Source organism: Adiantum capillus-veneris, chromosome 20 (genome assembly GCF_014529385.1).
Source record: "Adiantum capillus-veneris isolate H3 chromosome 20, ASM1452938v2, whole genome shotgun sequence".
Taxonomy (NCBI): domain Eukaryota; kingdom Viridiplantae; phylum Streptophyta; class Polypodiopsida; order Polypodiales; family Pteridaceae; genus Adiantum; species Adiantum capillus-veneris.
In genome coordinates, this window is record NC_140950.1 from 92,340,978 (window position 1) to 92,413,066 (window position 72,089).

The 72,089-nt window shown below is 41.3% G+C and overlaps 1 protein-coding gene, 1 long non-coding RNA gene and 1 pseudogene across 2 annotated transcripts; all 3 read right to left on the bottom strand.

Annotated features, from left to right (window-relative positions):
• Positions 1 to 3,623: 3,623 nt before the first annotated feature.
• LOC147432894 (pentatricopeptide repeat-containing protein CRR2, chloroplastic-like) lies at positions 3,624 to 4,178 on the bottom strand. Its single transcript, XM_086492004.1, has one exon. It carries the CDS (start codon positions 4,176 to 4,178, stop codon positions 3,624 to 3,626), a length of 555 nt encoding a protein of 184 aa, XP_086348130.1.
• A 27,487-nt stretch (positions 4,179 to 31,665) lies between these two features.
• On the bottom strand, positions 31,666 to 32,517 carry LOC147432895 (uncharacterized; annotated as a pseudogene).
• Positions 32,518 to 34,624: 2,107 nt separating this feature from the next.
• Positions 34,625 to 36,144, bottom strand: LOC147432896 (uncharacterized). Its single transcript, XR_015185578.1, has 3 exons — positions 35,987 to 36,144; positions 35,819 to 35,896; positions 34,625 to 34,932 (listed from the first exon to the last, which is right to left on the bottom strand). It is a non-coding gene; the product is annotated as an uncharacterized LOC147432896 (long non-coding RNA).
• Positions 36,145 to 72,089: the final 35,945 nt, after the last annotated feature.

Consider the following 72,089-nt stretch of genomic DNA (forward strand, 5'->3'; position numbering starts at 1 on the left):
CATCTTCATGCCTTGCCCTACATAGCATATCTGCCATTGTATTGTCCTTTCTTGCAATTGCTTGAACTTGAGATTCAATGAATTTGTAGGGTATCCATTGAAGCATAGAAATGCCAGGAGTTGAGTAATTTGTGATCATTCCAACAAGAAGAGGCAACCAATCAGTTTCCACAACCACTGAGGTCCCTATCAAGTACTAGTTATCGCACCTCAATGTTGGGACCACTTCCCATAATTCCCTTTTTACCTTTGCATAAGCTCACTGGCAAGACCTCATAACCTTAGCCCCAAACGTCACCAACCTTTTTCCCTCGTCATCATCTTGCCCTATTGTCTATCCTATCAAGGCTTTTGTGTGCTCTTCTTTCCATTAAAACTTATGATTATTTCTCAACAACCTATAAAGAGGATCTGCTACATAATGTGATATTGAGCAACATGGGAGCCTTGATGGGTGTTTAGAGGTTGCCTCTCTTGTTGCCTACCCCGGACCACCTCAATTTTGGTGCCCTGCTGAGGAGGGCTTGTGTATGTTGTTGTGAATACTCAGCCTTTAGAGTAATCAAGTAGCTTGCATGAATCACAAAAATTTGCATGACCCATTTGTTCCCATTGCAAGGAAAAAGTTGCATATCATTGTAACCACAAAACTACAATTTCAACGAGTATTTTAGAGAATTTTTGGCCCTCACAATAAACGCTTCAATAAATTCTTTTATTTTGCCTCTCATTAAGTACAATATTAGCTTAGACGTCTATATTTTTGTGTTATTTTAAGCATTAGGACATGCATAGGCCATGGATAATGGCCCAGGAATAGAGGTTTTCCCCTTCCATTTCACTCCACACATTAGAATAAACATTGTAATTAGTAGAAAAATCCATTTTCAACAACGTAGGGTGTTCATGTCTGGTGCCCAAAGAGTAGGAGAAATTCTCACGTCGCCAAACCCTGTCATCCTGTCTCTTGTTGATTATCTTAGATCATTTGATGTGCATATTTTTATTTTGTTGTAGACTAGATTGCAATTCAGAAAACATTATTGTGTAAGTGTTTTTAAGAAAGAAAAACAAAACGTGTTGTCACTTTGAAATTGATTCAATGGAGGCCCAACGCCAAATGTCAGGATATCCTCTCTTTTTTGGAGAGCCTAGCAAGAATGCCGAGCTATTTTTAGATAATTTCAAAATGGTGTGCCGCATAAAGAGAGTGATAGGGAATATTGAATGCTTAGAAATGTTTGAAGTAGTCCTTAGAAAAGATGCTAGCACTTGGTTTGACTCTCTATCTCAGGATGTTAAAGAAAACTATAAGGAAGTTGTTGATCATTTCAAGAGATATTTCTTTGACCCCCAAAACACTCAAAAGCTATGGCAAGAAGCTACTTGGATAAATTAATCGAATTGCATATACCTATATGCCTCTTATCTCTTTACACTTTTTTGTTTCTAAAACATACATCACTTTTAAAGACTTCTAAATAACAAGGTTAGTCAACTCCGGGTATAGCTCACGACGATGCCAATATCAGACACACAAGTGGAAAAGCCTTCCCTATGCACAACTGGAAACCAACACATCACTTTCTCATTCATAATTATTAAAAAAGGATTGGGTACAAGATGTAAAATTGGTCTATACAAGGGTTAAGCGCTCAGTTATCTATTGCAGTGGTGCTCAAGGAAACCATGCACTCACACACCCATGCTCCGCATTTGGGTATTTGCTTCCTTTTATCGTTCCTCACAATAGTTGTTTTACTTCTTAAATCTTGCTTCTTGATTTTAAGTGTCCATGGCTATTGGTTGCCCTTTTTAATTTCTCATCGCTAACATTGTCTTCTCCTTTTCTAAATTAACTCCTTAGACCATGATTGATGTGGGTGGTGAGTCCTAGTACCCGATCCAGAAGCCCCTAAATTATCTGATTGGCTAATCTCAATCATTATCAAATTTTGGCATGAGATCCAACTATTCCATTTTGGCCCCCAACTCTTCCCATTTAGCCAGATTTCTGGCCCTTTTTTTCCCAGCAATCATGTCCTAATTTTCCTAGTTTGTGGTGCCTTCCTGTGTTTTTTCTTTCTTTGGTTCTTCCTCGGACTCAACTTGCCCTTGGAACCTTGACTTTTTTGAGAATAAATGCACGTAGTAGTCAAACGTTTTATACCTTAAGGGTGGCATTTGCAATAAACAAGCACAAATATTGAATCTAAGATTAAGACTCCATCATAATTATCACCCCTAGGCTTTCTTCATAGGATTTTGACAAACTTTCTTAGGGTTTTCTTTGGTTCATTATTTTTCTTGTCTTGTTTCTCGTGGTCTTACAACCCATATCTTGGTTCTATTGCACCTTTTGCCTTTTGGATCAACTCTTAAACATCACCATCAATGCACCATTCAATTGGAAAAGAAGCTATTTGGATAAATTAATCGGATTACATATTCCTATATGACTCCATATATTTATACTCCTTTTGTTATCTATCTATTTCCACATCTCATTTTTACTCTATATCTCTATATTTCTAAAACTATCTTTCTCCTTGCCCTCTGTTCAAGTAAAGGCATTGTGCCTTTGCTCGGGGGCGGACGTCTGATGTCCCCGCTCACTCGCTATATGTACATACACATTTCTTATTCTTTGTATACACAAAGAATAAGGAGCTCCGCACCACATTATTCATATACATCCATGCATGTCTAGAGTAATCGTTAATAAAAGTCATGAACTACAAATGACACCCAAATTATGGACTATGCATTAGCCTACAAACATCACTTTGGACAAGTTGGAATTTTCAAGTAGCCCTATAAGTGCCTCCTCCTAGTCCTTACTCTTGACCGATGTATCTGACTTTTCATACCAGCAGTGCACCCAATATGGTTGAGCCTGTTGCGCGGGCCTCTCTTCGAAAGATTCATCGTACCCACCTCCATAGCTGCTTAGGGACTTCATGGGGAGACAATTGTGAAGCCTTTATGTATCGAGCATAGGCTTATGTAGTAAGAGAAGCTTAAAAGATGCATAAATAATCACAATATTAAGGTCTTAGGAAGAGGGATAGTGGAGATGGAGTTCTTTCTTTGCTTCCAAGTTAGCACATTGGAATTTTGACTATTTTGAGAATAAATGCACACAGTGGTCAAACATTTTATACCTTAAGATTGGCATTTATAGTAAACAAGCACAAAGACTGAATCTAAGATTATGACTCCATCTTAATTATCACCCCCCCATGCTTTCTTCATAGGAGTTTCACAAACTGTCTCTTTGGCTCAATCTTTTTCTTGTCTTGTTTGGTCCTGGTCTTACAATGCATACTTGGTTCTATTGTGCATGTTGCCTTATGAATCAGCTCTTGGACTTCACCATCAAGGCACCATTCAATTGGAAAAGAAGCTACTTGGATAAATTAATCGGATTACATAGCCCTATATGACTCTCCATATCTTTATACTCTTTTTTCTATCTATCCCTATGTCTATCTATTTCCACATCTCCTTGGCACTCTTTATTCTACTACTCTCTATGTTTATCTATTTCTACCCCTCTCTGTTCCTCATTGCCCCATTCCACCACTTCTATTTGGACCTCTCTCTATTTGTATCAGCTTCTGTCAACATTTGCTCCAACATGTTCTCAACAGGTCTATCATAATACTGTAGTGTCTTAGGTCCGGATGTATATTACCACTATCTTGCATCATGGAAACAAACATTTCAACACCTAAAGAGACATCGCCAGCGTAGTTGCAAGCGGAAAGGGCTGCACTGAAAGTTACTTCATTTGGCCCTAGGCCTGCTAATTCCAGTCCTTCAAACATTTGTAGACAAATTGAATCACTCCCATCTCCTTTATTTCCAGCACAACACACATTCCATAATATTATATCAGTTTTGCTGGCTTTATCAAAAACTCCATAACGATCTCGTATGCTCGCACAACCCCCATATGCATGAATAAGGGTGGCTACAGCTGAGGGCAAGCTATCATGCCCCGAAGAGACAATGTCAAAATGAACTTGTTTGCAAGTAAGAAGACTTTTTGCTTCACTGCAAGCTTGTAGAACATATAATAGTACAACTATATCCACAGACACAGCCTCCTTTAAAGCTTCAAAAGGTCGCAAAGCTTTCATGCTTTTACCTTGCTCAACATACATTGAGAGCATCGCAATCCATGAAACAACATTCCTCACGCTGAGGTTGTCAAACAAACCCTCTACTTCCTCAAGCACACCACATTTTCCATACAAGTTTAGATCGGTGGATCTCTCTCTCTCTCTCTCTCTCTCTCTCTCTCTCTCTCTCTCTCTCTCTCTCTCTCTCTCTCTCTCTCTCTCTCTCTCTCTCTCTCTCTCTCTCTCTCTCTCTCTCTCTTTGCTGAGTGTGGCATTCAAAAAGGTGATGACAAACTGGCTTGAAGCTTTTTTATAAAAAAGGGACCTTACCCACATGACCCTACCCGGCCCTGGTTTGCTGCTGCAACTAGCCGACACGGACTGGTTGCAGCAGCAAACCAAGGCCGGGTAGGGTCACGCGGGTAAGGTCCCTTTTTTATAAAAAAGCTTCAAGGAGACCAGATGGGAGCTGATGCTCTAGGCGGCGCCCGGTAATATATAAGGAGATATTCAAAAAATGTTAAAATCGGCTCTACTGATCTAGGTTGGTGAAAGAATATCAAGCACGAGAAAAACTCGCTCGAACTAGTCCGCGTCGGTGCAGACTGGTTACGAGAGGATTCAGTAGTGAGTTGCGACTCTAGTCAGCAATGAAGCCTAACTCGGGAGAGGCATGGATTTTGCGCTAGTGTATCTAGATGCAAGTGAGTTTCATAGGAGAGGGGACAAGTTGAGCTGAGCTTTTGAGCAGGGTTGAATTGCGATGGTGTCAGCGAGGCTAAGATGATCCGAGAATTTTGATGAGCGTGGAGTTCTTTGGAAAGCAGGCGAGGAAGTTGGGTGCCAGGAGGCTCAGGGCACACATTTCATGTATTGCAGCAACCATAAGGGGCTCATTTACAATTGCAATAAGAAGCTGGCCTCAAATAATTGTCTCACCTCTTTGAGCATGCAGAGACGATGTCGCACCTCGCCACCCACGGCTGCCTAAAATACTTCATCAGCACCGTAAGATTTTTTTTGAGCTTCAACAACACCCGGTGGTCGTAAGATTTTTCTTGAGCTTCAAAAACATCCGGTGGTTGCCTGTGTATCATGGATGTCACCCTTTCATCTCATTTTTTCCCCTTCCTCCTCCTTGCCCTCAATCAAAATACCTCCTGACCTTAGTCAACAACTTGCTCAAACTAGTCCGCGCCGGTGCGGATTGGTTTTGAGAGGTTTCAGAAGGAAGCAGCGGTTGTGGCCGGGGATGAAGCCTAGCGTAGGAGAGGCATGGGATTTTGTGGCCGATGATGAATCCTAGCTCAACATCCGTGTTCAGCATCACCCATCTTGGCTTCCCTCACCTCCATATCTTGATTTTTGAATGGAAGAATGCATGTTGGTTGAACTCAAACATTTGAAATTCTAACTTATACTCACAATAATCCTTCACAAAAGAAACCCTTGCGAGCTAAACTTAACCAAAATTGCACCAGTCGACACACTAACTAATCTGAATCATTTGATAGGAGTCAAGGCAGCATGATTTTCAAAGAATGTAGATCGTGATGTGAATTATCTTCGCCCATCATTGCGTTCTCCACCCTCTCTCGTCATGTGCACCACCCTCACCAACCTAAACAACTCTCCCCTCTGTTGCATTAAGCCCTTACATTAGTACTTGAATACCATTCAAATTTTTCTTTGTGGCGTTAGTGAAACATGCTTTGATAGCATGTGAATGCCCAGAAGGTTGTCCTTTATCACAAAATGCAGTTGTCCTCTGTCACAAAATGGAAATAAGCGCGCACGCGCACACACACACACACACACACACACACACACACACACACACACACACACACACAGAGATAGATAGATAGATAGATAGATAGATAGATAGATAGAGAGAGAGAGAGAGAGAGAGAGAGAGAGAGAGAGAGAGAGAGAGAGAGAGAGAGAGAGAGAGAGAGAGAGAGAGAGAGAGAGAGAGAGAGAGAGAGAGAGAGAGAGAGAGAGAGAGAGAGAGAGAGTATGCACAGAGATAGGTGATAGTTGGTTATGATTTATTGGTTCAGTTATATAGGGGTGGTTTAAATAGAATGTGAGAAGGTGTGATCTAAAGGGATGCTCACATCTTTTTGTATCACGAGGCATGAGGATGGATTTATATATTTATTGCTGTAGTGTAGACAAAGTAGGTAGCACCAACTCTCTTTTTCTCAGGCTTGTGAAGGTCGCTGGTATTTAGCGGTGAAGGCTACCTTTGCACCAGGTCAAAAGACATGGTGGTCAATGTGGGGGGTGGTTCAACCATCCACCAAAACAATGGCTCCTTGCAAGTGTGTGGCGTTTTAGCAAGCCCCATGGGAGTAGCAATCTGCAGTGAAGGTCCGCTCAAAGGACTTTTTTGCAAGCCTATGGAGAGGCACTATTGCTTGTCTCAGTTGAGTGGAGGTGGCACCGATGGATACAACTAACAATGGTGCCTGTGGAAATATGTCCACGTGGCTAGGCAGCCCTTTATTTTTGAGCAGACCTTCTCATAGGGACATGGATTTTCATAGGTGTATGGGAGGGTGCTCTAAAGTCGATGAGCTAGAAAAAATGAAGCCAAGGCAGATGAAGAGGCTTGATGAGAGACGGAGCGATGGGTAGACACAAAGTGAGATGGAAGAGAAGCATTGAGAGATGGGGGAGAATTGCTTTTGAGATGCCACCACAATGTGGTAACTCAAACATGAATAGTATGGGGAAACAAATTGATGGGCTTAGCTCTTTTGCAAACACTCCCTTTAGAGAAGAAGATTTTTTGGTTTTCTTGATACCGTTACTCCATGAGTTTCAAATGCAGCAAATCCTAGAAACTCGTTAAAAAACCAAAGGGTATTACATGTCGTTCTTGAGAGTATTAAAACTCAAGTGTAACAGTTGATATCCCTACCTGCATACTGTTCTTTTCCCTCGTCAACTGGGTGTTTGCCAATAGCCTCATGTTTTCAAGATGTCTACAATGGGCCGTGGAAGTGTGGTGGACTTGGTTAACAATATTTCCCTAGAAAAAACATGCAAGATCTGTGGGTGCATTTTGAGCGTGTGCATCAAGTGGAAGGATGGTCAACTATGTCAGCTATGTACATGTGTGATGTGGGATTTTGTTATGACCTCTACATGTAAGGAGGTTTGAGGTTTTAAAACCTCTTTTGATTTGTGGTAATTTTATGTTGGAATTAGGGTTGCAGAGAAACACACACAGCTTGGAGAAGACGAAGGAAGCTCAAGGCACACAATAGAGAGTGTGTTACTTAGTGTGCAATGGAAAGATAGATAGCCCTAGAGTGATGGGCGTATATACAATGCACGGGGGAAAAAACCTCCTAAAGAGGGAAAAAATGCCCCGGCGGTCCTAGTGTGTTCACAAACATCACTACCACATGTATATGGTAACAAATCCCCCCTGGAGTGATGCGGTGAACGAGAGCTGGCACATGAGTAAAGGGAAGTGCCATGCCCTGAGGACAGGATCAGTCCACAAAGGGGAGTAAGCCCAAAGCTTTGCGGAAAGCTTCAAGCTTCTCACGAGACAATGCCTTTGTGAAAAGATCTGCAAGGTTGTCCTGTGTTGGCACATAAGCCAAACTGATCCTGCTGAGAGCCTCTCCCTGACATAGTGGTAATGCACCTCAATGTGCTTTGTGCGAGCATGAAAAACTGGGTTCCTCGCAACTGCCAATGCGCTCTGACTGTCAGTGTAGATAGTGTTGGCAGTGTCCTGTCCAACACCCAAGTTAGCCATAAGGCGTCTGAGCCATACACACTCAACCGTAGCTGTGAAGACTGCCCTGTACTCAGCCTCACAACTCGAAGTGGCCACTGTAGGTTGCTTCTTGCGCAACCATGATATACATGAACTGCCAAGCATGAAACAAAAACCACTTGTGGACACTCGCGTGTCAAAACAACCAGCCCAATCTGAGTCCGAAAAAGCATGTAAGTCTGGCGGCAATGATCCCCCCTTGGGATAAAACAAGCCAAGATGTAAAGTGCCACTAAGGTAGCGGAAAATCCTCTTGACAGCCTGCCAATGCTTAGACCCTGGGCTATGCATAAATCTGCTGACCTGCGAGACTGCAAACTAAATATCTGGCCTCGTGTTGCATACATAAATGAGGCAGCCAACAGCAGTTTGGTAAAGAGTGACATCAGCAGGATCGCCAACATCATGTAGACTCAACTTCAAACTTGTTTCCATGGGAGTGGCAATAGGTTTGCAATCCTCAAGTCCAAACTTACATAGCAATGTCTCTATGTAACTTTTCTGACACAAGGCAATACCACCATCACACTGCTTAAACTGTATACCCAAGTAATGATGCAACAGCCCCAAATCTTTCATCTTGAAAGTAGCATTCAAATCAGCCTTAAATTCAGCAATATGTCTCTCATTTGGTCCAGTGATCAGCAAGTCATCAACATAAAGAACCACAATGAGAAATACATCATCCTCACGCTTTACATACAATGTGCTTTCTGTTGGACTGTTACGAAAGCCTCGTTTAACCAAATGAGTGTCAGCTTTCTCATACCAAGCACGAGGAGATTGCTTCAACCCATACAAAGCCTTCTTACATTTGCACACTTTGTCCTCTTGTCCTTTTATGACAAAACCGCGAGGCTGCGTTACATAAACTTCCTCAAATATGTCACCATTCAAGAAAGCAGTAACAATGTCTGATTGATGTACATCCCAACCAAAATGAGCTGCCAATGCACATAGAAAACGCACAGTAGTCATACGACAAGTGGGAGCAAAAGTCTCTTCATAATCTATGCCTTTTTGTTGTGCATAACCCTTTGCAACAAGTCGAGCCTTATGGCGATCGATCTCACCATCCAGCTTGCGTTTCAACTTGTAAACCCACTTCGTACCAATGGCCTTTTTGCCAAGAGGCAAATCACATAAAGTCCATGTGTCATTCTCTATAAGTGCATCATATTCTGATTTCATGGCAGCAATCCAATTTTCTGAATTCTGTGCTTCATCAAAAGACAGAGGCTCCTCAACATCATGTAAACTAGACACAGCCAAAGCATAACAATCTGATGCATAAGATGCATGGTGAGAGCCTGAACGAGTACGACTAGATAAAGGTGCATCCAATTTACTGTCACGCAAAGTGTGCACCAACCATTTTGGCATACCTCTAGCCTGCTCATTTTCAGCCCTTTCCTCATCAAGTACATCATGTACATCTGCATCAGTAATAGGCTGTTCTAAAACATTTTCAGAAACCCCCATAGGCTGTACATTTGCCTCATTGGAACTTACATTCGTATTTCCACCACTGAAAAGAGGCAACAAAGTGTCATAAATGTCCTGTGAGCTTACATTACTGTCTCTAGTACATGACAGCAAGGGCTGAACAGAGTCTTCCACAAACACTACATCCCGTGAAACCAAAATACGTTTTGTTTGCGGATGATACAACCTGTAACCTTTGCTTTCAGCACTATAACCAACAAAAATACATTTGACAGCCTTATCATCCAATTTTCTGCGCTGCACTTGTGGCACCAAAGCATATGCCAAACAGCCAAAAACACGCATGTGCTCAATAGAAGGTTTTCTATCATGCCATGCTTCATATGGAGTAATAGACTGCAAAGATTTCGTAGGACACCTGTTAAGTACATAAGTGGCACACATGATGGCCTCAAGCCAAAAAGAATGCGGCAAAGCTTGACTTTTGACCATACATCGTGCCATTTCCGTTAGTGACCTGTTTTTCCTCTCAGCAATACCATTTTGCTGAGGTGTATAAGACACTGTACATTGGTGTTTTATCCCACGACTAGCCAGAAATGCATTAAATTCATGAGACATATACTCCCCCCCTCGATCGGAACGGAGGGTGCCCATATTACATTTTGAGACATTTTCAGCCATAGCCAAAAATTGTTTGAAGCACATAAAAACTTCGGACTTCGCTTTAAGCGGAAATACCCATGCATGCCTGGAGTAATCATCAATGAAAGTCACGAAGTACAGGTAATTGCCCAAGGACGGAGTTTGCATGGGCCCACAAACATCACTATGCACAAGCTGCAACCTGCATGTGGCCCTAACTGAACCATCCTTTGGAAACTTAGAACGCTGCATTTTACCCAGAATATAGCCTTCACAAACATGTTTGACAGGTGCTTCAAGAGGCGGCAAAGAAGCAACCATATCAGATTTCTGCAAACGCAGCAAACTGGCAAAATTCAGATGACCAAAACGTGCATGCCAAAGTTTTGCATCTAAAATAGCCCTTGAATCTGCAGCAGCATTTGCAAAATTTTGTCCACACTTGTCATACAAAGTGAGCTTATACAGCCCACGGCACAAAAGCCCAGATGCAACAATTTCATCACCAAAACTGAGATCATGAACTGTACATCTGTCATCCACAAATTTGACTACAAGTCCAAGTCTAGCAAGTGCGGATACAGACAAGAGATTCTTCTTGATCCCAGGTACATAAAGTGCATCAACAAGTGTGAAGGAACTGCCATTAGCAGCAGTGAGCACAATCTTTCCAACTCCCTGAACTGGATAAGAGGCGTTGTTGGCACAAGTGACTAAATTCCCATGAGGGACAGACTCGAGAGAGGTAAACAATTCACGATGTGAGGTAATGTGCTTTGTAGCACCACTGTCGAAATACCACACATGTGAATCTGCAGCAACTGACAAGCATGCATCATGGACAACAGGATTGTAAGTGCACTTTGCGCTAAAAGCCCATTCTGCATCAACATCAGCATCACAATCTCCTTTCACAGAAGACTCAACAATGGCTGCATTTGTAGTGGATCCAGCATTTGCAGTGGAACCACCCTCTTTCTTCTTAGCCTCTTTGGCCTTCAACTTAGGACACGACTTGATCAAGTGATCATTGGCTTTACAATAATGGCAACGCATCTTCTTTTTGCCCTTATCACCAGAATTGCCAGACGAAGTGCTGCCTGCAGAAGCATTAGGAACAGAATTTTTGCCACTCGCAGTAGAACCATAAGAAGTGGCTGCAGTACTGTTACCACCCTTTCTTTGAGAAGCAATAAAAGCCTGTTCAACTGCACGCTGCCTAGTCCTGTTTTTTCTAGAAAGTGACTCTTGCAACAGCAATGTGCATAATGCATCAAACTTGACAACTTCAGGATTTCCTTGGGTCATCAGTCTCCAAGTACTAGCAAAAGTCTGGTAGGAATCTGGTAAGGCATCAAGAACAGTCTGCACAAGGGAACTGTCCGAAATGACTTCCCCTGCAGAAATGAGTTGCTCATTGATATCCTTGACACTAGCAAGGAAAGTGTCCATATCATCTTCCTCATGCATAATCTTCGACTCTAGCTCTTTACGCAGCAAAGCAATTTTAGCCTCATTGCGGCTTGCATAAAGACCTGCTAGAATATCCCAAGCCTGTTTTGCAGATTTTGCTGAACGGATGTGAGGAATAATGGTGCGCTTCACAGACAACGCAATCAATGCATGAGCCTGCGCATCCTTAACATCCCAACGAGCTTGTTCTGCCGTAGGCAAAACAACTCTAACAACTGCAATCCTTGCAGCAAGACCTGCAACATCCTCAATATCGCCTACATCTTCAGAACCAGGACGTACATCAATGCCCTGCACAATGTTCCAGACACCTTTTGACACAAGAACATGTTGCATCATATAAGCCCACATAGGGTAGTTGTCCCCATCCAACCTGTCCTCAACAAAAAACATCTTGAACACATCTGTGTTGTTGTTGTCAGCCATGGTAAATGCTGCACCTGATGTGAAAACTGCCCGAAAATAGGAGAAATGGAGCGGGAACAACTTGTGCTATATATCACAAACCGTAGAAGACTATAAGGCACCTGTTATGCAGAAAACGGCACTGACAGAAAATCTGCACAAAATGACGAAATAGCCTGTGCAGTACTGCCCGTAGTGGAAACGGAGGCCGAAATGAGCCCAAATCAAAATTCTGAGCAGACCAAGCTCTTCGAGCTTGCCCAAAATATTTGTCGACCTGCGAACGCTCGCCAAAGCTCACTGAAATCGGAGAAAGTGAGCAGGCGTGTGCTGGAGCAGTTGGCGACTAAGCCCGGGAGGACGTGACCTGCTCTGATACCAATTGTTGGAATTAGGGTTGCAGAGAAACACACACATCTTGGAGAAGACGAAGGAAGCTCAAGGCACACAATAGAGAGTGTGTTACTTAGTGTGCAATGGAAAGATAGATAGCCCTAGAGTGATGGGCGTATATACAATGCACGGGGGAAAAAACCTCCTAAAGAGGGAAAAAATGCCCCAGCGGTCCTAGTGTGTTCACACACATCACTACCACATGTATATGGTAACATTTTAGATGTACGTCCCTTTCGTGTTGAGGTGCTAGTCAAATACAACATGCATGATTATTTTCTTCAATACATCAATTTATCAAGGATGATTCCTATATTTGCTCAAAAATTGGCTTCGCTTGGTTTTATTTGCTTGTTGATTAGAAAGCCCCTCTCAAAGAAGAATATTCATACTCAATTGCATGAGCATTTACACTACACTAGCACACCCACTTTTAGAAACTTTGCATTTTAATTTTACATTATCATTCATCGAATGGTTCTACTCTTACACAATCAAGCATTGACTCTTGCATAATTATTCAAAAGAAGTAAGTTGGTGCACTCTAAAGTTCTATGTTTGTAATTCATGGCCCACACTAAAGCAAATATCATCATAAAGAGCATATGCATTGTTCTTTTCAAGTTTGTATTCTTTCAAATTTGTTTTGCAATTGCGATATGGGAGGGGGGGAGTAAGGAAATAGCTTCACGGTAGTGACGATCGTGTTGCTTGAACATAAAAATCCAATTGCTTCCATGGAGATGTCCCATTGATGACAAGTGATGCAAAGAAAACAAATGGGAATTGTCAAAGACGTGGTTAACTTGAAACTTACGTCGAGAGAAAACCTTAACTCCCAAGAGACTCGTTGTTTTCTTAAGATCTTGTTTTGAGTATACATTAAAAGGAATAGGAACTAAGGGATCATAACTCAATGAACCTAAAGAAAATTTCAACTAGGATTAAAAACTTTAACGAGAGATTTGACTTGGATAGCTTAGCATAACATAGAAGTTTAAGTGTGAAATTTGTCTTACATGTCTAGAAAAAGGTCGGCGCAGGTGTTTACATGTGCGATGCAACGAGATATGGTCCTTTTTGGCTAGGGCTGAGGCTAGGGCTGATAATCGTTGGTCTACATTTTGAGCTCAGGTTCATGCAATGCCTGAGAATTTGAATTGCATTCCCGTTCAAGTGGTGAGACCCTCGTATGCGTCTGAAAATCAGCCTAGTCTGGGTAGGCTTGATGCCGACGGAAAAAGTAGGAAGGAAAATGGATCCAAGAAGGGATCAAATAAAGAAAGAGGATGTGATTTGGTAAAGGAACTCTTCTAATTTTTAAGTAAAAGGAACCTTGGAAAGGCTAGGAAGGCTATTCCGCAATTATCCTCATGAGCCGGACCTTTGCTCTGCTTATCAAATTATATTTAAAAAGAAACTAGAGTAGATTATTTTTGTAAGCCTTTTTTTTCACACGAGATAAAGAAAAATAAGAATTGGAAATTGTGTAAATGTGCCATCTCCACATGTGGCAGAGTAGACAAGCTACCCAAGTCCTAGGACGAGGATAGGAATATGCTTGGATATGTGATTGCTTGAAAGATTATTAGATAACTTTAATAATACTAAATAAAAAAAGAAGTAAAATATCCTAAGAAGAAAAAAGGTGGGAATGACGTGATAAATACACACTTGCAAGGGTATGCAACAATTTGCATGCTGCTTTCAAATGCTTGAATGTATTCTTGGTTCGACATGACTGGAATATTGTTTTCTAGTATCATAGTATTACCAAGATGCATTTATCAAATGGTTCAGCAGGAGGGTGGATTTCAGAGGGTTAATTGTTGGCCAGAAAGTTAAACCCACTTTTATGTTGTCCATTAAGTTCAGTCAAGAACGGAGAAAGGGATTTCGATCTACGAAGTGGGGACCAAACTTAGGAACAAGGGATTTGTGTACTTAACAAATACACTCATCTTAGGGGAACGCACTGACAATTGTGCTCAGTCATAATTGGGGAAAAAGCGTTAGTGACCTTGAACCAAGTGTTAACCCTCACAGACACCCTATCACCTTCGACAGACACCTTATTGTTTCTTTGATGAGTCATGGACCGGGCTTGTCGGTCCAATAGGTGTGTAGGTGATCTCTGATAAGAGGTGCACCACTTCTTATTTTTACAGTAGTTTTGCAACGATCGGCCACTGTGGGCGCCCATGTGTGAATGGATCAAACTCTTATAAAAGGTCCATTTGACCTAAAAATCCTTATTCTCTGAGGTGTAAACTAAGAAGTGCTCTTGCTCCATCTCTGTTTCCTTCTCCTTCGTGCACTCACATGTGTGTGTGTGTGTGTGTGTGTATGCTTGAGAGAGAGTGAGAGTGTGTGTGTGTGTGATCGAGGCATTACGGCGGCATCGGCTGCGGCTTCTTCTTCTTCGCAGCACATGATCCTTCATGACAGAAGCATTGAGCGGTGAGTGACACACCATTGTTTCTTTGAGGTTGCTAGGACTATCTATTTGTGTACTTGCAGCCTTTCGAGGCTCGCACACAATGCACATGCAAGTTTCCAGCCTCTGACACGTGTGGCAAAGCGCACATTTTTGGCGCCGCTGTCCGGAGATTGCCTTGCACTAAGCTTGAGAAGCACTCAGTGCTACCTCCGGAAGCCTTCACTTCTGCCATTTTTGAGTTTTTTACTGAGTTGTGTAGATCTGCTAAGTGGCTATAAAGGCAGGTTTAACAGGTTTGTTAGAATCTGTTAGTGTTAAAATTTGCAGGTTTTCTGTTAAATTTGCTAAGGTCTGTAATGTGCAGGTGTTAGTAGATCTATTAGCTGGTGTAAATCTATAACGTGCTCTTACTATGTGAGTAGATGGAGTACTCTGTGGGTGAGCAGTTTTGTTGTGTTAGTTAATGTAGACAATGAGCAGTAAGTAGAGTAGACAGTGAGAAGATTGACTCTCTGTGAGTAGACAGTGAGCAGTAGAGTAGACAGTGAGAAGATTGACTCTCTGTGAGTGTGCAGTTCTGTGTTAGATATAGTTTGAGCAAAGGTAATTAGTGTTAATTAAATGTGTTAGCTATGTGTTAGCTGCAAAGAGGTTAGGCAGAGCTACTGTGTGTACGTGTGAGCTCGGCGCCCATGCGCAACATTATCCATAGATTTTTTGAAAAAAGTAAAAAAAAAACACTTGAGATATCTGGGACTAAAAAGAAAACTCAAAAAAAAAAAAACAATCTCACTTTAAAAGGAAGGGATCAAGATCTTTTCCCAAGCCCAACAAACTTTAAAAGGAAGGGATCAAGCCCAATCCCAATCCCAAGCCCAAGCCCAAGCCCAAGCCCAGGCCTCAGGCCGCAGTCTCATGATATACTATACACACTACTTTATATATAAAGACTAGGACCTCAAGTGAAGGGAGGGCATGTGGGACAAGTTCCTCAAGTCCTCCACCATCCCCTTCACACACCCTTTGGACTTACTAATTCTAGCCCTCTCCCCACCCTTTGGACTTACTAATTCTAGCCCTCTCCCCACCTAGGAAAATATTAGTTTTAGGATTTCGAGGGCTTCACGTAACTTAATCCGGGGCTGTAAAGCACGGCACGTCCCTTTAGACAAGACGCTCATTTTGAGCTATCACACACCATATTCCGTGGTTTGGTAAAAAAAAGGGACCAAAAATAACAAAAACTTTGGGTTGTAAACACCTAAAAAACTAGGTGAGTGGCCTTCACGGGCACTCAGCAACACTTCTAGAGTGTTGAGGTCACATGCACCTATGCTCTGGTCGTGTGCTAGAGGATGAGCACATAGAAAGTGTCTCCGTTTACGCAGGCACTCATTATCCCCCCACCTTAGGCTCTAGGCCCTCAGCAGGAACCCAAGATAGTACCACTCAGGAGCCACGTATTGCGTCTAGTGACTCTTCCTCTAACTACGACGTCATGGAGGGTTACCCAATGCCTAATCCCAACAGTTCAAGCTAAGACATGCATACCATGGGCCCACGGTCCGGTCCGAGCGTGCTTAGCCTCTTGAAGGAAACTTTTAGTAGAGCCACTCGCTCTCCGAACATGGACTAACGATGTAAATGAGGGGGGTGGGGAAGTAAATTCACCATTTATGGCCAACATAGATCCCATGCTCCTAGAGAGTATGCACGTGAATACTCCATTCACTGCACTCCCTGACTCTTCAGAGCTATTCCCCTCCAAGGTTATATTAACGGATGGTAGAATCCTTGCCGAAGTGCAAGAGGTTGAGCGATATATCATTGCGGTTAGGGAAAAGGAAATCAAGAGCCTACGCAAGGCGGAGCAACGGAGAGAGCTTAAGGCAAAGCCCCCTAAGTCAACATCCATGCTAGTTGAGCAATTGAGTGCTCTTGAATTAGCAACCACTAAGGGTCGACCCATAGAGAGCCACATTGCATCTAGTTCAAAGGACACCACTAGCACCTCAATCCTAGATGGAGCGTTCCTAAATGAGAACTAGGAGTATGAACTACAAACAAAAACTCTAACTGACCTATACACAGGTCACACCTATCACATGGGTTGGTTAGATGTCCTACAATCCACAACGGGTGCTACTAGCGTAGAGGATCAACAACAAAGAGTTTGTGATGTCATCCATAGGGTCATTGAGCTGGAGAGGCAGAACAAAGGGATCCACATTCTTTCAACGGGTCTCATGAGATTCTTGGATACAGGGAAGGCAAAGCAACCAACCTTATCGCAAATGGATACTCCCTCGGTAAGTCCAATGGATTCTCCATATATTATTTCTCCAGGGGTCTCTATACAATTTGAGCCCACAAGTGATAGCTTTACCTTTCCAAGTCTAGCTCATCTCTCTCTTGATGACACCATGGCTACCATGCCTACCCTAGTGATGGACATGAAAAAAAACACACCATGGACCTCATTTGTTAGTAAAGCACCGCTACATGGTAGCCCAATGCCTACAACAGTACCTACAAGTGTGTATCAATTATATGCACCTATGGATCCTTATGCTCATGTAGATCCTACCCCTCCCATTGTTTCAACAACTTCTGCTCCACAACCACAACATCCAAGATCTTATTTCAATGGGACCATACCGGCTAGCATTAGCATGTCACAACAAACATCTGTTATGCCTAAGGTCACACATATGAACTTTGGGCCACCAAATGACACCACATCGTACCCAAATTGGAACCCAAGGGTTGCATATACGCCAAGACCAATGTCAAACCCCATTCCACATGCAGTCCCAAGAGCACCTGTCCCCACTATACCTGCTCACTTAGGTGACTTGGCAACCTTTGCTCAAGCTATTGGTCGACCCATTGCTGAAAATATGCATAACACATCAGATAGAGAGCCTAGAAGTAAGGCAGTGCAAATAGCCAACCTCACACAAAAATTTAGTGGAGACGGGGATGTGAGAAAGCATATTGAAGTGCTTGAACAAATATGTGATTCCCTAGGAGAACACAATGACCTGCATAAGAGTGATGCTTTAAGCCTCTAACCTCAAGTGGGAAGGCTAGGGATTGGTATAAAACCCTAAGCGTGGAAGAAAAAATGATTTACCCTACTCCTAGGAGACTGTTCTTGAAAGAATGCATATGAGAGAGAGTGCTTGGGGCGTAGCATCTCAGCTCCAGAAAGCCCAACGAGAGGAAGGAGAGTCCATGAGAGACTTTATTAGTCGCCTAAAGCATTTGAATTCTCGTTGTAATCCAAATGAGCGCTTCAATAATAACCATTTCTTGATAGAGTCATTAGGGAACTACGACATGAGGATATCTATAATGGTCTAATTGTTAGAGTTATCACCACTTGGGAAGTAGTCACCACCAATGCGATCCAATTGGAGGATAATTTTAATGGTTCAAGGAGAAAGAGTGTCCATTGAGCCTAAATCTACTAGCTCACAAGCATCGGGGCATCAACCAATGACCCTAAAGACTATTTCTAAGGAGCCAAAGATATCTGAGATGACTTTAGGAGATCTCACCAAGGCCATTCAAGAAAGTCTTAGAGACAATCGTGCTTCGTAAAACAATCATATGTATCAATGGTGCTCAGTTTGCTATGGTCCGCATAGTACCAGTGAATTCCCTACTTTTAGAGTAAAATTTAATGGGAATTGCAATGCCTATGGGAGGTATGGTCATCAAGCTAAGGATTACATAGTATTTAAACGTGCGATGGCCAATAGAACAACCTTAGTATGGGACGGATACACCTCAAGTGCCTGCATTGATGCCGGCCCCACCTCTTGAACAGATGTCACAACACATGATCCCTAGGGCTCAAAATGTTGTTCAAACAACACCCTTACCACCTCTAATGCTAGGACCGCAACCACCACATCCGAGAATCACTTCTGTGAATCAAGTGGGTTGTGAGATATCTATTGTTGGTTTGGAAGGCTGTGAGGAAGATATAGACCCTAATATTGCCTATGGGATTGATGCGCTTGAAGAAAGTCCACAATACTACATGGAGGACTATTGGGGACAAGTCAAACCTGTCTATCAAGTAGCTGCTCTTGCAGCAAGAGGCCAAAATATCAATTACACTACCAAGAGACTACCTCTTCAAAGTCCATCATCGACCACTAGCCATACCTAGTGTCATCCAAGAAGAAAGTGACTTTAAGTCATGGGAAAGTGGGCGTATCTCTTCTTTTTGGAGAGAATGTTTACAGAGGGATTACCTGACCCTATCAAAGAAATGGAGATCCCATCTTCCCCATGTCAAGGGGTTGAAGCCCAAAAGGTGCCGTTAAATATAAATATTTCCAAATTGATGGATTTCATGGCTTGAAAGGTTAGAACCACCATCATGTCCAGACTATATGGAGACCTTGAGCTATTCTTAGCTCTTCGAGCTTTCCTCAATGGAGGACTGAAAGTCGGGCTACCACAATTTTCACAGATGGATGGAGTGAGGGAGGTGCTAATGGAGGAGGAACACTTAGATCCACAACTTAACCTAGATGATAACTCTATTGTTGAAATACCTGTTAACAAGTTGGGACAAAATTTGAAGGTGATGAATCCAATGCGACCATGCCAATCACTACCAAGGGATTAACTGTGAAGGGAATCCTTGATGGTGGCATTGGGGTTAGCATTGTGACTAAAAATTACTGGGAAACTATGGGAAGACCTCACCTTGGGACCGTGTCTCCAATAGTTATTGTGCCAAAAAAAAAAGGGAAACTCAGAGTGTGCATGGATCTCAAAAAGGTCAATGCCGCCACTAGGAGGGGCCATTACCCCTTTCCATATTCAGAACATGTACTTGAAAGAGTTGCAAGAAAGGAAGCTTATAGATTTTTAGATGGGTACTCTGGATACAATCAAATCACATTTGCACTAGAGGACTAAGCTAAAACGACTCTTATAACTAAATTCAGAGTGTTTGCATTTCGGGTTATGGCTTTTGGCTTAACCAATGCCCCTGCTACCTTCCAAAGATTAATAAACATTGCCTTTAGAGAATATTTGAGGGAGTTTTGTGAAGCTTTCTTAGATGATCTTTGTGTTATTCTTCTTGGAAGGAACATCTATCATGTTTAGGAAAAGTGTTTGAGAAGTGCAGATTGTATCGCATCTCCTTAAACCTTTTCAAATGCCAATTTTGGGTTAAACAGGGAGTCATTTTAGGGCATATAGTGTCCAAAAATGGGATTTCCACAGATGAGAGAAAAATTAAAGTCAATGCTGATTTGCCACCACCTACAAACTATAAAGGAGTTCAAAGATTCATGGACCATGTGGGTTATTACCGGCAGTTTATTTTAAACTTTGCCGAGATAGCTTGTCCATTGTATTCCACTAGACCACGGAGTGTGACCATGCTTATGAGTCATTGAAAAAGACCTTGACAAGCGCTCCCATTCTACGAGTGCCCAATTGGAATGTAATTTTTCATGTGCATATTGATGCATCGAACTTTGCTATTGGGTGTGTTCTAGCTCAACCAGGAGAACATAAATTGGACTATCCCATTAGCTTTGCAAGTCGTCAATTAAATTATGCTAAGAGGAACTACACCACTATAGAGAGGGAAGGTTTAGCTATGATTTATGCAGTGAAGAAATTGTGCTGCTACCTTCTTGCCAACAGGTTTTTCTTCTATGTGGATCATCAAGCCTTGCTGTATCTAGTAAATAAACCTTGTTCCAAAATGAAGAATTACATGATGGTTGTTAATTCTTCTTGAGTTTGATTTTACTATTGTGGTGAGACCCGGTAAAAGACATGTCATGGCGGATCATTTGTCTCACATACCCAATGGTGAAGCCCCTAATAGAATTCATGATGAATTGTCCAATACTTCCATGTTCCTAGTCGAGACCATGCCTGAAGGGAGTGAGAAGATTGTGAACTTCTTAGTTAACGGTTTTCCACCCAAGGAGCTTCGTAAGGATATAGCTCAAATACTGTTAAAAGAATTTGAACCTCGTTATCTAATTGCAGGAACTCTCTACAAGCTAGGAAAGGAGACTATTCTTAGACATTGTGCCCATGAGGATGAGTATTTATACATACTTCAAGAAGCCCACATCGGTATAGCTGGAGGATATTTCTCAGGGGAACTAACTGCTAGAAAGGTGTTGCAATCAGGCCATTGGTAGTCTACATTATTCAAGGATGCATCACTTTTTGCAAAAGGGTGTGATGAATGCCAACGTTACAAGATCACACAACGAAAGGATAAGATGCCCTTACATCCTCTTAAAGTGACTCAACCATTTGAAAAATGGGGTTTAGAGTTTGTAGGCCCAATTAGTTTGGCAACTCGTAACACTCAATCTCAATATAGTATTGTTGCCACTGACTATGTGACAAAGTGGGCGGAAGCCATGGAGACACGTAAGGCTGATGCAAGGTCAACTACCAAGTTTCTCTTTGAGAACATTATTACAAGATATGGTTGTCCCTTTGAGATTGTGGGTGACAATGGTACTCATTTAATAAATGGAGTGATAAAGGAACTCACTACCAACTTCATGATAGCCCACCATAAATCTACACCTTATTATCCACAAGCGAATGGCCAAGCTGAGAGCACTAATAAGACCTTAATTCTATCTTGACAAAACAGTGGAAGCTCATCACACAGATTGGGATTTGAAGCTGACATAAGCTCTATGGGCTTACCGTACTTCTTACAAAGTGGCTATTAATTGTACACCATTCAAAATGGTATATGGCCAAGAAGCAGTTATGCCATGGGAGTTTGTAATTCCTAGTCTACGGGTAGCTTCTCAAGAAGGTTGGGATGGTAACCCTTTAGTGGAGCGCTTATACATCCTTGAGAGGTTAGACAAAAAAAGCAAATTGGCTGAGAAAAATGCACTTGTGGAAAAAGATAGGAGGAAGAAATGGTTTGACTGTCATCTAAAGAACAAAGATATCAATGTTGGCGATAAAGTCCTTATGTATGGAGTATGAAACGAGAAGAAGAAGTTGAAATATGCGAGAAAAGGACCACATAGAGTATGCAAAATCACCCCACAAGGTATCATTCGTGTGCAAACTCTTGATGGAGTTGAAACCATTGGATTCCTCAATGGGAGTAAATTTAAAAGATACTATGATCCTTTAAGCCAAGAGGAGTTGCGTGCCATCCATAAAAAAAAGGCAGCCACGGCACAGGCAGAATTGAACAAGATACAAGCTCAAGCTGAGGCTAAGGAGCGACAACAACGTACAAGGCATCAAACAAGAGGCCAACCTTGGGGTCATTTCATGTTGAAATAGAGGATGATTGGTTGGACTCTAGCACACCTCTATGAAGCCCTATTGCTATTAAATGCCTTATTGGACATGGGTGCTAAATATAATCTGTTGTCACATGGGGTGTGGTGTCAGTTAAGAAATCCATCTCTATCTGAGAGTACTATCCAAGTCAAGGGTGTCAAAACAAGAAAAAACTACGGTTTTTGAAATCTGGCACACTTATGTCAGTTATGACAACGGGGTTGTAGCTCAAGGCTTTTTGGTCATGCCTACTAGAACTATGGAAGGTAATATAAACCTAAGAGGCACGTGGATGATAGCGACCAAATGCACTATTGATTGGGGGACTGGGAGTGTCACAATGCAGAAACCAACTCTTAGTCCTACCACTCACACCATAGTCCCTGAGATATTACCTCCTGAGGATATAAAACCCAAAATAGTGCATGTCCAGGAGGTTGAACCATATGTCCCTATAGCCCAACTCTCTAGAGCTTAGCTTTTGTAGTTGAAACAAAGCTTGAGACACACAAGACCCATCCTAATATAATGAAGAAAACATACACATGGGTCCCTAAAGCTTCTTTAGCGAGAATTTCTGATGCTAAAAAACAGAAGCCTTGTAAGAAACGCCCCCCTCACTCCCAAAAATGTAAGAAAACGTTGCGTTGGATTCCTAAACAACTATTGGAAGCCCAAGGCTACTATCAAGGAAATGATCAAATCCGGGTGCCAAAATGTAAATTGTATTCTTACCTATTACGTTGGAGAGGGGGAATGGGGGAACACGCCCAGCACAAACAAAAGGGCCTCTCTATAGCTCAGGGTATTCACAACACCCCTATCCTCTCGGGAAAACACCTGCAACACACAACTCACACTAGTAGACCACCGCCTGCTCTATTAACACTGCTTACACACTCCACAAAACCACCACACAAGATACACCTGTTGCCATGGCCTGTCTCCACCCTTACACACACACACAACAACTCAATCTCACTCTCTCACTCAAAATACCATCGGCCCGGGGGGGCACACACTTCCACACAGTCGGCACCGGAGAGAACCATGAAAGCAGAAGAAAGAGAAGGGGGGTAGGGGAAACAACAGCAAAGCGAGGCAACAACGACTAAATTGCACTCCACAAAACACCTTTACAATCTCACACTGCCATCACCATGGCCATTTACATAAGGAAAATGCAAAGGGCTTTGACAGGCACACTCCTCTGTCCAAAAGCTCCACTTTGCAGGCTTCCAACGGGCTCCACAAGCCAAGAAAAAGCTGAGAAGAAGCCCCTAATTTGATCAATTTTTGACATTTATAGGGTGGGGGGTTCAATTTGGGAAATTGCTATGTAATTGGTCCATATGGCACCCTTTTTTGGTATCTCTTGGGAGGGGGGGCACCGCCTTATTTCATCTGCTCTCTTTCTCTCTTTGCACTTGGGGGGGGGGGGGGGGGGGGGGGGGGGGCATTAGCGACGTCACTATTGCCCTTGGCATTTTTTATTTTTTATTTTTATCCTTCAATTTTTACCCTCTCTGGGCTTAGCCTTGCACTACTCAAATTTTGACTTTAACTCCACCTGTCCGGCTCTTTTTGTCCTCTTTTGGCCTTGTATTTGGCTTGGCTTTGCACCCTTTGATTTGTCCGGCCTTTGCCCACTTGCCCTTTGCCCGCCTTGGAGACCTCCGGGTCTTCCCTCTCATTCTCTATGTCGCGGGACTCATCTTTTAGTTGAGGGGGGGAGGCAATAGCGATGTCGCTATTGCCCCCTCTCTCCCTCTCAAAACTTTGGGGCCCCATGGGAACTTCCCCTGTCGGGCACCACATCATCACCACTACTCCGCTGCCTCGCGGGCGCGCGCGCCACTGTTCCGCCGGCCACTGCCAAAATCGCCCAACCTCCGCCTGCGCAGCGCCACCGACACTTTCCGCCATAGCCCACGAGCTCCAAGAGCTCTCCACACCTTCTCATGCACCCAATGGGCCTCACGCCCTAGCTCATATAGCCCTGAATTTTCACCTGCGTGCCCCCATGTGGGACTTTACACTGCCACGTGGCGGCCCCCGGGAGAGCTACAATGGCCCCGAAGGCCTTCAAAAACCATTTTTTTCTTTTTTTTTTTTAAACTAAAAAAACTTTCCTTTTTTGCCTGCACTGGGTACTCTGCTATGCCACACTCAATTGGCCTATGCACCGCCCGTCAAACCCTACCGAAATCCACCGCGTTTATCTTCAAACTACCTACCCCTGGTCCCACTTTGAGATTCCCAAGGCTGACATCCGAGGCCGTAAAAAATGCCAAAAGGCATCTGCCACTTTCCCCTCTGCATTACCTCCTGACTTCGTCCTACCACATCTAATTGACCGAGTGTCCGATTGAGGCACCGTTGATTTGTGCTAGCTCCACATGATGCACCCCTCCACCGAAAACTTTGGTGAGGCCCAAAAGACACCAGATGGAACGTTTTACAATGCAGCCAAGTGGGCTCAGACCCGGCCCTCGAAAAATCTTCAACTGACCATATCTTGCTAACTAGACCTCCGATTCGCAATCCGAGAATACAGGCATGCTCCACAACTCGAGCACTACACACATATAAACTGACATCAGCCAAGGCCACCTGTCCCCAGCTACCCTGTCCGTCGGGAATCTGCAACATACTCTTTCTTTAAACTGCAATATCGTGAGCACCAGGGCTCCGTTTGACGAGCCGTCTGGACCAGCTTCTAGAGCACACTGATCATTACACTATAGAACAAAAAAACCACATCTCGTGCATAGAAGGCCACCAACCTGCTTGGCTCTTTGCAGAACACCTTGGCCTAAAAAACCACTTTGAACATACACCTCCGCTATCCTTGGGCCGCCGCCTAGGGCCTTGGTACCTGCCCTAGCCTTCTGCACTGCACTCACATGCCTGGCATTGACCATCTCCTAGCTCGGACTGTTAAGTATGGAGCCTGATTTACCCTTGTAATTTTCTGTGGTAAAAGCGCACATTTGTAAGGCCCCCATTATGAGGAGAAGCCATCGTGCGTGAAGGAAAATCACTCACCGGAAACCAAAATTTTCACGGACAAGAATCAGGGGCAACTCCGCCCCCGAGACTTTTTTTCGCCGGAATATTCCTTTTCGCCGGAATATTATGGCCGGACGGCGGTCGGAAAGTGGTCAGAAAACAACCGGTCGGTTGGCCGGTGGCCGGTGGTCGGAAGTCAATGACCGGTGGCCGGTGGTCGGAAGTCAATGGCCGGTGGCCGGTGGCCGAATTCAATGGCCGGTGGCCGAATTCAAAAGCGGACTTGCCTTCTCAAGGGCGGCCACACATGGGCGGATTGGAGGGTCCGATTTGGACTTATTCGCACAAGGGCGGCTACACATGGCTGTCTCTCATAAGAGAGGGCAGCCCTTTTGGCCTATAAAAGGAGGCCATTTCTACACACATTTCATAGTGTGAAGTTGATGCAACAAGGTGAGTGTGAGGTGGTCAGAGTGAAGCAAGGCGGGAGCTCCATTAAGGGTATAATCCCTTTGTAAATTACTTCTTGTTTTGAAGTACTAAAGCCATTGAGTGGCTGCTTTCCCGTGGACGTAGCCCACATTGGGTGAACCACGTATATCGTGTGTACTCTCTTTCTCTCTCTCTACTCTATAATCTCGTGTATGTAAATCTGTCTCTCTCCATTAATTAATCTACTCAATTATCTATTTAGCTACGCCTTATTTCCTAACACGGACCGGTTGCCCCATCATTGCCCACCCCCTTGTTGAACATTTATGTTCAACCATACATGGCCTAGTTGCACTAAAAGACTGCACACCAAAACAAACTCTCTGTACACTACAAAACACCCACCATATGTACAAAAAGTGGCACCTGCTACCCGCTGTCTTTGCTCATGCGGGTTGCCCAACCCCCTGATTTACCTATAATCACCCACCTGGGTCAAACACCTTGCATTGGTCTCTTTCATCCACCTGCAACAACCTTGCATAGTGCCACACCAAGGCACATATCTAATTGCATAACCAAATTGCCATCCACATGCTTCTACCACTCCAGGCACTCCTTGGACAACTGCCCACTCGCAACAAAGCACCTTCAAGAACACCAAATAGAGCACCTTCGTGCTCACTATCCTGCTCAATCAACACTCGCGACGTATCTGACCCGCCCTCCCATCCATGTAAAGCTAGATCCTCGTCTAGCAAATCCTGTACCTGCTCAACAACATACTGCACAGCCGCTTTTACCACCATTCCTTTCAACCACCACTTACAAACCTCCTTACAAAGCTTGGACACCTTGGAATTCGCATCACCTGTCATAAAGGGAGTTGACTATATAGCGAGCCCCTCTAACTTTGACTCCACTTTGCCCTTCTCACCTGCCATGAACTCAATTCCAGCATCGTCCAGCTCCTCCTCATCAATTGGCCCTTCAAGGTCAATAAGCACCATTTGCTTGTCCGCTTCAATTACCTGCTCTTCTACTACTGCGTCCTCAAGCTCTGCCAAGGAAGAGAGAAACTTGTCCTCTATCACATTCGCATCATCCCCTTCCATAGGTACAACGGCTTCACATCTTTTAGCACAACTTTGCACCTGCTGCACCACTATGGCATACTCTACTGCTACCTTCATCAACATGGCCATTAACATGGCACTGCACACCAGTTTTACCTGCTCTCCACCACATGTAGGGCTAAATTGCACCACGGGTTTGTTTAGTGGTAAAAAAGAACTCACACAAAGGCGGATATGGAGTCGGAAACTACCGCGCGAGGTCGATTGGATGATGGAGGCGCACCCGGTGCTTCCCACTGTCCGCTCCTGTGATGGGATTTGCTGGCCTGGGATTGCGCACACTCTCCAAGCTATGCAGCGCGAGGTTTGGGTGAGGTCGACTGCGTGTCCCTCCCCGCCTCAAGAGGCTCTGCACATGCTCCTCAACCCCAGCGCCCTTCCTCCCTTGGCAAGAGAGAAGCCCCACAACATGCAACATGCAAAGAGGCTTAGAAAAGAAGCACCACGCCTTTCTTCCCAAAAAGGTAATTGGCTCTTGATACCAATGTACGAACTTGGGTGACTAGACCTTGGATCCTCCTCCCAACCTCCCAATATAAAGGCAGGCTCCTAGCCTCTTGCCCTAGATGGATCCCCTTGTCCACATTGCCTAGCCTAGCCCCTAGCTCAGTCCGTGACTCCGTGGCCTTGCCCTTGTCCTGACAGGGTGTAGATGTGCAAAGAGTCTACAAGCTAGTCAGCTCAATCTAGAAAGATGGCAAGGCAATGATAATTGCTTTGGACGAACAGAAGACACAGACTCTGATTACACCTCAAACCATAGCAGATGCACTGGGGCTCCACAATAAGGGTAGATCCGTTAGAGAAATAAGAGATAAAGTAAAGGTCTACTCTCAAAAGAAACCCAATCAGACATTTGAAGACCTGGTAGACCCAAGAGCTGCAAGTTGTACAACCAATGCTTCCATGTTTGTAGGAAGTGATCCCAAAAGTAGACAACGCCTCCCTATGCAGTGGCTACTACCATAACTTGGGCATTGAAAAGCAGTGTGCCCAAAGAAGTGAATTACACCCAATATCTTCATGAGCAAGTTGTCAGCATGGGTATAGAAAAGCCCAAGTATATTGGAGGTGGGGAAACACTAACAAAGATTGCATATGAAGCTATCGGTGCAAGAGGAAAATGGCCCAACCCACCAACATAGAATGAGTGGTTGAAATTAAAGCAAGATATAGAAGATGAACCAATAATAGTAGTAGCCCTACTAGTCACCACACGACTTCGAAGAAGGCTAGAGACAGTACCAAAGGAAGAGCCTGAGGATCTCTTATACCTGAGCTACCACATGCAAGCTTTTGAGGAAGCCTTCTACACCGGCTTCTTTACTTATGATAGCAAAATATTTGGCCTCACAATTACCTTGGGCAACATAAGGTATGACTCATGAGTCATACTTGGAATTGCTAAAGCTCCAAGGGTTCCATTGACTCAAATGCTGAGCATTATTACCAAATCAAGAGATCAAGACCCTTCATGTTAGGGACGACATGGACGCGAAAGGGGGGAGTGTTGATGGCTAAACACAGAAGAAGCTCTTCCCAACTTTTTGTATCACTATTCTTTAGAAACAGAATGACATTTTGTAATGGTTTAAGCGGCCTATATTCTTTGTGGGAACGAGCCCCTAAGGAGGAATTGTATATAAACCAATTTTTGTAACCCTAAGCCAACTTTTGAATTAATCTAATCTCACGTTTGTTGTGCACTGTGTCTGAGTGAGAGAGAGAGAGAGAGAGAGAGAGAGAGAGAGAGAGAGAGAGATTTCTTCTCTTCCCTAGGCAATCTACAAAGCCTTGCAAAAGCGAGACCACCAATGCGTTAGCATCAGCTAGGGGTTCAATCCAACGCCAAGCTTGCACGATTGCGGTGTCATCGCGAAGCGAGCTCCTACAAGCTTTCGTGTGACTATTCTTGCAAATAGTATGTCCATTTGGTAATTTCTTTCTACCCGTGGGTTCATGCGAGTAGAGCTACAAATTAGGATCATGCAAATCGAAAAGTGGTGACATGCATTTTGCTGCCTGTCTTTATATGTGATTGTAGCACGAAGTGGTTTGAGGTAGGATATCAAGTCAGAGTCCGTAGGGTAATGACCTCTTGATCAGGGGAATGTTTTCTACGAGTTTCTTGATTTTGCAAATGCGTTTGGTTTAGTTTGGATAGCATGAGCATTGTACGTTGAGTTGTATTCACAAGTGCAGAGAATGTTTAGATTTGGTTTCCTTGAGTAGAAATTGTCTTAGAAGGTGGAGTAGGTGATTGACATCTATCTCCTTGTTTCCATACGCCTACGTGTTAAGCTTTGTCCTTAGCCAACATAGAGTTGTTGGTTTTATTCTCGCTATGCTAGTATCCGCTCGTGGCATATCCACCACCACATCCGCCAACAGCCAACATAGAGTTGTTGGTTTTATTCTCGCTATGCTAGTGTCCGCTCATGGCATATCCGCCACCACATCCGCTAACAACCAATTTAGAGTTGTTGGTTTTATTCTCGCTATGCTAGTGTCCGCTCATGGCATATCCGCCACCACATCCGCCAACAGTCACTGTCTCTTCAATTGCTTTCTTGGTTCCCTTGTGTGTTGAGTGATGAGGTTTTTGGCTCATATCACTCTCATAAGTTTGGCTTTGACTTTGGTTCCCTGAATCCTATTCCGTCTAGCCGCTCTTTCAACTCGTCGACGCATGGAATGACTGGAATACTGCGAATCCCTTCATTGCTCAACAATACCTCCTCCTGGAGCAACCTCAGTTTCATTCCTAGGTTGTGGATCAATTTCAGAGCCTACTTCAATCTCTTATGGGATTGGACTAGCCCTTTCTTGCTTTTTCGTTAAGCGAGTTGTTGGCCTAGAACCTCTGGTACTTATTCTGAGTGGCACTGTGGACATACAATAGATCTAATACAAGTTGGGAGATAGTTCGATTTCTCAGAACTTTTAGTTGAAACCACCGTGATCGCCAAAATGGAACGAGCTGGATGTGTTCAGACAACTATTCCAAGTTGGTACTTAGGACTGTAGATGTCAGATTCAGTGACCTGATTATTACTAAAAAACAATGCTGAAATAAAAATAGGAAACAACAGAATCGAAAGGTGAAATATTGGAACTGAAAGAAAAGACTGGAAAGGAAACTAAATTGGGATTGTATTTCAGATATGTAGAGTACACTAGGGAGCATTTGATATCCCAAAAGCTGTCTTTTTATCATAAAAGAACAGAGAGATCGCACCAAAATGATTACAAGAGCACAAGTAGCTCTGGACATAGACTAGTGTAGAAAAGTCAAAAGCTATACAAAATGAGTAATGGGTCCTATTTATAGGCTGTTGGATTGCCTGACTGTGCACTATCAATTATTGCGATAACTCATTGGTTACTGCTCCTAGAAGCTTCCTTTGCCTGCCAGTCTAACTTGGGGTTGGTTCCCACCTTCTACACCTGGACAGGGTTGCCCTGATCCAGTACCGTGGATTATTGCCATTTAGTGAACTCGATCAAAGGTACATATCATGGGAGGATAAATCTATCCCGGACAGCCCTAATCCATGCTCTTTCATAGAATTCTCTCCTTTGGTCCCAAGCCTATGATCGAGTTGGTTTATAAGCACTTAAATCAACTTCACTTTTTCTTTTTCAGACCGAATTAAGATGGAAAATTCTTTTAAAAGGTTAGAAATTAATTTTCATGATAGTGTCCTTGTTGGGAGTACACATTCCTTGTTAGCTGTAGTATTGGAGTGGGTAGATTCATGAAATGATGGTACATGTCTTACAATTGAACCAATTAATGGTATGAAGGGTGCTCTATTGTTTTTTTTAAAAAAAGTGTCTTCTACAAAAACTCACCTTCTTGGTATGTTTCTCTTTTGAGCAGGTTACTTTAGCATCTTCTTGGAAAGAATCACTTGAAAATTATAGTGTACTAGTATGGCCGCCTTCAGCGGCCTCTCTCTCTCTTTGCGTGAGCAAGGCCAAGATGGTCGATAGGAGCAAACTGATACAATCTTAGTGGATCTAATACAATGTCTGGCTACAATACAAAATGAAGGAAAATAAAAGCTAAAATGAACATCAGTGACTGAAGATGCTCGCATTAGGCGTTGTTCGCGCCCTCGCCCGCGCAAGAGAGAGAGAGAGAGAGAGAGAGAGAGAGAGAGAGAGAGAGAGAGAGATTCAACTCACCGAGAAAAAAAAGGAACTTGTGTGCAACTTTGTGTGTGTGTATGTGTGTGTGTGAGAGAGAGAGAGAGAGAATGAGAAATGAAATGAAATGTTATATTAACCTCTTTAAAAGTCCAAAATGACTAATGAGAGCAAATTGATACAAACTTGGTGGATCTTAACCAAAATAAACTGAAGTAAATTAAAAGCTAACATCTGATGTCATGACGTTGGCCCTGGGCAGAGCAGGTGTCGGAGGTGTACGCGGGCAGGAGGTTGAGGAGGGCGGAAAAAGCAGCGACGCATGCGAAGGGAGCTCTTGCATCAATGCTCTGCATCACCGACATCACCAATAGCCCTTGGCCGCCGCCCATTACCTCTAGTCCTCGACTCCGAGTCACCTTGACTTTCACCAGCCTAACACCCCACATTACTGATGATTGTGATCATAGTTGTTTTCGGTGATGATGACAATGGCCATCGCCTTGCAAACCCCACACACACACACACACACACATGCCAAAATATATCTGAACGTGGAGGCAAGTCTCGGTAGGCAGTTGAGAGAGAGAGAGAGAGAGAGAGAGAGAGAGAGAGAGAGAGATCTGGGCAATGAAGGGCGGTGGTGTCATTTGCAGAGCTTCTTACTGTGTGCAGTGAAGAGCGAGAAGCTTGGGACGAAGTGGGGCACCAACATCTGATCAACGCCAACAGTGGCTTGGTGTCAAGCAAGCATGGAGTGGGACCTTGCATCTGAAGGCCAACAACTCAGTGTTGTCCCTTACTCCATGTGAGCTTTCAGTAAGCTTGGGGATTAAAAGTAGATTACCAAATACGAAGCTACAAATAGCTCAAATATACACAATACATTCACATGGTGGATTCAGTCAGCTCTTGCACATGGCATATCAATGTGAGAGGCAATTACATTTGGACAAATTACATGATCGGGTACAACAGGGCGAGAGGGGGCATTGTTGAAAGGGCCTTTCACTCCAGCCGGAAATGAAGTGCAAGGAGCAAAAAAATAGGACAAACTCACATCTCATATCTTGAGGAATGACCTTAGCATTAATCTCCTCACTTAGATCTTGGACCTCCTTGTCAAGGCTCTTCAAAGTCTCATGCCAAGCTTCAGGAATAGAGAAAGAGCTTGCAAAAGCTATTGCAAACCTAGAGGTGCAGAAGCATCAAGCGTTGCTGCCGTCTCCCTCATCATCTTGTTGAGCTCCGCCGAGGTCTCTACATGTGTGGCCTTGAGGATGCGACATCATCGCGATTTCAGTGGTCACAGCTGTGTTGTCTTTGGAGCCGTTGTCATCCATAACCTTTCCCTTCTCTTTTGCCTCTTTTGCGGCTTTCGCAGCTATGGCTGGCACTGCCCAGAGGGTCTCCTGAAGCAAGGAGCTGCTAGACGTGTTGCATCCCTTATGCTTGAGGGATCCTCTGATGGCGGGCAGGCGGCATGATAGGGAGCGTGAAGACGACGCAGGGGACGGCGTTGTAGCTACACAAAGGGCTGTGGGTGTGGCCGCCCTCACGCTCACTACACCTTCCATAGCTTGCAAGAGGCAGATCACGCGAGCAAGCTGGGGATTAGAAACGCTCGGGAGGAACTCTCTCTCTCTCACTCACTCTCTCTCTGGCAGCGCTCTGGCAGCAGGAAACACACACCTCAAGGTAGTTGGGCATGGCACCAATGGAAACCCGCGCCTCAAGGGATAGCCCGCACCTCAGTGCATCCAGGTCATGCTACGCCTCGTCAGATTTGCTGCTCCACGTCGACTACAGCCTCATGCTCCACATAGAAAGGGAGGAGAGGAAAGGCCATGGCTGCAAGCATTTGCAGCAACGTGGAGGGCCACCCTTCTCTCTTTAAAATAGATATCTCCCTTTAATATAGATATAAGATGTACCTCTAAAATTTGAAGAAGATTATAGGATTCACTTTTCCATTTGTTTAACATTTACGACGGTGACCCTTCAGTGCCTGATTGGGACCTGCCTAAACTTCCCTAGCGCTAAAGGTGAAACTTCTGTTGGAGAAACACTAGTAGGTAGACTATTAATGCGAAATCCAATGACATGTTATGAGTATCCATGACGAAAATAGCAATGCATGGCTATTATTCTCTGCCTAGCTATAGATCTAATATTTATCTAACTCACTTTGGATGTGATCTACTTTGCTTACCCACCTTTTCTTGAGCATCCAAAGTGGAAAGTATTAAAAGCAACTCATCTTGTCACCATGCTTGATTAATATTGTTTCTGGGATACAATAATATATATTAGTAATGACCAACAAAATGACAAGCATGTTCACATATCTCATTTCATATTACAATGACGTACTTCTGAATAGTCTAGAGATCCCTTAGGAAGAGAATGGATTTTAAGAGGGCTTTTTTTTAAAAAATTGGTAATTTAAAAGAATCAAACCTTAGTATTAAAAAAAGTAATCAAAGAATGGATTTTGAACTCAAACATGCATAATCGATAGTTTATTAAGATTCATTTTTTTTTCAAAAAGAAATTTAAATCTAAAGAAAAAAACCATATTATGCAATATATCTATAGATCAAAGAGTTCAATGTGTAGATCATAGACTTATAATCTCCGCTTACACTTGATGCTTCTTGTAGGAGTTTCGAAGGGGTCGCTACAATAAAGAAATGCTTATTGTGTGGATTCAACGATAGAGATTATTTTGTTCCGTATTTTTGACATTTTCACATACAAAGTGTTAAAAGATCTTTGAAAAAAAATCATAGTTTGACAACGTGCCTCGAGATTCTAACCAAAGGTAGTGGTTCAGATAGCTACGCGGGTCCAAGAAAACAAAAAAAAATGGCAAAATGCCCCAAGAAGTAACAAGAGGTATTGGCTCAGATAGGTACTCAAGGTGCAAGATGACAAGTGTAAGCACCCCTCCATTATTGAAGGAATGTCTAACGATTAGAAGCTTGTCACACAAAATATCCAAATAGATTCAAATAACCTCGAAGAGTTTTTCAAGAACCATTTGTTCTTAGGAGGAAGGTAATGGAAAGCCAAGCGCTTCTAATCTATACACAGACTCTTTGCCACACTCATCATTCTTGCCCACCTAGCATGCACTTATTCAAAATGTGAATCACCGTGAGGGGGCCTGCACATATGGACCGTACACTTACTGGCGATTAAACTCCATAATTTTTTGCTTGAGCCGACAAATCGACACATCAACACGGGTAACATATTTTTTGAAAGCCAATAATTGGCATGCACATTAACCCCCGTAATCTCGAATGTCACTTCATCGACGTAATTTCCCAGCACGTCGCTTTCAATGCGCGGCATACGTTCGCACGTCATTGTCTAGCCTCCCTCGCCCTAGACCTTTACGGCCATGAATGGTACCCTGCTGACCATTCCCTGTTTTCAATGCTCCCGCCAATGGCTCTAGGCATTCGCCGATCGCCATGCGGTCTACTTGAAAACAGGGAATGGTCAGAGGGGACCATTCCCTGCGCCTTCATAATTTTATGAAAAATTGAAAGACCCTCTTAAACCCTATCATCTTTCTAGTGCAGTGCATGGGATAGAAGGTAAGCATGCAAATCAGAATAGTACTACTTTCACTGTTTAGCAAGTAAACGTATCAAATTCATTAGAGAAGAGAGAAACACAGCTGTATGATATTACATGTCATCAACAAGTGTGATCATTAATTTTTCGCACTTCGTAGATAGCTTGGAAACATTCCCATAGACTTTATGCCATTTTAAAAAGAGTTTGGCCCTAATGTGAGTCAACATGTTGAAAAAGATCCGACTCATTGAACCATGTCTCTTACCATTTTTTGAAGCTAGGTGTTGCATTTTATGGCTTGGCTTAAGCCATTATCATTATCATTACCAAATTCCAAGATTACAAAGGTGAGCATACTATGTACAAGCGATCCATGGATGTTAATTGCACGACTGGCTATTAACTAAATACAAATACATTATTTTTGGTGTTATTATTAAGGCAACCCCTTGTACTAGGCTACCTTAAGCTTAGTTGAGAGGGAAACAAGAAGTAGGAGAGCCAAGATACCCAAAGATGATCTCGACTCCGAAACCTAGAGCCCTTTCATAGCTGTCAAACAAGCAAAAAAGTGAGGTTATTGTTACATGGAAGTTCATGAACCTTGCATTCTTTACACACACGTAAATTAAAATCTTTAAGATTTAACATATATAAAGGCTTCTCCCAATACTGCCAAAGATCCAAAACTTCAAGAAATTTTAGGAGGTAATGGTCGTACAACTCATAATTATCAATCACCTCTTGAAAAAAAAAAAAAGTGCCTTACCCATGGTCACATGTGCACCACTTATTTGGCAACTAGGCCAAGTTTGGCATAATTGCATTAGTAAGATATTGCATCAGTAATATCTTACTAATACGTGGCACAAGTAAGACCACATCCTTAGGACTACATGCACAAGTACGACCACATCCTTAGGACTAAATAAACGGCATTGTACCGAACTTAGAGATAATTTGTCCGTTTTTAACGAGAAAAAAATGTGAACTACCTTGAACAAAAAATACACTACAATCTATATGTATTTTATAAGGCATAGAGTGCACTTTACACGTGTGGAGAACTACAAAATGAAGGCTACAGTCCAAAAATCCTTTGCGCACGATAAAGAGGGAGAGAGAGAAGCTGTCGAAGGCGGCCGGCCGTATTAGTACTGGGGGTTGTTGTTTAGGTTTGGGGGGGGGGGGGCGGCGCCGCTAATTCATATGGTTTGACTCAAAAGAGAAGGGAAACTCACACACATGCAAAAAAGGGAGGGGTTAAGATGCCCATTTCTAACTACACCCTTTGAAGGTGTTAGAAATGAAACCAATTGCACTAATAAGCAGGCCCCGTCTTTGGTGTTACAATATATCTCTCGCTGTGCTTTAAATTTTTTAATTAAAAAAACTGAAGAGTGTGTAAGCTGCTACTACTACTACAACTACTAAGCACCTGGGGCAGACGGAGGCAGTGGCACTGAGAACGAGAGGCGCCTCCTTCGACAGCACAAGGCTGTCAGTTCGGCCGCACCTGCAAAGGAGCATGCAAAATTGCAAATGTGATGACAAAGCATAAAGCTTTCAGAGAGAGAGAGAGAGAGAGAGAGAGAGAGAGAGAAACCCCTTGCAGCCGCTGGCGCATTGACAGTTTGCGCCGCACCCACAGTTACCATTGCAGCACGACATCTTATCTCCTCTCTCTCTCTCTCTCTCTCTCTCTCTCTCTCTCTGTGGTGTGTCTCAGTTGCACAAGCGAGGCCTTTTTATAGGGAGACGGAGACACGGGGGGGGGAGAGAGAGAGAGAGAGAGAGAGAGAGAGAGAGACCCTGGCCCAGTATGGTGACAAAAGAAGGGAGAGAGAGAAACGAGAATCGAGAAACCGGCGGTCCTGCGTGGCCAGTGGCCCCTGGCTGCGTGACGCGTCTCCTGCGGCCTGCTTGATGATTGGAGAGAGTCGAGAGCGACCTACAGAGAAGAGAGAAGAGAAATCATTGTGACTGTAATCGATTATCGGACTGTGTATTCTGTACCATTGATGTCATCTGTGGCCCCCCCCCCCCCCCCCCCCCCCCCCCCCATATGACATCACAAACTCCCTTTCATTGACACGAGACCTGTCTCCGTCTGCAGAATCCGTATCTTGTTGAATCTAAATCCGCATATTCAGGGCACGCCTGCACGACAAACGTGTAAATCTTCGACCCCACCTCTAGATTCCACAAAGGGTTCATTCACACATTGCCCCAAACTCGGTGCCAAAAGGCTAAAAGCTAACCAAGGTGTCCACCAACTACCTAGAGATGGACATGGGTGCTTGTGCTAAGCTCAGAAAGAAGTTATTCGCATTGCAGAACCACCAGCCCAACTTATCTGCAAGGGTTTTGTTTTTAAATCACTATTTTCTTTTTTGTAGAAAAGAGTTGAATTTAAAAGAAAGTGAGAAAAGTACAAAAACCCCTTAGGAGGGAAAGGGGTTAGCTCGTTCAAAAGAGAATTGACCACAAAGGAAGGAAGTGAAATACATCATAGGGAAAGATACCTAACAATCAAAGCTATCCTTGGATTCATATATGGAAAAAAGATCTATCGCCAATTTGTTGCATTTCTTTTACTTCCAAGCTTGAAGCGGTTCTTTTACCATACCGAGACAATCCTTCATGGCACCTCTCAAACTGATGGCCAAGGGAATTGAAGATGAAGAGTGTTTTACAAAATGAGTTCTCTCTATCCAAATTTGTCACATACATGAACCTCTCAAACAAGTCCAAAGTGGAACATCCATGAAGCTGCATTCCCCTAGGAGAAGGGATTTCCAATTGAGTGTTGTCTCTTTTACATTACAAGCTTTTTGCAGTTTAGTTTAGAAAAGGAGATTAAATTTACAATTGACAAAGAGATCGGTAATGGATTCTTCATGACATTTGCATCTGGGGAAAAACACATATGATATCCCTAACTTCTTTGATTTGGCTCTTGTCCATATTCCTTGATGGACGATCAACCACATAAGGCAGCTACACTTGATGGCCATAAGATAAGCCCAAACACACTTGAACATGTACTCCCATTGTTTGGCTTGCCACCGACGACCCCGTTTACTATTTAGCTTCTTCACTAACTTTGAATCCATCTTGAGAGAGACGAGATTGTGAGGGTACACATAAGGAGAAATTTGTGAAAGGGAAAGATGAATCTTACTCTTAAAATATTGTTGCAGTTTTCTTGAGAAGAGCTGACATCTTTCAGTAATCATTGTTGCACATCCGTTGGAGATGTTAAACTTTTGAGTGGGCTCCTCTGAAGATAGAAATGCTCCATCTTTGAAGACATCTTTCCAGCATCTAATCCCAACTTTAAAACATTTATGGGCTTTCCTAAAGAGTGCCCAACCTTCTGAAAGCCCAAACCACCCAAACCAAATGGAGTCTTGAAGCCATAATTGGAATGAGTATCTCCAAGATTCTGGAGGAGACCTGCAGGCCTTAAGCTTAGTCCATGCATACCACAACCTGCACATAAGAGTAGACCCTCTAGGGGTGAAGTTAGCATTTGATGTTAGTAGCTCTTGAAGAGAAAGATCTGACCAGGCTCTATTACCCTTTAAATGAAAGTGCTTGGTATTTCTTTTAATTAATAAAGCCCAGAAATCAAAAGAGGAAGAAGCTCTTGCCACCCATTTGCTGACAAGCTTAGTAGCCAAATGTGTTAGATTAATAATGGCCAGTCCTCCTTGGTCCTTTGGAGATTATGTACCGTGTCTTTGAGTGGTTGATAATTGAGCCACTAGCAAGACAATAGATATTAACACAGACCCATAAATTATCAATTGACTGCACTTCATTTCTCACAATTGCATTAGTATCATCAACAAACTGTTGAAGACACAATTGATCTACAAAACCTAGTATGTTAATGGCATTGAGTTTCCCTTGAAGCATTAAATCTTTGATAAGAAACCCAATGCATCAGAAGATATTGCATACAATAAAGGAGACAAGGGCAGCCTTGCATGATGGACTTATATAAAGGACTAGAGTCAGTAAGAGTGCCATTTACTGCTATCCTAGTTGATGCATTCCCAAAAAGGATATGTACACATCTGATGAACAACCTGCCAAAACCCATATCTTGGAGACTCCCCAAGATAAACTCCCGTTCAATTCTATCATAGACCTTATCAAAGTCAAAAGAAAACATAATCTTGGTTAAATTTTTCTACAAATTTCATTCCTTCCCACAATGCTATGATACCATCCAGAATGAATCTCCCTTTTATGAAACCTTTTTTTTCTCTTTCAATATGAACTGGTACGTGAGTGGGCTAAGCCTCCTAGCTAAGGATAAAGAAAAGATCTCATAGATAGAAGTCAGATATGTGATAGGTCTCCAATTAGCCAAGTCATCCCTTGCGCCCTTTTTATGTATGAGTTTAACCACACTACCATTCTAGAGTACCTACAACTAGGGCTTCTTGCTAGACCAGTAACATGTAAGGAGTCAAGAATTCTTGATAAGAAATGTAGAACTCATTAGGCACACCATCAATCCTAGGAGATTTTACTAGTTTTTAACTTTCCAATAGTTTCTCTGATCTCCCCTTCTGAAATAGGTAGATCCAACAGTGCAATAATGTGTTTGTGCATTGTTTTCTTCCTTACTTGAGCAATTTTTTCTCTTGCATTAGTGATATCCTTATTTCTTAAGGGGAGAGGAGAGAAAATATTGGAAAAGTACTCTCTGGTTACCTGTACATTTTCTTGATAAGAAGAGACATGATTTCCATCAAATTTTTTCAAAAAGGGAATATAATCCCTGCATTTTTTTAAAAGAGAACATTTTTTCATTAGGCTTGTCTATTTTTCCTGGCCAGAACTGCTTTTGGTCCAAGCAAGGGCACCTTGAGCTTCTAGGAGCTCTTCCCTCCTAAGTTGGTCTTTCAGATTTTGGATCTCACGGGATGACTATTCTAACTCAGAGTTTGATCCAAGCAGAGAAATTTTCTTGCTTATCATTATTCTTCTGTTAGATCTTAGTTCCATAGCTTTCTTTTTGAAGACAATTAAAGCCTTTTGAGTGTTCTTAATGACTTTGTCCCAAGTTGAAAAAGCATTTTTATGCAGTCTAAAGGAGCTTTCATAAATATTTTTGACCTTTGCCTTGACAGAAACAAGTTTAAATAATGAACTATCTAAACGTGGCCAACTAGATTTGAGAGAGTGTTCACCTTTGTGTAACTCAAACAATAAGGGTTTGTGATTAGATAAAAAGATAGAAGAGTTAGTCTTATAGTCAAGACCATCCAATGTTTTTGCAGAAGATCAGAAGACATGTACATCTTGTCCAGCTTTGCAGCTCTGAAGCAAGAACCCAGTTGATCATTTCCCCAAGTGAAGCTAGTGTTCTCAGAGGTATCCACCACTGTGTGCCTGTCATTTAACTCTTCCCAACAATGCTTTTCATTGCCTAGGATTATTTGACATAAAGCATTGAATCTATCATTTAGGGAAGTTGCCACGTTAAAATCACCAACAATAACCAGAGGGGAGTTGAAAGCATTGAGCTTTGTCCAAGTGCAAGTCCTCTCAAATAAAAGATTTGATGCATACAGGTTGACTCCAATGTAGCTGAAAGGTTCTTTTAGTGTCACAATAATCCATTGTCCCCTTTGACTGGATTTGACATCAGTGATTGCATGATCTTGTCCGAGATTGATACCAATAACAACACCTCCTTTGCCTATAGAATGGTTACTACAGAATGGTTAGAAACAAACCATTTCTGCTCCCTACTGATTCTCTATAGGTTAGTATCCAAAGCAAAACACTTAGCTTTAACCTCTTGCAAACATATAAAATATGCTTGAAGGTTAGAGTCTGAATTCTACTTTTTGATGCTTATACCTCTAAGAGGGTCAGTCAAACCCTTGAAATTGTAGGAGAAGCCTTTTATGGGTTGAGTCATTTTTTAGAGGCTTTGGAAGGTTTTACAAAGGAGATTGAATCTCTGTTTGGGTCAGTGCTCCTCTCTTTCTTCTTTTTTGGTTTGCCTCCTGGTAATGGAAGAGTTTCCTCCTCTGCTTGGGTTATGAGAATATCCATTGAAGCAATAGGGTATTGAGAGATTTTGTTTAGGTCAACATTGTCTTCTTCCTGGATTTCCTTGTAGAAGTTATCCTCCTTAGTTGTCCTCCTTGGCTAGCCCACAACTTGCAACAAGGAGGCTTCAGGGTCTTGGGTAGCTGGTATGCTATGCTCATTATTTAAACAATCTGATATTGATGATAATCCCCTAGCTTTGTCCATGGGGATTTCTGGGGGTATCATTTCATCAACTTGAATAGGAGGTTTTTCACTATTTTCTCTCCTCACTTGTTTATTTTTTATCTTGTTGGATGCCTTCTCAGTACCAGTTGAATTAGGTCTTCACCCTGGCTAGAAGGTTTATGTGGGGCAGTACTGAACATTTTAATAAAATACCCAAGGTGGCTTGGAAAGTCTTGTGAGCAACTTCAAGCCGTTTCATAACAATTTTTGTGGAGGTTTCAACATACCCCATCCCCTTCTTTAGCGTAGCCAAGATGCAATTTACCCTAGGCATCAAGCAATAACCACACCTACCATTGTCACCATAAACTCTACCAATAGATTGTTCTTTCAAGAAAATTGATGTTCTTTTCTATTGTGAAATACAAAATATCTCAAGTCACACTTCTCACAAGCATGTGCACATGGCACATTGCTCTATTTATATGATATTATGTTATAATAGCGAGAACTCGACTTGGTTTGCGATGTGCTCCTACCAAAAGTGAGTCACTCACGATGCTAGTGTGGCATGTGTTGTCACACCTCCTCTCAAAGAAGACTAGGACTAAGATGACATGTGCTTAGCACTATAATACAATTTCATGCAGAGGACATGGCTCGAGGGGTCCACTATATAGATATCTTGTATAGCACATGCGTTCAAGAGATATTTATAGAACCCCCTATTTTACATTATTTGAGGTATATAGAGACCCCTTATGTACCACTTTCCTCAACAAAAAGATCCCTTAGTACCAAAATTTTAATTTTTCAATTTAAAAAACCCTTATGTATGTATATTTTTTGTAAGCTCAAAAGAGAAATTAACCCCTTCTGTTGAATTCACATGGTATTCTACATATTTTTGAGTGAACCCCTTGAGGCACATGGGCAATAGCAAGCAAATGGTATAGATGTAGAGTGGTCCAAGAATATGTGACATTTATTTAGATATAAAGCTCAAATCATGGTATGCTAGAAAGTCTTCTTGCTTACTTTAATCACTGGCACCAAGTAGCGGACATAAGGATCATTGCCAATGGTATTACAACTAGAGCTCATCCACTTGCACTTCCTCTTGAGAGTGATGGCTACTTATCCTACTAGCTCACTCACTAGTAGTTTCACATTGAACATTGTAATCTCTTATTATTTTGTATTTCCCATTTATGTTTCCTAGATCATCTTATCATTTAAGTAGTAAAGAAGAAGAAGCACGTTTCAACCTCCATCTCCATTGTATGCTCTCTTGGTTGGGTTAGTAGTGTGCTTGAAAGAGCTCAAGTTCTCTCTTTCTCAATTCCTTTAGATGGTATCGTGCCTACTTGTAATGAAGGAACTTTGAGAGGCAAGCAATAGCAGTGGAAGAAGTAGTTGGGGGTAAGGTCGCCTCCATTATCCTCCCTCGATTTTTGGTACTATACCTACCCCCAGGATTTCCAAGAGGCATCTGCAAGAATTTGTAGTTTTAGCAATGCCATGGGAGATCATGTGGTCCGAGATTGATCTATACATTTCTTTGGACTACGATTGTGCAGTCGAATTTCTTCTTTAAACATGTTTCAATTTCAATTTTGGTGTTAGAGTGGGTTTACATACATGAACACTAAGGTATAAATTTCAAAAAATCTCCCATTGTTGTATTCTAGCCTCGAAGCTCAGTTGGTGATGTAGTTTTCACTACTACTATATAATAGTGTGAAATGTTTTATTGGTTGTATGTACACATGTTGTTGTCACAAGTTGTGACAGATACAAGCTATTTTTGGTTCGCTACAAGTTTTGTGCAAATTTTTCATTTTTTGCAAACATGTGAAATAATGATGGAATCAATGAAATTATCAACAAGAACTTAGACAAGAAAAACTTCCATGCTTGGAAGTTAAGAGTGACCAATTTCTTGATAGTTAAAGGTTATTTCGAGAACACTGAAGAGGAAAGGGAAGATGCACCTATATTGCCCAAGGGGAATCAGGCCTACTCTTCAACAAGCAAAGACATTTAAATACCAAAACCAAGGACCACGAAAGGTTATGTATTGGTTTATCTCTCAATGTGCAAGATACCATGATTGGGAATTAGAGGATATTAGCTCACCTGTGGATGCTTGGAACAAATTGCCTCACTAAATGTACAATAATGTAAGCATATATTGCATATGTGGAATTCAACACCTCTTTGAGCATGATTTTCTACAAAGAAGGACCAAGTGAAAGTACTAGCTCCATTGTAGATTAGCCCAAAATAATGTTTGTTATGCAATATATATGAACACTCTATCTACAAAATGTATCAATATGCTATATATATGATCAATATGTAGTATATGTGTTTGTTATACAATATGTATGAATAGTATATCTGCAACTGTATAAAAATGTGGTGATAATGTATGGTATGTAGATTCATGAGCATAGAATCACATGACTAGCCATGGTGAATGGTTTGATGACCAATAAACTCTAGATAGTCTTGGTTATGTTTAGATTGGGAATGACAGAGCACATCCTATTGTGCATACAAGGAATTTTCCCTTATTATTGACAAATGACAAAGTGAAGTGTATGGCTATTGTATTACATGTACTCATATGCATCCAATATTAGAAAGAACTTGGTTTCTATCAGGAAAATGGTTGAGAAAGTTTTTCTGTTAGGATCACTCATAATGATTTCTATGTTGAGAAATGCAAGAAGAATGAGGGGCTCATTTGCACAAGGTAAGAATGTGGGTAGATGTTTCCCTGGATTGGATGTACCTGAGATGAAAGTTGATATGTTTGCACAATGGTCAAGAGTTGTTGCAGACATTAAAAACTTTGGGCATTCAAGGCTACCATCACTTCTAATTGCTATCCGAAGTGTTGCTTTGGAGGATTTTGGTAGTCAACATCAACATCAACATCAACATCATTTTGACAAGTTAGCTTGGTTGTTGAGCTTTTATTGGGCTTTGATTTGGCATGGCCAATCAACATCCTAACTTGTGTTTGCTCATAGGCAATCACTCTAGAAATTTGAAAAAGGCTTTGCAAGGTGGTTGTTGTATAAGGTATTCATCTTTTTTTCTTGTTAATACCACACTGCACCATGGATTCATGCTTATACATGCATCATGATTTTGATTTTGAAAACCATGCACCCATTAGACCTACTATTGCAGTGTAGTAGGATACTCTCATGGAAGGTACCTACACAAAAAATGGCATGGAGAATAGAATAGAAGTGCCTGCATCCAATTTCTTTCTTTCCCTCTGGTAATGGAATCAACTCCCATGTTCCATTTGCATCAAGGGAAGCCATCCCTCATACAAAGCTTGCGACCATTTCTCATGTTTTTGACAACATCTTCAAAGAAAGTGGGTTCTACTTCTTGTGTAATCTTTGCCATATATGCAAAATGAAGAGACACATAATTGTCATAAATCAACCTCTACACATGATTTATTACTCTCTTAGACCTACATGTCCTAGGATCACTTCCAAGTGTCTTATTCCTTGCTTGCATCTGTAAGGATACGAGTTTTCTCCAAAATTTCTTTTCTTCTTCAAGGAGGAAGCTTCAAAGTGAACAAAAGCCTTCACAAAAAGGATGAGTTTTTGTGAAGAATCAATGAAGGTGTTCTTATGATGAACGACACGTGAAGCGCTATAATTCTCGCAAGGCGAGGTTTGCGTACAACACAAAAGTGGCCGAGCATAAAAAACACAAAGACTTCAAGCTTTACAAGGTACAAGTTGACATTTTTTTTCTCTCTCTACATTAGTGTATGTTTACGATGGTCAGCGAGGATATTCCATCTACACACACTTTTGATTTTGAGCACGTACATCAAAATCCGGACACCACGGGTGCTACCGATATTAATATGCCTGACGAAGATGATCTAGGAGATCATGAACTTGTAGGTATGGCTGCTTTCAAGACTTTGGAAATTTGCCAAAGCGCACTGGAACACAATCTCTCTGCACTAAATACAAATGCTACCAATTTTACTGAGCTACTTGTGAAATTTATGAATTCACAGACGGCTGAAGGAGCCAAAGCTGGCACGATTCAAGGAACCCAAGCTTGCACGACTCAAGGAGTCCAAGAGACAAGTTCCTTAAAAGATGTAGAAGGTAGCAATGCATTGCTTGAGAATATAATCATTCCTGAATTTCACGATGAAGAGAGTGATCGCAACAAGGATGCGGTCAATACGTTCTTACACATATGGAGTGATATTCATAGGTTGAGACACACCCCGGATATAAAGACAGTTGTGGAAACAAGTTTATCTCTTAAAGACAAGACCTATAAGTGGTGGATGACATTTCCAATCGATGCTCATCCTCAGTCTTGGGCTGCATATCAAGCTTCTTTCTCCAAAGAGTTTTTGGACTCCAATGAAAAGGATAAGAATTGGTTAGCATGGGATGCATGCCGCATTTCTAGCCTCTCTCTCACTCGTTACCTTTGCAAGTATTAGGAAATGATATCAAAACTAGAAGGTCTAGATGAATTCCAAAAGATACGGGGTTTTAATAGGGGTCTCGACAAAGAATATTGTCTTAATGTCAAGACCCAACATCCTAAAACTTTGAAAGAAGCCGTTGGTCATGCCCAAAGATATGATGATGGCCAAGAGAGGAAGGAAAATGTTCCCTGCTCTAAGAATACTTTTGCTAAGAGCAATGTGGCTAAGAGCCAATGGTGAGGTAGATTTCGCACATGTTCCAAGAAGAATAAGAGATAATCTATTTCTCCACGCCCACAAGAGTCTAAGAAACTTAAGCAATCATGAGATACTCCACATGGGTCTCTCAGCATTGCTGATTTTGAGCATGCAAAGAAACAAAATTTGTGTTTCAGATGTCTTTCGGACCAACATAACAAGAAGTATTGTCCTCTTTTGTAAGGAAAAGAAAAGGCCATGCACACGGTGCAACGCCTCACATTAGATTCATCTCCTAAATATTGTGATGTAGAGGTTATGCATATGGAAGAAAAGCACAAGTGTTGTGTGCCTGCTTTAATGTGGCAGCCCACCTTTGGTCCCCATGAGTTGATTCGCATGCATGGCACTATTAACGGACAACGTGGTCGTATTTTAGTGGACGATGGTGCAACTCATGACTTCCTGAACTATAAGCTAGTCAAGGAATTGAAGCTTACACAGACTCCGTGCTCCCACAAGTATGTGGTAGAACGGATGTCTGGAAATGATAAAGAAGTATGGGACACGGTAGTTCAAGGGGTTGATCTTATTGTTCAAGATCATACAATGACCCTTGACTTTCAAGTTATGAACATGGACTGTGCTGACGTAGTTTTAGGATGAGAGTGGCTGCATGGTTTAGGAAACACATTGCACACTAGTTATGAACACAACTCCTTATCCTTTATGGACAATGGTAAACATGTGATTTTTCTTGGTGAGAATAATATACCATCTGTACCTCTTATATGTACATCAGAGCTTTCTATTTTACAAAAAGTAGATTTAATACATAAAGTCTTTTTGTGTTACTGCTTGTCTCCAAGTCTTGTGAATTCTCAAGAGCAAAGTGCTGAGAATTCTAGTTATGGTATGCAAAGTGCAATGAACTTTAATGATAAGAAAAGTGTTAACAATCCTAAAGAACAAAGTGCTCTCAATTTTAATTCTATTGAGCAACGTGCAACTGTTGTAAAACAAACATTACACAAATTACAAGATTTTCCATCCCACCATAACTCTAGTTTACTTTCTCCTTTTGAACGGCAAAAGTTGACTCACTTACTCACAGAGTATAGTGATGTATTATCAAGTGATTTATTGCCGGATTTACCCCCTACATGTGATGTGCAACATGGAATAGATGTCCTACCGGGCATTAAACCGATAAGTAAACCACCTTATCGTATGAGTGCTAGTAAGGCCAAGGAGGTTGAGAGTCAGTTGGCTGACTACCTCGCCCGTGATTTCATTAGACCTAGCACTTCGCCTTGGGCATCACCATTTCTACTGGTAAAAAATAAAGATGGTACTATGCACATGTGCGTAGATTATCACGGATTAAACATCATAACCATCAAGAACAAGTATCCTCTACCTCAAGTGGATGAGTTGTTTGATCAACTCCATGGGGCAAGATACTATTAAAGATAGATCTTCATTCAGGATATCATCAAGTGTGTATCCTTTTGAAAGATATCTCTAAACTTTCCTTTAGAACACGGTTCGGGCATTTTGAAATTTTGGTTATGCCTTTTGGTCTAACCAATGCTCCAGCTACATTTATGACACTCATGGATAGTGTCTTACGTCCCTATCTTGGAAAATTTGTTATGGTTTTCCTTGATGACATTCTCATTTACAGTAAGACTAAAGATGAACACATAGAACACTTACGATTAGTGTTTGAACATCTACGAGCTCACGCTCTGTATGCTAAGCAAAGTAAGTGCAATTTCTTTGAAGCAGAGGTACATTACCTCAGACATGTGATCTCTTATTTTAGCATCAAAATGGACACTGACAAGGTCGCTGCCATTCTTCGATGGCCATATCCCAACACGGTTGAGGAGCTTCAAATCTTCTTAGGCATGGCTGGATTTTATCGACAATATATCTGTGATTATGCCAAAATCATTGTTCCTATGAAGAATCAACTTCAAGCAAAAGGTTAGACCTTTTCTTGGGAAGAAGACCAACAACGCAGTTTTGAACAACTCAAGGTATCTATAGCCACTGCTCCCATCCTAGAAATCGTTGACCCACTTAAGCCATTTGTGGTAGAGACTGGTGCTAGTGATAAAGCAATTGGTGTGGTATTTCTCCAGGAGGGAACACCTATAGCCTTTGAAAGTAAAAATCTGGATAGAGCTCAACAAAATTATTCTATCTATGAGAGAGAGCTCTATGCCATAATTCATGCTTTACGAAAGTGGCGACACTATTTATATGGTGCCGAGTTTGAAGTAGTTTTTGACCATGAGAGTATTAAATGGTTTACTAATCGAATGGACTTGAAAGGTCATAAAGCTAGATGGGCAAAGATCCTTCAAGATTATGATTGTAAGCTACGATATTGCAAGGATCCATATAATGTAGTACCGGTGGATGCACTAAGTCGGATGCCTCACATTAATTCACTTGCTTTAACAGAAATAAAGAGTGCATTTTTGGAGTCATTACGTGGCAAGTGTGCACAAGATCAATCATATGCTAAAGTGGGGAGTGCACTTTTAAGAAGGGATCCCTCACACTCACATGTCTCTATACAGCCAGATCAACATGTCTCTACACGCGCATATAAAAACTCCAACACACAGAGATCCACCCCTACTGAGGAAAAGATTATGCGATGGAAGAATTTTTCCATTGAAAGGAAGAAGAGGTATCTTACGAGAAGAAGTATTAACCTCACATAATGACTCTAATAGCATAGCTTAGATTAGTAATTAGCATGGTAGAGGAGATGAGCATGCCATTGAATCTTGGCTCTTGGTTGGATTTGCATTCCATAGCCAAGAGTTGTTGGTGTAGGCCTCTACTTCTCAATGCTTGGAGAAGAAGATGGATTTATTCTTGAACATGTGAGTTGTGTGTGTGTGTGTGTGTGTGTGTGTGTGTGTAGCAATGAGTTAGAGTAAAATGTAGCCTTCTCTCTCATCTTGGTCGACCCCTCTTGCTATTTGCTCACGCTGGCATCCCATTGGCCACTGTAAAGCTTAGCCAATCACAAATTAGAAGCATAATTGCTAGCCTTGTGAAATGTGTCCCCCTTCCCCTTTTGTGAGATCTTTAGGTAATTAAATAATTCAATTAAACACTCACTGGACCTCTTAGTCTTCTGGCCACAATTGGAATCAAGCAAGCCATTGGGCTGTTGAATGCTCATTAGATCCCTTGGTAGACTGTCTAAGAGTCTTCTAGGGAGCTTAATTTCTATTGGTTCTTTTATCAAGAATTTCTAAATTGATTAGACTAAATTTACTCTAGCCTAATTGTCATTGGTCCACCTCTATGCCATCCAACAGGATTTGAGGGAAGCTTGGGGGCAACTGGCCTAGGAGTCTGGCATGTGTCCAGTATTCCCTTTGTGTAAAGGGAGAGCTTTGGAGTGTGTGTGTTTCTGTGTGTGCGTTTCTCTCTCATCCCCTACTCTCATGGATCTCCCCCTCCTTGATAGGGATGTGGGAAGACTTTTTAGTCTTCCCGTGACCATCCAATTTTCCCTTACATTGGCCTTTGGACAATTGAATAAAAAATTAGGAACTTTAGCCTATGGAAGTCTTAATGGATTTGAACCTTAGGTCTTTTAAGCCTGTTGAAGCACATTGCTCTTTTGCAGATTGTCCCCCTTTGGATCCTTGCAGAGACCGGTCTGGCAGCCTTACCAATATTCTAGCTTTTACTCCCCTGGTACTTCCCCAGATTAAATGATCAGTTTAACTTGAGAAAATCATTTGGGAGAACTAGATATTAGTTGTTATGACACCAAGTGTTCCTGAGAGTCCTATATTGTGATTGTGGTTCCAAAGAGTGAAAAATTTGTCCTTGATGATATTGTTGAAGGAATGCAAGAGCTAAAGTTAAATTTTACAAGGCTAGAAAAGAACGGGCAACCATCATCAACAGGTCAACCTACAGGGCAACGACCTCAAACTAGAGAAGGCTTTGTAAATAGATGCATATGGTGTGATAGTACTAACCATGCAAGGAGGGATTGTGAAAGTTTCAAAGATACCCCCCCCCCCCCCCCCGTTCCCACGCACATTGGCCGACACACATATATATACAAATACTCACGCTCATGCACCCATACATACACACACACACACGCATACTCACGCTCATGCACCCATACACATACTCACGCTCATGCACCCATACATACACACGCACGCATATACACACTCACCAATAAAATATAAATGCCTTGATGAAGGAGATTGTTTTCTTTAAAGATGGTAAGATTCACTTAAGTGAAATAGGTAAGCTCTTGGGGACAAACTTTGGAAAAGGCAGGATGCAGAAACTAGTTGAGGACATGGCTACTAGCCATTCCATCTCAATGGTTGAGGCAACCGCCTATGGGTTGAAGGTGGATCCTATTAAGAAAAAAGGATCAGTCAAGGTTGGAGAAGAGGAATCTAATGGTATTGGAGAGTTATGGCCATGCTATAGAATCTGATATTAAGGGTAAAATGACTACATAGGTTTTACATGAAGCTGGAGACTGCATTCAGCTAGAAACAAGTTGGAACGATCCTGTAGTAGATTCTTTTCCAGTGCATCGCCAAATGTCAAGCCAATGAGGCCATTGTTGAAGGGAAACACAGGTGCTAGAATGGGGATGAAGGACCTTCAAAGTGGTCCATGTGGAGTGGAGGCAGAAATGACATAGTGCCTCCTAGATCACCTTCCCTACAACAGATGCTTGTCCCCAAAGTGCCTATGCAAGAATCCTCTAAAGAAAAGAAGAAGGATGCAACAAAAGCTAAAGCGAAGGGTCTGGCCTACAAACTCCAATCGGATATAGAGGTAGCAACTGATCTCCAAAAGGTTTTGGAAGAGATAATTTTGAACAGTAAGGTGGAATTTACCTTGGGTGAGGTCCTTGGAATAGCAAAGAGGGAGTTTCATGAAGAAATAATTGATATCATAAAGAGGAAGCAGCAGTCTCTTACTGAATCTATCCATGTACAAGGTGAAGAAGAGACTTTAAATGCACAGGGTGTACAGGTCTATGGCGAGCAAGGTGAAGAAACTGTTTTTGAATGCTACAAGTCTTGGGGAGGAGTAAAACACGCTCGCTTCTTGGATGATGAAGATGAAGTCTAAACCACTCACAAGAGTTACTACTTGAAGAGTCATTGTGCAAGAGAAACTAATAAGACCCTGGTAAAAGTGGGAGACCAATAAGAGCCATGCATTGCATTGATAGATCATGGGTTAGAAATTAACCTCATGTCAAAGAGTCTTTATCAAAAAGGAAAATGGCCAATTGATATAAATCATGGATGGATGATTCGTGCAACAAACAACTCATCAGGGGAGCTTTACGGAGCTTGTCCAAATATAAAGGTGACTATAGGGGATGTGAAGGATGACCAAAATTTCTTTGTGCAGGAGATATTTACATACCCTCTTATCCTTAGGCAGCCATACATCACTGCTACTCACATGGAAACCAAGGTGATGGACGATGGGTCAGCTTATGCTAGGATAAGGAGCAGGGATGGGAAATGTGCAATACAGTTAGGCTTACTGTTTGTGTGGACCATGAAAGGAACCGTGAAAGTCTTAGAGAGAAACCCTTTCCATAGACAAACAAAGAATTCAAGGACTACAACGATATGAGGGGTTTTGGCCATGTACCATTGTAGAGCGGGATTGCAGAGGTACAAGAAGAGATAAGTTCTCCCATTATGTTTATGCAAAGGAAACATTTTCTACAAGTTTTGTAGGATTAACAGACTATGGATTTATTGCTTTTACAAAGTGTGAGGACTTAAAGCGGGGTAAACAACAACATGTCAATAGTGTACAAGGAGGTTTGAAGATGAATGGTTTGCTAGAAGATGGTGAATGCATTGCAGGTGTGTTTGATGAGTGTTCGTTTGTGGATACTATGCAAGACTTGGAGTTTTTAGTGGATTGCAATTTGTGAATGGGAAGTGAGGTCGTGAAAGTATGCTTAATAGAAATGTACAAAGTCATTGAGGATTTCAAAATCTCAAGGTGTTGATGTACAAGAGGAGACCAAGTACAAGTCGTGGCAAAGAAAGTGAAACCAGTGGAATTACCTCTACCAAAAGGCTGTACGGATAAGATGGATCAAGCAAGTATTTGCAACCTAGTCTTTGTGAGCTGAACAAGATTGGACATAAGTTTACACATGATACTTTGAAGGAGTTAAAGATTGGTTGTAAGGATAATTTGAAAGATGTTGAAAGATTATGCTTTGAAGAAATGCTTGCCAAACATGGGAAGGATTTTGCATTTGAGCTGCATGAGATAGGGTGTGTTGATCCATCCATTGTTGCTCCTATGATGAGCTTCACTATCTCTCATGTACCTTGGGACTTAAGGCCTATTCCAGTTCCACAGGCCCATTTGCCAAAACTCATTGAGCTGCTTAATGAAAAGATCAAGATGGGTATTTTGGAGCCTTCTTGTGCTCCATATTCAAACAAGTGGTTCACAGTTCCAAAAAAAATGGCTCTTTATGCTTTATCCAGGATATACAACCTGTCAACAAGGTTACAATTAGAAATGTAGGTAGAAGGACAGTTGTACATGAATTTGCAGAGGCATTCGCAGGAAGGGCAATATATTCTATGGGGGATTTGTACTCAGGGTATGATCAGCTCCAACTAGCAATTGAAAGCAGGGATGTGACTACCATTAGGACACCTTTGGGTCTGGTAAGGATGTGCACCTTACCTCAAGGAGCAACTAACTCAGTTGCACATATGATAAATGGTATGAACAAAGTCCTATGTGACTTCATACCACAAACTACAATAACTTTCCTTGATGATGTGCCAATCAAAGGATGTGATGTAAGTGATATAGATGTGGCTCTGGACTTGAGGGGGTGCCGAAAGTATATGGAAAACCATATCAATGATTGTGATAATATCTTGTCAAGGTTGGAAGAGGTGAATCTTACCTTGTCTAGCCAAAAGTCACTGTTTGGTGTGAGCGAAGTTCTTATTGTGGGACATATGTGTGGGCCATATGGTAGAAGGCCTTGTCCAACAAAGATTGATGTGATTCAAAGAATGAAAGAGACATATTAATGTAATTGAGGTTTGAAGGTTCTTGGGTGCATGTGTGTTCTATGTTATCTGGAATCCAGATTATGCGCATATGGCAGAACCTTGTATTAGCTTTTGAGAAAGAACCAAAAGTTTCAATGGAGAGAAATGCATACCCATGCCATGAGAAAATTAAAGAAGTTGCTGCTTATGTCTCCAACTTTGAGGAAAGTAAACTATGGATGTGGAAGATATGTAATTGTGACAGTGGATACTAGCCCCATAGGAATTGGATGGGCAATTGGACAAGATGATGATGATGGCAAGCGATATGTGGTGAGATTTGGAGCAAACTAAGTGCTCGTCAAGGCAACTATCCACAAGTAAAGAGAGAGTTATGGAGAGTAGTCACAACTTTGAAATGTGAGAAAGATTATTTGATAGGAGAAAATGTAATAGTGGAGACTAATTGTCTACCCCTTCTTGGAATGATCTCAAGCTGCTCAATTCCTGACTTTGCTATGTTGAGATGGAATGCCTACATAAAGTCCTTAATCTAGAATTTAAGCATATTGCAAGGAAAGATAATCTAGTTGTGGATATTCTTTCAAGGGTAAGGTATGAAAATGAAGGAGACATGGTTGTTGAGGGTGATGATGTAGGCACAAGGTTCTATATTATCTCTCATGCCAAGGGTGATCATGTTTGTCTGTCAAATGCACTTGAGTCATTTACAGAGGACCTATATCAAGGTGATTGGTTGGTCATTGGATGTTATCTGAGCACTTTGACAAGGCAAGAAGGGTGGACTGATCAAGAGTTCAAAAGAATATAGAGAAAGGCCTATGGATACTTTTTGAAAGATGGGTACTTATGGAAGCGTCCGAAACAAAGAAATGGAATGCTGTTGAGAGTCGTGAATGATAAGGACGCTCAAAATGAGCTTATGGAAAAGCTCCATGAGAATCTTTATGATGGACATAGAGGTGTATAGCCATTATGGTTGTGTGGGGAAAATAATAGCGGACAAGGGTGAGTTGGATGCTAACAAAGCAAGGGAGGTTTTCTCTTGGTTGGGCATAAAACTTGCTCTCACTACTGCATATAATCCTGAGGGAAATGGTAAATCAGAGCATGGTTATCCTCCTATCATTAAAGCTTTGGCTAAGGCCTACAAAAGTAAAATGGGAGAGTGGGCTAGGTTATTTCCTTATGCTTTATGGGCTGATCATACAACTCATAGCTCAATTACTGCTTATATGCCTTTTGAGTTGATGTATGGTCAGAAACCTATAATGCCAATTGAGGATGTAATTCCCACATGGAATGTATTACCTTGGGAAGATGGAATGAGTAGGGAAGACCTTCTTGCTTTGTGCATACAACAGCTAGAAAGAAGGCCTCAAGATATTGAGAATCCAGTAGCACGATTGAAAGATGCAAGGTTAAATAATAAAGACAGATTTGGTAAGAGGCATAGGCTCAGACCTAAAGCTATTGAGGAAGGTGATTGGGTGTTGGTGTAGGATAACAGTCTTGACAACCAGCATTCAACAATAAGAAATATTTCAAAGAGATGGTTTGGTCCTTATGTGGTTCAGCATGTACATGGGAATGCAACTTATACCTTGCATGAATTAGATGGGAAAAAAATGAAGATTCCCATTGCAGGGAAAAGAATCAAGTTATTCAAAAGAAGAGGTGATACAGATCCCTTTCATTCATAGGAAAGTCAGCATGAAGGCTCTAATGAAAATGGTATGGATGCGGATGAAGAATCGAGAGGATGATGCATTAGATTTTGTTGAAAGCAATGATGAAATCGACATGTATGTGGACTTAAATGAAGATTGAACTTGCTGTAAAAAGAGGTTTAGAGGGGGTGGATGTCATGGCATGTGCATAATATATCTCACTCTTTATGTTTTTAATGTGTGGGACCAAATGCTGCAATGTACATAGTGTGATATATGCGAAAACAGATGCCATGGTTGCAAGCGTGTACATACCTTGCTGGGCGGGCGAGGGCGGGGATGTTGCACTGCGGCATGTTTAACACATTAAAGCATGCCTAGTTTGCTTTAAAAATGTACAAATGTCAAGTGTTTCGAAGTGGCACGCTCGTTTTGCCTAGAAAGTTCAATGCGGGCGATGTTGGAAAAAAATAGCAGGTTTCGTACACGGGTGTAAAAGACATTTCCAAAGTTCTTACCAAGCATAAACATGAGGCTCAACATGAAATTCTAGTCCAATGGGATTTTTTTACAAATTGGGGATTTTTTCCAGCTCGTTTGGGATTTTTAAGAACAAAAAGGGGGCATTTTTGGTCTAAAAATGGTCAAAAATAGCTCAAATTTCCACATCAATGATAGTTTCATCGTTGCTCAATCTGAGGGGGAAGATTTAGAGCCAATAATAAGCTCATTTGAGCATATAGGCAAGGAGATACATCCATTCCAATACAGAGTGCTAGTGCAGTCCCGTGCTGCTTCCACTACATGTTCGAGGCTATGAGGCCTCCAATTAGGGTTTCCCCTCTTCAAATAACTACTTGGGCTTCTCCAATGAAGTTTTGAAGCTTCCATGAAATGGTCACGATGAAGAATCAAAGCGTCAATTTAGGGTTCTTAACAGGTCAAAAGAGCCCTGCATCTGTGCAATTGGAAGCGAGGCTACACCTAATCTTCACACACACACAAGAGTTTTGAGTTAATCTTGGTTCTTTTTCAAAGTGGATCTTTCATGGCTGGAATTTTTTCTTTTTTAAAGTGTTTTTAGCTTCAAATCATCTACGCCTTGCTTGATTTTGCTACGAATCCTCACAGTCAGAGGCCCAACCCTTTCCTAGCCGCACTATGCACTTCTTGACACCGAGAGCCTCCAACCTACTTGAGACAAACATAGGCTAGAGCCGCTTCGCCTCCCTCCATGAACCCAAGCTATAAAAGGATCCCCATTTCCAATAGGTGGTAGGGTATCAACACCAACTTTACCAATTTAGGTACCACGCCTCTTCGATGCCCACCATCGGGTGTTTAGGCAAAGCCAAGGTAAGATCCTCAACGCGTTAGCCATGTAGGTCACTCAACTGCCGACACACTAACCGTGTAGATGAGCCTAGCAAAAAAAAAGACCTAGGCAACACCCTTGATCCAGCAAAGCCCCAGGTCAACGACCCTTTTATCTAAGGATAAGTGATGTAGGTGATCCTAGTCTTTTAGCGACGGTGCCATGAGAAACATAACACATGAGTCCAATCACAATAACATCTTTTGTATGCACAAACAATATTTTCCAATCATCTAGACAGTACAACGTATCTATCCCTACACATCTACCATAATCATCCAAATCACTTCATGATCCAATCCCAAAACCATAAACCATAAACCATAATCTAATCACATCACATGGGTGAGCACTCTACCCAACTCGGGGGAGATACAACCAATCCTGCATAACCACTTTATGGATCTAAAAATTTGGCAGCATAACCATATCCAAAAAAAAAACCAAGAGCCACACCGGCTTCCACCATAAAATCACAACCCTAAGCTATAACGGAATCTCAGCCCTTAACCACAAATCATATTCAAACTGAACCAACTCCCACACTTGGAGTTTGACATATCCATTGCAGACAATCGGAGTCCACACACATAGCCCTTAAGAAATGATATTTTTATGCATAAAATAAGTCCAACCAGTAACTAAAAATGATATAAAAATAAAATTTTGTCAACATCCAGTCATGCAAAATTGATGCATCATATTTGCACTTCACCCCTCTAGCACATAGAGCTAGTTTTGACCTAGAAAGATGGAAAGCAATGATAACCATGCACATGAGGCATCCATATTTATCCACAAGGTTCTATACATCATGTGATATCATTGCATCACCATAAACATGATACAAAATGGCTCCGACCCTTAGGTTGACCAAACACCATAACTTCACACATATGCGAAAACAACTTTTTGCCGTTTTTATGAGCATACATAATATGCAAATGAAAATGTTTGACATCAAACCAATGTATCAAGCTCAGCTCCATAATATAGAGTAACACATCATCACATCACTTTGCCCATATGATACTGATGTAACAAGCGATAACACACAAAGAAAGCCACTTTAGTCATATCTGCCTATGCGGTTCGGATTGACTAACTATATATCCCCACACAAGTTTATGGAAATATAATACTTGAAATCGACTCACCAAAATAAACCATAAATTATATATAAACAACTCGATTAACTCATGACGTCATATGGTACTCCCCCTTGGTAGCACCGTACACGCTTAGGTAAACCAAGTTTTGAATGATTAATACCTCACATACTTAAGGTGACAACGAAGACCTAAATATATTTAGCATCAAGTTTAATCATGCTTTTCATTTGGTTAAGTCGGTTTGCCCATCCGGTGAATCTATATAGTGGCTCCCAAGAAGCCTAGGTGCATTGGGTAGCAAGCTGTTTTTTGACCATATCTCTTAACTTGTGCGTGATTTTCACATGACACCCAAGAGAGGAAATGTTCTGAATGATGTTTTTTATCTTTGGTGTAAAGGTTAGGGATTATTCATAACGGTTTGTGAGTTGTGACCAAAACATTGTTTCTACGGCTTCTATGACGTGAAACGAAAAGCGCTTTTTATGCACACATGTGATCATAAACACATCGTGTGCATAAATCAGCATGTTAAACATAATGAAATAATCATGGGGAAACTTCTTACACTCTCGGAAAATCCATACATACACTCGTATATGAAAAAATGACCACCGAGAGGTATCTACTCCGAAAAACGACATAGAGAGAGAGATAATGACGGCTGTGAAGTTTAGAGCTTCTCACCATGCTTTAGAATTGATAAGGGGCTATCGAAAGGCTTGTTGCTTTTCCGCAAGAGAGTGATGATAAGAGCTACGTAGAGGTTTTCACCACGAGAGCTTTCGGAGAGCACGTACACTATGAAACAAGAGAGGAGGTAGTAAGCAAGTAGAGAGAGAATATTCTTCTTCTTCTCTTTCTCCTCGCAAACGAGAGAGAAAAGCTTATGGAGATGATGATGAAGAGCTTGCACCACTTGGTATAATAGGTACGTAGTGCCTTGCTATAGTAGACGCAATTGACAACACTAAAAACTGAGCACTGCAGATGATTTTATAGGCACTGCAAAAAGTTGGAGTGAGTCCCAAGGCAAGCTACTAGCACCCCCTCTCAACCTGGATTAGCTACAAACTTTTGGGAAAATAATCTAGTCTTTTCTAAAAACATGGCACAGCTTTTGACAGTCAACTCTCCCACTTATCATTCAATTTTTACAGTAAAACTGACTAATTGAACAATATTCGGGCAACTAATGAAATTGTGACTAGACTATGTTGCACTGTGATGCCCCGACATAATTATGACTTTCTCGTACTGCACCGACGTATTATGGTAATACTTTTTACAAAAATAATTTTCGTTAAATCTCCTTTTTTCTTTGGGTGGCCATTTTTAAATCCGATGAAGATTAAAAATATTATTTTTATGTTTAGGTCATCTTAAAAAACACGTTGCATTTCAAAAACGCCGAAAAGCTAAAAATAGCATAAAAAGAAAAAAAAAATCTAAAATTGATCCACGAGTTTCCCTTGTCCACTAGAATAAGAAAGCGGACTCACATTTCCCTAAAAAGCATTAAAAATCATGAAAAGCTAAAAATAGTGTGAAAAAGGCTCCAAAGAAAATTTTTACAAATTTGAACCATAGCTTCCTCGGAATGTGTATGTTAAGGATCCGGCCCTGCTTTTTGCAAAAAAGAACCTAAAGGCATAAAAAGCATGAAAAAGCTAAAAATAGTAGATTTTTCTAAAATTGAACCAAACGTCCATTTGACCTACTGGAACATGGAAACGACCTTCCTTTTTACTTTAGAACCTTACAATACTGTCAAACAGGCATCTTAAATCAAAATCTGACAACACGGACATTGGAATCAATTTTTATTATTTTTAAAAGAGACCCAAAAATTGAGAATCTTACAAAACCAGTGATCTACCACTTTGCTCCTTGTAGATCCTTATACTCCATTGCAAATAGCTTGGGATATGATGCACACATTTGCACATAACTCTCCTTCCCTTGTTTCGTCAAGTCTTCTCTCAACATGCCAATTATCGCTACTACATCTATACCATGAACATGAGACAACGTACATTTCCCCGCATTGGATATATCTATGCAAACCCCAAATAAGTCTTCCACAATCTTCAAAATATCAACATCACTCTCTTATTCTTAAGTACATACTATGTAGCCTTCATCATATGCGGTCTCTATTTCGTATTTCTAGCTTATTGTTGAATCTCCATGGTCTTTAGATCCCATTGGATGAAAGTGGCTCTATTTAATATTCAAATCCACCCGTCCACCATTCAATTGATTGAGAAATATAAACATTCCACTTTCCCAATCCTGCTTAACTCTCATGGCAAATAGCCACCATGACCTTCCTTAAATGATAGGGTACGCATTATCACATCCTTTCATAAAAAACACTTTAATAAGGCACTCAAGTCCCATAACCTTTACCTTCACATATTGACCTATGCCCAAGAATCTTTCCTTAGCATGACTTTCCATTCTCATTCACACATTAAACATCTGCACCTTTCATAGCAAAATCTATCATGATGCATACTTGGGAATCACTATCAATGTAGGCCTAGACTTGCATCTTCTTCTCAATGAGGGCGTCAATAACAGGAAGCACATTAGTAGGATTTTACACCCCCAATGTTATTTTTTGGTACGACATGCACCACCTTCTTGGATTGTGAAAGCTTAGTACCCACATTGATGGACCATTGTCTTCTCCATCTAGGATTTAATGACAACAACTGACCAAAAGTAATGTTTGCTCTTTAAATCTTGATGTCACTTACCAAATTGTATTCAAGATGACCTTGCCCAAGTTGGAAGTCTCCTTGCTTAATCCTACAATGCCTTCTTCTCTTGATAGTCTTTTCTTTCTCCTTTCTTGCATCTACCTTCTCGTTCCCCTTGCGGTTGCGCGTTTCTTGCTCAGTATCCATTTTCCTTTCTCCACAGGATCTCTTATTTGCTAGCACATCAATATCTTGCTTTTAAACTCCAATAATATTCACATGAGGCACATCTTTGTTACTTGGAGTAGGTGGAGGTGCTTGATTTTCAATCCGCTTTTCTCTTTGACCATTGAGTGGACTTTTCTCTCTGCCTCTATCGAACGAGGGATACATACCTCCTCCTTCTCTTTGTGGATGTGGAAAGCCAAGAGCATAGTGATCCTCTTCTCTCGAATTGTAACTTCAACATGGAAAAGGCCTAGATTTACCTCTTCCTCCCCTTGGCTACCCTTTGTCCATAACACTTAATGACAATTCTTGCATCTAATCTAATAAATCTTTCATAGTACACACCCACTGCTAGGGAATAACTATCATACCTTTGTTTTCTTGAGCCTCCATCTAGGCCTCATCATGTGGACTTCACGGCTGGGTAGAGGCCACCACTCTATAGCCTAGTGCATCTTATTCTAGATCTTGTAGGCCTTCATTGAAGCAATTTCCATATCTCCACTATAGTTCTTCAGGCTCTCAAATTCTACCTTTTCTTGCACCTTGGGGTGCAAACATGACATGAATTTATCTAGTTTTTAATACTCTCCATTATCTAGTTTTTAATATTCTCCATTATCTAATTTCATACCCATTACCAATATTCTCCAAATCAATCAAGAAACACATTGAAATCTTCACTTACCTCTTTCTTGATGGCATTCAAATTCACATCCATGTCAATCAGAGAGACCTCCTGGAAAAAAATCATGTAGAGATTGTGCTCGTAAAATGGGCCACACATGTTTATGCTCTACCTCGCATTACTAATGGCATTTTTTGCATCTTGCATTTTTCATTCTACATACGCACTCATATGGATTCTCCTTACCTCAAAACATTGACCCATAACTTTGCATTGCCATCTTTAACGCCTTCAAAATATGTTTCTTCTTTGACCAAGGAGCAATTATATGGTCCTCAATGGGGGCAACAAAAGATGAATGTGTGGAAGAGTAGAATACACCCAACAACAATTAACATGCCTCTCTATAGCTCAGTGCACACACAACACCCCAACCTCTAGAAATCCAACACTCCAATACCAACCTCTCTATAGCTCAATGCTTACACAACACCGCAACCTCTAGAAATCCAATACTCCAATACCAAAAAGCTTATATCATTACCATATTGCTTGCAGAAACCATCAAAATATCAAATGCACACACTAATTTGGAACCCTTGTTCTCTCTCCCCCTCTGTGTGTGTGTGTGAGTGTGTTCACACACACACACACACACACACACACACACACACACACACACACACACACAATTTAGGGAGACACAACTTGACATAGCAAACACAAGGAGGTGATAGACAACAATAAGACAAGTTGAGAGCAAAAAATTGGGCTTATTTTGGCTATGGAAGGCTCTATTTACAAATTCTACAAAATAGTACACTGTAAGAGAGATCCTTCCTTCCTCTCTACACAAAAAAAGACCTCACAAAATGTTCAAAAGTTGGGTTTTTATTTTCCATTTTTAGGAGCTTCACTTCCCCTCTCTTCCAATCACATAGAACTCCACATTGCATGCTCAACAACCGAAACTAACCATGTCTTCATGCAAACAAGCCCTTTATCTCAATGTCCACCCTAGATGACATTAATCTCAACAAAAGGGTGCGCCTTTTAGCTGCCCACAATGGGAATAGCCCCTACAAAGGGGCTCCCATTGCACACACCACTGTCTTCTGCCCAAAATATTGCTTCCATTGCCTGACAAAGCTACCTGCCTACGCACGCAACACTTAGCAAGGGTCCATAGCCATTGTCTTGCAAGCTCCCCCTACATACATACATCTGCTTTGGACTTCATGTGGTTTATACATACTTTGGGTGCACCAATATACCCGTGATATGTGATGATATTTGGAGAAAAGCTTTCGAGTGCTTGTCAATGCAATTATCTACAGGTAAAGAGAGAATTGTGGGGAGTACTCACATCACTAAAGTGTGATGAAAAGTGTCTGATAAGAGAAAATGTAGTAGTGGAGATTGATTATCTATCCCTTATTGGGATGATCACAACATTGCTATGGTGAAATGGATTGCCGACATAAAGTCCTTGACTCCATAATTTAAGCATAATGTATGTAAAGATAATCCAGTTGCAAACATGCTTTCGAGATCAAGGCATGAAATTGAAGAAGAAATGGTTGTTAAGGGTAAGGATTTAAGCATATTCTAAGTAAAGATAATCCAATCATAGACATGCTTTCTAGATCAAGGTGTGAAATTGAACAAGAAATGGTTGTCAATGGTGAGGATGTATGCATGAAGTCTTGTAGTAGGTCTCATGCTAAGGGTTACCATGCTAGACTATCAATTTCATTTGTGTTGTTTATAGAGAACCTATATGGCGGTGATTGGTTGGTCATTCCATGCTATGTGAGAACTTTGACATGAAGGGTTGTCAGATCAAGAGTTTAAAGGAATATGTAGAAAAGCCTATGGATACTTTTTGAAAGATGGGTACCTATGGAAGCATCCAAAACAATAAAAATGAATTCTAATGAGAGTTGTAAATGATAAGGACACTCAGATGGATCTTATGAAGAAGTTTAATGAGAGTCTTTATACTGAAAATATAGGTGTATATGTTAGGTACAGGCGGTGTGCTTCACCGTGCTTTGCCCGTGTGTCCACCGGCCAGTGTCCGACCACCCACATTTATCTCCTTATTTTTTATACATACAAAGAATAAGGAGATCTCACTCATTCTCACATTGAGCTCATACAGTGAGATTTGGGATCTCTATCCCACATCTCTGTGTCATGCTCTCTCTCTCTCTCTCTCTCCATCCTCGCTGCACACACGCACACCTATGATCCATTCCTTCACAATTGGTATCAAAGCTTTGGCTTCGCGATAGATAGAGTGCTACAGAGAAGTGAGCTTTCGACTATGGTGAGTTCGTTTTCAGTGAAATCTTGAGATCAGTGAACAACCACCAGATTGTGATCATGGAAGCTTGAGGGACATTCCCAAGCTTGAGAGGAGGGTGTATTGCAAGTGTGTATGCTTTTTTGCATCCATACTTGCACGAAGAATGCAGATTTTTGTTTTCGCAGGTCATTTTTTGGGCTCTAGAAACAGTGTTTTTTGCGTAACCTTTGCATACGAAATGCGATTTATGCAAGTTTAGGGTGCAACCTAAGGTTTTGGCACACTCCAGACACAATGGTGATGTCCATTTGGACAGATTTTGACCTTTGAAAGTTTTGCAATAGCAGCTATTTATTGTGTATCGAGGATTCCACACATGATTTGCTCTCGGATGTGAGAGTGGTATTGGCTGCAAGTTTGTTCACAAGTGGGAGGATACAATGTATGATTTGTATGGTCAGATGCTCAAGGAGACTCATGTGATTGCAGTTTGAGTTCGGCAATGTATGTCTCGAGCATGTTTTTTGGCAGTCATAGGTAGAGCATGTATTTGTGTACTAGATTTGCAGGTGTTTGCAATGATGTATGCAAAGTGTGGAGATTGGTGCATGCATTTGGAGTACGGTTTGATCCGCTTTGGTTTCTGATGGTTTTGAGCGTGCAATCACTTTAATTATTGGTTTTGTAACCATTTTATGCGCATCATTGGTGCGATTGAGATTGTGATTGCTTGTAGCACTTACGATTTGTGTGCATTGTTTTTCCTTTTGGGTGGTGCATCGTGGGCGTGTTTTGCTCTGCATTTTTGGGCTTGCGTTGTGAGTGCTCAACCATTTGGAGCTTCTAGTTTTGACTCCCAGCAGGTTAAGTCTAGTACTCCCACAAGTGTTGCCATTTGCAGTTGAGGACATCTCCTGCAGGGTGGATGCATGAATAGGTGGACCAAAAACCTTGTCCCGGGCAGAGGTTTTATAACCGGTACATAAAACCATATCTATTAGTTCAATTTGATATATTATTTTGAACAGATTTTTAATTAAATATTGAATTTCCACAGCTTTTTGTTAAATATAGAAGACGGCTCTGTACCTCTTAACTATGCACGTCAGCCAACTCTTTACACCATTACTATTTCCACGTCTCTTTTTCAAATATAGAAGACGGCTCTGTAGCTCTTAACTATGCACGTCAGCCAGCTCTTTGTCTTCCCGCTCTCTCGTTTTCCTGTCTCTCTCTAACTCTCTGTGTAGGAGCACAGATTTCTGTTTTACTTTGTAGGCCTATCACACATCTATTGCTCTCATATACTGCTCTTTCTCTCTGTAGGCCTATCACCTCGCTCAATCTCTCCCTCTCTAGCATGGATCAAGAATCTCACACTATATGTGACTGATCTCAGCCTCACTGTGAACTGTGTGCTAGGTATGCTGTTGATGCGGCCAAGGAATATCATGCTAGGAGAAAGAGGGAGCAGCGTGCTAAGAACAAGCTTGAGCAGGTAGCATGTGAGGAAGATAATGATCAAAATGGTGATGATGATGCAAAGCGTCAAAGACTTTTCAATGACCTTGTTATGCTCTTCAATCTGCGTACAAAGGCCCTCGATGTTGCATCACGCTCATATATTTTGTGCAAGTTTGTCAATCATCCTTCTCTTGGAGACCTTGAAATTCCCAGGGCACAAACAACCTTCGTTGAAGCCATACGCAACACAATAGATGCAATCAAATTACCCAAGAGCGGACAGGAGCTCTTTCTTAAAAGGTTCATCACCACAATGCGTATGAATGTTGAGTGTACATCTACCTCAAAAGTGAATGTTTCAGCTGCATCTAAGTTGCTAAATTTGCACAAGAGGAGCTTCATAGCTGCAAAGAATCGGTTGAGGGCAGCAGGTGATGGCAATTTTCCAATCTCTTTGTGTGCTCGACAGCCCATGGATCGTGGTTTCATAACACTTGATGAGAAAGAGTTGATCTTCTCTTTTTGGATGTCTAACACTCGTGTTTCACCCAATAAGAAGGATGTCTGCAGAAAGCGTATTGGAAGAAATTCATATGTCAAACATCCTGTGCATCTTCTTGAACAATCTCAGGTAATAACTTTCTTCACTATATCCATTTTTTGTTTTCTAATATTTGCATTCATGACCTATATTCACTATAATTGGGTTGATAAGAGTAGATATGAAATCGGATATGAAGGAAGTTATAAATGGAAATAAGGGGAATCTGTATTTGGTCCTAGACTAAGAGTAGATAAATATTGGATGTGAAGGAGAACATAAATGGAAACATAGTTTTTATCATACGCGTATGTTTGCTGAAACATACGTTTTTAGACGCATACTTTCACACGCGTATGATATGTATAAACTGGTTAGGTAAAAAACTGGTTTACATAACCAGTAAAAATCTTTTAACACTTATTTCTCACTGGTATACATAGTGGTTAAGTGTTCACATGTACTCGTCAAGTGTTCACATGTACTGTTTGTCATGTCAGATAGGTAAAAAACATATCTGTTTGAAAGGAAAATACTGGTTTACATATCCAATAAATTTTTTTGTACACTTATTTCTCACTGGTATACATCGTGATTAAGTGCTCACATGTACTGGTTAGGTAAATAACATACCGGTTTTAAATGAAAAGACTGGTTTACATCAGCAGCAGTCAGAACATTTGAACTGGTTTGACACTTATATACCACTGGTACGTACCAAGGACATGTCTTCATTTTTTTCAACACATTTTTCTCACTGGTATACATCGTGGTTAAGTGCTTACATGTACTCGTTAGGTAAATAACATAGCGGTTTTAAATTAAAAGACTGGTTTACATCAGCAGTAAGAACATTTGAACAAGTTGACACTTATATACCACTGGTACGTACCAAGGACATGTCTTAATTTCTTTTAACACTAACTTCTCACTGGTATACATCGTGGTTAAGTGCTCTCTTGTACTGGTTAGGTAAATAACATACTGGTTTTAAATGAAAAGACTGGTTTAGATTAGCAGTAAGAGCATTTGCACTGGTTGACACTTATATACCACTGGTACGTACCAAGGACATGTGTTCATTTTTTTAACCCTTATTTTTCACTGGTACACATCATGGGTAAGTGCTCACATGTACTGGTTAGGTAAATAACATACCGGTTTTAAATGAAAAGACTGGTTTACATCAGCAGTAAGAACATTTGAACTGGTTGACACTTATATACCACTGGTACGTACCAATGACATGTGTTCATTTTCTTTAACGCTTATTTCTCACTGTTATACATCGTGGTTAAGTGCTCACATGTATTGGTTAGGTAAATAACATACTAGTTTTAAATGAAAAGACGGGTTTACATCAGCAGTCAGAACATTTGAACTGGTTGACACTTATATACCACTGGTATGTACCAAGGACATGTGTTCATTCTTTTAACCCTTATTTTTCACTGGTACACATCATGGATAAGTTCTCACATGTACTGGTTAGGTAAATAACATACCGGTTATAAATGAAAAGATTGGTTTACATCAACAGTAAGAACATTTGAACTGGTTAACACTTATATACCACTGGTACGTACCAAGGGCATGTGTTCATTCTTTTTAACACTTATTTCTCACTGGTATACATCGTGGTTAAGTGCTCACTTGTACTAGTTAGGTAAATAACATACCGATTATAAATGAAAAGACTGGTTTACATCAACAGTAAGAACATTTGCACTGGTTGACACTTATATACCACTAGTACGTACCAAGGACATGTGTTCATTCTTTTAACCCTTATTTTTCACTGGTACTCATCATGGGTAAGTGCTCACATGTACTGGTTAGGTAAATAACATACAGGTTATAAATGAAAAGACTGGTTTACATCAACAATAAGAACATTTGAACTGGTTGACACTTATATACCACTTGTACGTACCAAGGGCATGTGTTCATTCTTTTTAACACTTATTTCTCACTGGTATACATCGTGGTTAAGTGCTCACTTGTACTAGTTAGGTAAAGAACATACTGGTTATAAATGAAAAGACTGGTTTACATCAGCAGTAAGAACATTTGCACTGGTTGACACTTATATGCCACTGGTACGTACCAAGGACATGTGTTCATATATACTGGTTTACCTAACCAATTAAGTAAAAAAACATAGTGGTTTGAAATAAAAAAACTGGTTTATAGTAATGTAACAGTTTTCCTCAAAGATAATAAAAACCTGCAGTTTTCTTCAATGTTCTTTAACCATATATGTCTTTCATTGTAGGTGGAGCTCTTTCTCAACTTCAAAGAACAATACCCTGGAATTGTAATAAGGCAGTGGGCGTTTGAGTACATGAAGCCATATTTTGTGCGGAAATTGAGAGACCGATATACTTGCTGCTGCATTTCACATGTTCAAATGTCCTTCCTAAAGGATGCCATAAATCACATGCGAAGTTCTGTATTCGGTCTGCATGGAAAAGCTTTCCAATGTCAATGCAACATATGCAAAGACAATGGTGGATGCAAGGCACCAAAAAACCCTATCAAGAGTGTAACAGCCTTATTGGACTCTATACTGTGTCCAAAATCAGATACGTCCACCTTCCATGCCCTTGCCTGCTTGAGTGGTCAATGTAAAAGGTGTGGCCTGGATAAGTTAGACTTTTGTGCTACAAAGGCCGCATTTATTGCTAAAAAGATTGTGGTGAAGATTTTTGATGACCTAGAAGTAGGAACTGCGCGTGACGGTCTGAAGAAGAAAAGGAAAGTCTTGTCGCATAAGGAAATATCATGCCAGGATCTCTCAGTCATGTTCAAAGACCATCTTAAGAAATACATAATGCATAATGTTGTGTATAGATGGCAAGCAGAACAATATAAGGAATGTATACAAAGCTTTCCAGAAGATGTTCTTGTGTCAGTTGTTGACTTTGCTAAAAATTATAGTTTCAAAGAACAAAATGAGATTCAGTCCATGCACTGGTATTCAAATCAAGTAACTATTTTTGTGCACATAACATATTTTCGAATTGCAAGTGACGACATCACCCTAGATCAGTATTATTTCTTTTGTATTAAGCCTTCAATAATTTCTGATTTTTATATTATGCAAGTGACATCCACAAGACAATTCACTTCTTCATTTCAGATGACAAGCAACATGACACACATTTTGTTCAACACTGTTTTCTGAAACATGCGGAATGGCTAAAGTAATTTGGTCTAAACATAAGGCGTCATTGGGTATGGTCTGATGGAGCAGCTTCAAAATTCAAAGCAAGAAGACCATTCTATTTCCTTGCCAGGTATACCATGTTCTAACAAACATTATCTGAAGGTGGTTTTAATATAGAGACCTATAATATTGGCATTAAAGTTGTAATAAAATGCTTGTCTAACATCAGTAATATTATAATACGTGTTTTTTCTGGTAATTTTATCGTGCCAAGAGTATATTAATCTTCTTCTATCCATTGAATAAATTGCAGATATAGTGTTTTTACGGGATGGAAAATGTCTTGGAACTTTTTTGGATCCGGCCATGGTAAGGGAGAACACGACGGTGCGGGAGCAGTGATAAAAAGGTCTTTAACTCAATACCAATTGCAACCAAACTGCCCAAAGATAGACTGTGCTGCAGATGTTGTGGCATTATTGAGACGGACCTTGTCAGATGGTGCTACATCCACCTATGCATCCCAGGCCCGTTATGTAAGCATGATTTTTTGGGTGATTGAATTGGGAGATGTCGAAAGGGGAAAAAATTGGGATGTAAAGGCTGTAAAAAATACCCGCTCAATGCACTCTGTTTCTGCATATTCAGAGCATGATACAACTGCTTTGAGAACACGTTCACTGTCTTGTTTCTGTAGTGCATGTAAACAGGAAAAGTGGAGGAGATGTGTGAGCAAGTCACACGTTCCTTTCTGGACATACCTTATTTTGGAGCCTACAGAGGAAGGGGAAGACGATGACGACGAAATAAATGAGGATGCAGCGTATGAAGGACACTATGACACCCCCAGTCAAGCTCTTATTGTTGGTGATAATTTTGTTGTTCCCGCACCAAATGACAATGAAGAAAAAGTGGATTTCTATATAGTGAAATGTACTGCAGCTATTCACGAGTTTCATTCAGACGCTGAAGATGACTGGGGCAATATCATTGGGCGAGGATCCTATGCTATCAAAGGGTTTTACTATCGTATGATAAATGAGCAGACGAGCTTTTGGACAAAAATCCAGAGGTGTTCATATATTCACATCTTGTACGGGCAATCAAAATCCCCATGATACCCCATCCCAGCAACTCAAAACTATATACAATATCACTTGATGTCAGTGACTCTATCTACAATAGTATGCCTTTTGAGCTGTAACCATCTTAAGAAATGCATAATGCATAATTTTGTGTATATCTTCCTTTAACTGTAAACTGAACTGTCTCCCTCTCCCTCCCTCTCTCTCTCTCTCTCTCTCTCTCTCCATCTCTCTCTCTCTCTCTCTCTCTCTCTCTCTCTCTCCATCTCTCTTTCTCTCTCTCTCTCTCTCTCTCTCTCTCTCTCTCTCTTCTCTCTCTCTCTCTCTCTCTCTCTCTCTCTCTCTCTCTCTCTCTCTCTCTCTCTCTCTCTCTCTCTCTCTCTCTCTCTCTCTCTCTCTTTTTGTCACTTCTCAGTATCATTTTTGTATCATGCCAGCCACTTCTCAGTATCATACCGGTATCATACCAATCAATTCCCAGTATCATACCGGTATGATACGGTATCATACCAGTCATTTCCCAGTATCATTCCCATATCATACATTCCCTCTCTCTCTCTCTCTCTCTCTCTCTCTCTCTCTCTCTCTGTGTCATTTCTAAACATCATACCAATCACTTCTCAGTATCATACCGATATCATACCAGTCACTCCTCAGTATGATACAGGAATTATACAAGTCCCTCCCTGTGTGTGTGTGTGTGTGTGTGTGTGTGTGTGTGTGTGTGTCACTTCTCAATATCATACCGGTCAATTCTCAGTATCATACCGGTGTCATACCAGTCACTTGAAAGAATCATACCGGTATCATACAAGTCACTTCATTGTATCCGACTCTCTCTCTCTCTCTCTCTCTCACTTCTCAGTATTATACCAGTCACTGCCCAGTATAATACAATTATCAGACTCTCTCTCTCTCTCTCTCTCTCTCTCTCCTTTTATTTGCAAGATACTTCAAATATAGAATACAACGTATTTCTGTGCAACTTGCTTGTAAATGTATTATACATGAATTCTGTTACATTGATTGACAAGAAGGCTGAGTAATTCTCCATTTACATCCATCGACAAAAAAATACATCGACAAAAGTTGGCCACTTCACAGACTTTATGAAGCTTTCTTTTTATATAAAAAATATGTTCCTTTCTTCTTGAAAAAGTCAATCCTCCATTTCCAATAAAACGACGCACATAGGTGTCGTCAAGTTGCCGTCTGCACAAATTACAATCCTCTTTGTATACTCAATTCTGTCCTTAGAGTACAACCAGTGTGCCAACCAATTTATGACAATGGTTGACAGAAAACAGGCGCGCACTTCTTTAGACTGTTTTTCTAGCTTGGGAAAAACAAGAAATGACCCCAATGGATTAAACATTAGCTTATATCCAGAATCATCAAAGATAAGTGTGTCAGGTGGTAGGTCAGGAAAATTTTCGAGATTCTTGTGGAACACCGGTTTATCTGTCGTACCCAATTTAAAAGGGGCCCTTGTGCACTGCGCCTGACTTACCACTCTATTGAATCTTTTGTGGTGGTCAGAGAACACTGTCGCTGGCGTGCGTTTGAGCTTCTCAAACTCGCAGCAGCTCCATATCCACACTTTGAACCATATGAAACAAAAATTCAGAAACACTTATGCATCGGGCCTTACCCAAAACTGTGTATCCCCTTCAACAACATACCGCATTTCTGGCCAGTGGGGCAATTCTTCACCATATTTTCCATCAAATCTCTTGAGCAGTAATCCATTAAGGTCCAAAATGAGAACCCTACGCTGGACGCTCAACGGAGGTGGTGGCCTTGGCCATATCAGTGGGATTCTTTTGATTAGTCTATACCATAGAGGAAACAGGAGCATTGCAGGAGACAACACGCAATTCCATATTGCATGAATGTCAGCCCTGTCATTCTGCTTGTTAGCCCTGAACCTATCTGCAAGGCGCCATTCTTCAACTGAAAACATATCTGCAGATGCAAAATTACACAAGACTCAAATTTAAATATGCAATTAGGACATATCTATAGATTGAAATCATACAATAAAAACACACAATGTTCAAAAATTAGGCACAAGATGAAAGAGACGTCGAATGGGAAAGAAATTTATATTAATTTCAAAAGTGGTTACATAAAAAGAAACATAGGGGGGGCAAACTATAATCTTTTGCAGGCTCTGGGTTTAGGGTAAGAACTTGTGCCGGTATTCTGCATCTCCTTAGTGTCTTCTATGTCCATCTCCTCTTCTGGCTGCCCCTGGGTCTCTTCCTCTTCCTTGCTTTTTTGCTCCATTTCAGGCTTCTCATCTCCAGTCTTCTCGATTTTTTTTCTTTTTGCCTTTCTTATATGCTGAGCAAGGGTCTCCTCAGGACTTCCCTCCAGCCTGACATCTACACGACCATCAGCTTTAGAAAGCTGTGCAGCAAAAGATCACTTATTAGAGCCATAATCAATGAAAAAAACTTACTCTTGCCATGTTGGCCTCCTTTTCTCGGGGTCTTTGATCTTGTCACCCGCACGCCAGTGTCTAACAACACATCGTCTTCCTCATTCTGGGTTTTCCCTTCAACACCAGTCGTACTCTGCTCCTTTACCTCAAAGTTTTGTTTTTCTTCTGTTGTTTGCGAAACAAGTTTCTCAGCATTACCAGGGACATTTTCATCAAGCAATACCTCCACAGGTGTCTTCTATGCAGGCGTCACTGCATCGTTCCCTGTGTCTTTACCGGTAGTAGTTCTGAAGCAGCTTGACTCTGAAAAAACATCAGAGAAGACAAAAATCAATCACCTGATTACCCATTGAAACAATTTTCTCACCTGTTTTTGGGCATGGTTCAACTGGCTTCTTCTTTAGAAGGGATTGGTCTTCTACAGAAATAACTTCGGGGCAATCCTTAAGCATGCACTTTCCTTTCTCAGCCAAGTGAGCATAGTAGAATGCATGGTATGCATGTGAACAAGGCAATAGAACAACATGGCTTGAGCGATTGTGATCATGAATTTTTACACCACAAGCATTCCACACATCAATGAGAACAACACTATGTCCAGGAGCTGAAACTCGTGCAGGCAAGACTATGGTTTCAGGTAGCATCGGTTGACTAATCATGTCTGTCACAAACGTGACATAGAGACCAAAGGTTTCCTCACGGTCCAAGCATTTGGATAATTCTTCCTGTTGGCAAGAGACCTCTGTTATCAGACAATTTCAAACAGGTATAAAATCGGTATGAATTCTTGAAAATTGGTATAATGCTGTTATCATACCGGTATGATTACATCTTGCCGGTATGATGTTATCCCACCGGTATAATGTTATTATACTGGATAGTATAACATCATACCGGTAGGATAACATCCGGTAACATCAT

Excerpts from the sequence above, each read along its gene's own strand:
- LOC147432894 (XM_086492004.1), bottom strand. The coding sequence starts at position 4,178 with ATGCTCTCAATGTATGTTGAGCAAGGTAAAAGCATGAAAGCTTTGCGA.